The sequence below is a fragment of the Hibiscus syriacus genome, unplaced genomic scaffold (assembly GCF_006381635.1).
Source record: "Hibiscus syriacus cultivar Baekdansim isolate YM2019G1 unplaced genomic scaffold, ASM638163v2 tig00116964_pilon, whole genome shotgun sequence".
NCBI lineage: Eukaryota > Viridiplantae > Streptophyta > Magnoliopsida > Malvales > Malvaceae > Hibiscus > Hibiscus syriacus.
Genome location: NW_024063489.1, coordinates 2,459,883 through 2,531,971, shown reverse-complemented (window position 1 = coordinate 2,531,971; position 72,089 = coordinate 2,459,883). Strand labels below are relative to the sequence as shown.

General features: G+C 34.8%; 4 protein-coding genes across 7 annotated transcripts; 1 reads left to right on the top strand and 3 right to left on the bottom strand.

Moving 5' to 3' along the window:
• The first annotated feature begins 21,795 nt into the window (after positions 1 to 21,795).
• LOC120190843 lies at positions 21,796 to 25,300 on the top strand. Its single transcript, XM_039193880.1, has 3 exons — positions 21,796 to 22,041; positions 22,112 to 22,292; positions 25,247 to 25,300. The coding sequence occupies exons 1-2, from the start codon at positions 21,868 to 21,870 to the stop codon at positions 22,235 to 22,237; spliced, it is 300 nt and encodes a 99-aa protein (XP_039049811.1). The 5' UTR covers positions 21,796 to 21,867; the 3' UTR covers positions 22,238 to 22,292; positions 25,247 to 25,300.
• LOC120190840 (probable rhamnogalacturonate lyase B) lies at positions 22,366 to 26,102 on the bottom strand. The gene is made up of 15 exons (XM_039193877.1): positions 25,963 to 26,102; positions 25,467 to 25,588; positions 25,322 to 25,381; positions 25,096 to 25,215; positions 24,876 to 24,995; positions 24,574 to 24,715; positions 24,298 to 24,468; positions 24,029 to 24,184; positions 23,849 to 23,955; positions 23,669 to 23,759; positions 23,451 to 23,592; positions 23,208 to 23,364; positions 22,977 to 23,093; positions 22,724 to 22,850; positions 22,366 to 22,653 (listed from the first exon to the last, which is right to left on the bottom strand). Exons 1-15 carry the CDS (start codon positions 26,002 to 26,004, stop codon positions 22,408 to 22,410), a joined length of 1,920 nt encoding a protein of 639 aa, XP_039049808.1. The 5' UTR covers positions 26,005 to 26,102; the 3' UTR covers positions 22,366 to 22,407.
• Positions 26,103 to 26,893: 791 nt separating this feature from the next.
• On the bottom strand, positions 26,894 to 32,462 carry LOC120190839 (rhamnogalacturonate lyase B-like). 3 transcript variants are annotated; one of them, XM_039193874.1, is made up of 16 exons: positions 32,135 to 32,462; positions 31,635 to 31,714; positions 31,365 to 31,486; positions 31,027 to 31,077; positions 30,712 to 30,831; positions 30,497 to 30,616; positions 29,979 to 30,120; positions 29,558 to 29,728; positions 29,270 to 29,425; positions 29,089 to 29,195; positions 28,562 to 28,652; positions 28,238 to 28,379; positions 27,999 to 28,155; positions 27,605 to 27,721; positions 27,393 to 27,519; positions 26,894 to 27,279 (listed from the first exon to the last, which is right to left on the bottom strand). In XM_039193874.1, exons 1-16 carry the CDS (start codon positions 32,214 to 32,216, stop codon positions 27,037 to 27,039), a joined length of 2,028 nt encoding a protein of 675 aa, XP_039049805.1. In that variant the 5' UTR covers positions 32,217 to 32,462; the 3' UTR covers positions 26,894 to 27,036. The 3 variants fall into 3 exon arrangements, with proteins under 3 accessions (XP_039049805.1, XP_039049806.1, XP_039049807.1); XM_039193875.1 differs by lacking the exon at positions 32,135 to 32,462 and having other exon boundaries at positions 31,358 to 31,486; XM_039193876.1 differs by lacking the exons at positions 30,497 to 30,616; positions 30,712 to 30,831.
• A 700-nt stretch (positions 32,463 to 33,162) lies between these two features.
• Positions 33,163 to 36,948, bottom strand: LOC120190841 (XIAP-associated factor 1-like). Of its 2 annotated transcripts, none has more exons than XM_039193878.1 (6): positions 36,803 to 36,948; positions 36,639 to 36,723; positions 35,624 to 35,759; positions 34,722 to 34,859; positions 34,508 to 34,629; positions 33,163 to 33,509 (listed from the first exon to the last, which is right to left on the bottom strand). In XM_039193878.1, exons 2-6 carry the CDS (start codon positions 36,686 to 36,688, stop codon positions 33,350 to 33,352), a joined length of 606 nt encoding a protein of 201 aa, XP_039049809.1. In that variant the 5' UTR covers positions 36,689 to 36,723; positions 36,803 to 36,948; the 3' UTR covers positions 33,163 to 33,349. The 2 variants fall into 2 exon arrangements, with proteins under 2 accessions (XP_039049809.1, XP_039049810.1); XM_039193879.1 differs by having other exon boundaries at positions 36,639 to 36,699; positions 36,803 to 36,909.
• Positions 36,949 to 72,089: the final 35,141 nt, after the last annotated feature.

Here is a 72,089-nt window from a genome sequence, read left to right as displayed (position 1 = left end):
CCAAACTCTTTGACTTTGAGCAAAAAGTCATATTTTCCGAAAAGTCATGTTTTATGTTTTTCGACATCCTGAGTCTGAATCCGAAGTCCGTTTTATCAAATTTGAACCCGATAAGTTGTCTTTTAGTATTTTATCTTCTAATTCAATCTGTTTTCTAGTTTAAAATTCATTTTTGATGCAATTTATATTGTTAAGAAATTCGAGATATTATGGGATATCGAAATCAAGTGTGAGGGCGATCGAATGAAGTTTAATTGGTCAATCGATATGCATGAAAATTGAGGTAATATTTTACTACCTATTTGCATGCTTTATAGAACATGTTGATATTGGATAAATGCATGGATGTATATGATTTTTCTATTATGCATGTTTAGTTATGGATGGACTCGAACCGAATACAATTTAAGAGATAAATTGGTTAAGACTCGATTGAATTGCACAAAGGAATTGTAAGATTAATAAGAAATAAATTTAAGGTTAGTGATTAATCGACAAAGGAATTAATCTTAGAATCCTTAAACTTTGAATATTATCGTTAAATGTTTTGATGTCTGTCGGAACCGTCTTTCGGGTGGGCCCGGAATTGGGCTTCGACTTAGGAAAATGGATTGGGAGTCGCCACTAATAATTTATTTTAAAATAAATGGGTTGATCGGATACCTTATTTCTTACATGATCTGCGTCTTACCAAAGATGTGTCGGATTCGGGAGTCGGTTACAGTCAATGAAGGGTTAGCACCCTTGAACTGCCATTTCGGTACTACGTAATTTCCAGTTGTCTTTAATTAAGAAAATTGAAAGTTTAAAGTAAAAGGGTAAAAATTGATCCAAGTTGCTTACCTTTGATTAATTGAAATACCCTTAAAAATAAAGATATTAAAACAAGTGAAAATGAATAAAATAAAGAAAATAAAGAAAATAAAATAAAAATAAAATAGAAAATAGAAAAAGTAAATAAGAAAAATAATAAAAAGTAAAATAAATAAATAATGGAATAAGGAAACTAAAGGTAACATACACATAAAAATAAAAATAAATAATAAAAAGTGGGTAAATAAATGAAATAAATATGTATAAAAAATAAAATGTTAAAGAAAGAAAGAGAAAAAAGAAAAATAAATAAATAAAAGTGAAATAAATAATAAGAAAAATGCAAGTAATAATAAACAAAGAATAAAAGATAAAAACGAAAAAACAAATAAATATATATATAATAATCAAGTATAGAATAAAAAAATAAATAGAAATATATATATATATATATATATATATATATATATACATATAATAATAATAATAATGTATAATAATAATAATAAAACGCAACATAAAAAAGATAAAAATAATTAAAAATAATAAAAATTAGATTACGAATTGAATTTAACATGGGCTAAATTGAAAAGCAAAACGAATTGAGTGGTCAAATTAGAAGAAAATTGGGGTTTAAATTCGATTTAGGGGGTAAAATATAAGCTTTTGAACGCAGAGGGACCAAAAGTGGGATTTCCCCACTAATTCTTGAAAACATGCAGACCTAAGGCTTCCTGGGTCTGGTCAGCGGGCAGGATCGGGTCCAGTATAAAAGTTAAAAAAAATTAATTCTTTATTTCTCCTTAATCTCGCCAAAACGCCCCTCCCCCATTTTGCAAATCCTCTCGCGTGTTCTTCAGATATGAAGAACACGACGAGATTTCCAGTATCCGACTACCCTACGCCGCCTCACCGCCGCTGTTGATCGACACCGGTCGCCGGTCATCGACGGTAAAACACGAAAAAAAAATTATTTTCTAAAAGCTTTTCCCCTCCTCGTTTCGAAAATCCAAATATTTTTTGAGATCAAGCCTCGATGAGAGTAGATCTACGGACGATGGTTCAAAAAATGCCCTCATCCTCTGTCATTGGCTTTTTTCGAATCAACCAAAAAAGAATATGAAAAACACGCATGCAAATGGAAATCAAACCGAAGGTAAAAAAATATTACCTTTTTATTTCTTTACTTTCGAAGGTTTACAAGGTTTGCTTTGATTTCTCGTATTTGCTAGTGTAATAGTGTCCATTGTGTGTGGCTAGTTGTGCTTATTTATAATACAAAAAGTGCCCTATTTTTAGTATTTGATCCCGAGTGAAACTCGGCTTGTTTGGTTGCTGAGAGTCCTATTAACACACATTCGTTGTGCTTGTTGAACATGAGAGAAATGGTCGTGAAAAGAGGCGTGCAGTTGACCAAGAAACGGCGCTGGACGAGATGGGAACACAAGGCACGCTAGGGTTTCTAAAAGTCCTTAGAGCTTGGATCGGTTCGGGTTACTTGGAGCGGGTTCAGGTCTGGCATGTTGTGGGTTGTCATGCTATTTGGGTCTTTGGGTTGTTGTACACGCGGGCTCGTTGGGCCACATGTAAATATTTGTCAGGCCTACAAATGGAAAAAATGAAATTAATAATATTATATAAATATAATATAAATATTATAATAGTGAGGGAATGACGAAATCATGTGTCTACAGCTGCCCCTCTTTGCTTATTATCGTGTAACGAAAATAGAGCAAAGATTAAAAGACACATATTTCGTCCATATCGAATATCCTCTGTCGTAGAGTTGAAATCCGATGTTGAAACTAGTTTGTCAATTTAAATCTCGAAATGACTCCCTCGTCGTGAGGTTGAGTCGAAACTGGAAAAATTCTGAGCAGGAAATTCTTCGTCGTGAAGTTGAAATCGAACTCAGAGTATTATGAAGTAGCTCCTGGATCGTCTTCTGGCTCAAGATACTTCGTCGTGAAGCTGAAACTTGATCTGAAGACTTCAGTGTTGTTGTGTTGTAAATGACTCATTCGTCGTGAAGTTAGGTCAATCTGTTGGGGTACGATACCCTTCATTGTGAAGTTGGAATTGTATATGGCCCCTTCGACGTGAAGTTGAGCCTTGGAATTGAATATCCTTCATCATGAAGTTGAAATCCAATGTAAGTTGCGCTGTTTCGAGGCCAATATCCTTTACTGTGAAGTTAAAATTGACTCTGAAACTAGAAAGTTTATTGACAGACACTCATTCTTTGAGTTAGATATCCTTCGTCGTGAAGTAGAAATCCAATCTAGAGATGGATGTTGTTTGTGTGCACGATTCCCTTCGTCGTAAAGTTGAAACCGTGGATGGCCCCTTCGTTGTGAAGTTGAGCCATGGAATTGGATATCCTTCGTCGTGAAGTTGAATTCCAATGTAAGTTGTGCTGTTTTGAGTCCAATATCCTTCGCTGTGAAGTTGAAATTGACTCTAAAACTGGAAAGTTTGTTGACAAGCACTCCTTCTTTGAGATCTATATCATTCGTCGTGAAGTTGAAATCCAATCTAGAGATAGATGTTGCTTGTGTGTACGATATCCTTCGTCGTGAAGTTGAAATCATGGATGGCCCCTTCATCGTGAAGAGTAGCCTTGACTTGGATATCCTTCGTCGTGAAGTTAAAATCCAAACTTGTATTCTTTTGAGTCCAATATCCTTCACCGTGAAGTTGAAATTGGCTCTAAATGAAACTGGGAATCCCCTTCGCCGTGAAGTTGAGCTTTGAATTGGATATCCTTCGTCGTGAAGTTGAAATCCAATCTAGAGTTGGCATGATATCATTCATCGTGATGTTGAAATCGTGGATGTGTGAGCACGATATCCTCCGTCGTGGAGTTAAAATCATGGATTTGTGGGTACAATATCCTCCGTTGTGGAGTTGAAATCGTGGATGACCCCTTCGTCGTGAAGTTGAGTCTTGATTTGGATATCCTTCGTCGTGAAGTTGAATCCAAGTATTGTTTGGCTTTGAGTTAGATATCCTTCGTCGTGAAGTTGAAATCTACTCTCGAGCAAGTTCTGTTGCTTCGAGTCCAATATATTTCGCTGCGAAGTTGAAATTGGCTCTAGCTAAAACCTGCAAAGTTATGCATATATGTGATGTTATGGATGCAATGCTCTTAGGTATGCCTAAAATACATATGCGACATATGCTATTTTGGGCTCTGGAGAGAAATATTGATCTTAGGTTGCCTGTCTGGAATCTTGATTCTAGGATATTGAATTTCCGATTCCCGATCTTGAATTCTTCAAATGTGTAAATATGATATTCTTTGTTCCTTGATTTGGGAAATGCTTCTCGACCATCTCAAGTATGTGCATAAGCCTAGATCGGCTTTCGAGTACCTATACTTTTCAACGAATCTTTGTACAGTAATATGCAATTATCTTTTGCAGAAGTACATAAATCATTAAGTTTAAGTTCAATCCAAGATGCTCAAAAGGAATTGATTTAGAGAAAATATTGTCTTTATTCGTAAGGGAAAAAAGAACAAATAATACATGAAAAACATTCGGGAAAATGAATACATGATGAGGTGTGAATGAATGTCTTAGATCTCGATAATGTGAGCACTTCTGAGCTGAAAAACGTTAGGTGACCTTGAATGTAGCCTTTGTCAAGGAATCTTCGAAAATGCGACAACGTTCTGGAGAGTGCAACCTTTCTCCTACTTGTTGAGTTTTGTAGAAGATTCAGATGTCGGGATGTTCAACTTGGACCCATCATTGGTTGCAAGACGCCCTTTGCGGGTTTTCATCTTGAACCCACCTTATTTTTTCTCTTTTTCTTTTGTTATTTTCCTTTTTTCAATTTAGGACGCCCTTTAGGGTTTTCACCCTAAACGTTTTTCTTTTTTGTTCTTTTTTCCTTTCTTCTTCGACTTAGAAAGCCCTCTCGGGTTTTCATCATAAGCGAAGTATTTCTTGACTGTATCGAAATTGATGTGATATAGCAGTTCAGGTCCGTCCATTTCAGCCAAGACAATGGCTTATTCGGAAAATGCCTTTTTCACGATATAAGGTCATTCTCAATTTGGTGTCTATTTTCCTCGGAAATCTTGCTAGACTGACCAAATTTTCTTTAGCACCAGATCTTCTTAGCAGAATACTCTCAGGTGCACCTTCTTGTCATGTGCTCGAATCATTTGTTTCTGATAGATTTGACCATGATGAATGACTTTCAGTCTCTTTTCATCTATCAGGTTCAGTTGATCATATATGGATTGCACCCATTCTACATCATCCAGTTTGACTTTTGTCAAGACCCAGAGTGATGGAATCTCTACTTCAATGGGTAATACTACTTTCATTCCATAAGCTAGTGAAAATGGAGTTGTCAGTCGAGGTTCGTACCGAGGTTAGGTAAGCGAACAAAGCAAAAGGCAACTTCTCATGCCAGTCTTTGTAAGTCTCGGTTGTTTTCTCCATTATCTTCTTAATGTTTTTGTTTGCTACTTCGACTGCACCGTTCATCTTTGGTCTGTAAGCAATATAATTGTGATGCTTTGTGTTGAATTTCTCACAAGCAGCATTCATCATTTTGTTATTCAAGCTTGTAGCATTATCACTAATGATTCTTTCAGGTATACCATAACGGCATATGATCTCTTTCTTCAAAAACTTACAAATAGTGGATTGAGTGATATTGGCATATGATGCAGCTTCTACCCATTTGGTGAAGTAATCGATGGTTACAAGGATAAACCGGTGACCATTCAAAGCCTTCAGATGTATTTGCCCGATGACATCCATTCCCCACATAGAGAAAGGCCATGGTTACATCATCACATGAAGTGGATGGGGTATAACATTTATCTTGTCTCTGTAAATTTAACACTTATGACATCTTCTGGCATAGTTGATGCAGTCACTTTCTAGTGTGGACCAAAAGTATTCGCATCTCATTATTTGTCTTGACATCATATGTCAATATGCATGTGTCCCACAAACTCCGTCATGTACTTCTTCCACTATCATTTTTACCTCTTCAGCATCTACACACTTTAACAGGACTTGATCATGGATTTTCTTGTACAAGACCTCCCCGTCAAGGACATATCCATATGTCATCCTTCTAATGGTTTTTTTATCAGTTTTGGTGGCTTCCTCTGGATAACTTCGATGCTTGATATATTGTAAGATGTCATAGTTCCAAGGCTTCGAGTCTTTCACCTCTTCAATTTGGTAGCAATGAGCCGGATACTCATACGACTGCATGTCAATTGGTATCATTTCAGACTCCCCACCAGCCTTGATTGCGGTTGCCAAGGTAGCTAAAGCGTCAGCCATTTGATTTTCTTCTCTAGGCACGTAGTGAAAGGTAACTTCATCAAATTCTTCAAGCAGATCCAATACTAGTTTCTTGTATTCTAGAAGCTTTGAATCATTGGTTTCCCATTCTCCACGAAGCTGATAGATCACTATTGTCGAATCTTCGTATATCCGCAAGGTCTTTATGTTTTGTCCTAGTGCAGCTCGAATTCCCAAGACACAGGCTTTGTATTCTGCCATGTTATTGGTGCAATCAAAGTTCAGTTTGCTGGTAAATGGGTAGTGATTCCCTTCTGGAGAGATCATGATTACCCCGATGCCATGTCCTAATACATTTGATGCACCATCGAAATGCATTCTCCAGGAACCATCGGTAGAATTACTTGCCTCTTCTAAGGTGATAGCCATCAGGTCCTCGTCTGGGAAGTCAAAGTCCAAAGGTTCGTAATTTTCATCGGTTCTTCTTGCCAAGAAATCTGATATGACACTTTCTTTTATGGCCTTCTGGCTCACATACTCGATGTCAAATTTAGACAATAGCATATGTCATCAGGCTAACCTTCCAGATAGAACAGGTACACCCATCATGTACTTTAAAGGGTCTAACTTGAAAATTAGCCAAGTGGTGTGATACAACATTTATTGTCTAAGTCTTTTTGTAGCCCAGACTAAAGCATAGCAAACTTTCTCGATAGGAGGATATATGACCTCGCAATCGGTGAACTTTCTCAGATAATAGATGTCTCTTTTCTTTCTTCCAGATTTGTCATGTTGACCCAGGACACACCCCATTGAGTTCTTGAATATGGATAGATACAAGAACAGAGGTTTACCTTGGATAGGGGACATCATGATAGGAGTGCGAGACAAATACTCATTTACTTTTTTGAATGCAATCTGGCAGTTTTCATCTCATGCTCCTGGGTTGTTCTTTCAGAGAAGACAGAAGATTGTGTCACATTTGTCGGTTAACTGTGATATGAACCGTGCTATGTAGTTTAATCTGCCCAGAAAACCTCTGACCTCTTTTTGCGTTCATGGTAGAGGTAGACTCTGGATAGCCTTAACTTTATCGGGATCGACCTCGATGCCTTTTCTGCTGACCACAAAGCCTAATAGCTTCTCGGATATTACCCCGAAGGTACACTTACTAGGGTTCAATCACAGCTGGAACTTCGTCAATCTCTGGAAGAGCTTTCTCCAGTTTTCGACATGTTCATTCTCAGTTTGTGCCTTGACAATCATGTCGTCGACATAAACCTCAGTTTCTTTGTGCATCATATCGTGGAACAAGGTCACCATAGCTCTCTGATATGTTACCCCCGCATTCTTCAATCCGAAGTGCATCACCTTGTAGTAGAAAGTTCCCTACATTGTGACGAACGTGGTCTTCTCCATGTCTTCAGGATGTATCTTGATCTGATTATATCCTGAGAATCCATCCATGAATGAAAAGAAAGTGTTACCAGTTGTATTGTCCACCAATGTGTCAATGTGAGGTAGAGGGAAATTATTTTTAGGGCTCGCCTAGTTAAGGTCCCGGTAATCGACACACATGCGTACTTTCCCGTCTTTCTTAGGAACATGCACTATATTGGCTACCCATTCTGGATACTTGGCCACTTGAAGAAAACCGGCATCAAATTGCTTTTTGACATCTTCTTTGATCTTAAGGAGCATTTCTGGTCGCATTCTCGTTAGCTTTTGCTGCACGGATTTGTATTTTGGCTTAATTGGTAGTTTGTGGACTACCATATCTGTGTCTAACCCCGGCATGTCTTGGTACGGCCAGGCAAACACATCTCTGTAATCCTGAAGTAAGACTATCAGGTTTTATCTTGCTTCAGTCGAAAGATTTGTGCCGATTTTAACCTCCTTTATGTCCTCTTCAGTGCCCAGATTCAAGATTTCAATCGTCTCCTCATGTGGCAGTATTTGTTTATCTTCTCTTTCTACCATTCGCAACAATTCAGTAGGTAAGTTGCACTCCTCTTCATTGTCGCATTCATTAAATTCCCCGAGACAAATGGCCGATTTAAAATCCACCTCCGGATCAAGATCATCAATGCCTATATTATCGTTATTTGGGGACCTGAAGGAAGAGAAAAATGTGTATGCGTTAGAGGAAAATATCCCACATGGAATAATCAAGAATTAAATTCGAAAGAAAATGGAAATGAAGTATTTAAAATGAATAAAAAAGAAAATGAATTCAAAAGAAATGAAACAAGATAATTGTTTGTCATGAAGAAAATTCACATCTTTTATTGAATTAAAATCAAAATGTTTATTCACCCTTACAAAAGATCACCTATTGCCCCAGGTATAGGCAAATAGGGATAGTTCGAATATTACTCTGAAAGACTCTTGTAAACCAAATGTAGTTCTTCCACCGACCAGCTGCTAGGCACGGACCCAGGTGGCACATGGTAGATTTCAGATCTATCTGTATCTTCAGCATTTCCCGTAGTCACGGTATTGATGCTCAAATCTTCTAAAGCCGCTTCTAAACCTGACAAGGTGGTCTCGAACACATAACCACCTGACTTGAACGTATGGTCAAGAGGTGGGAATACCATGGGTTCCTGTTGGAAGTCGTTTTCAGTTAACATGGCTATCATTCTTTCCCGGTTATTCTAGATTTCATTTCTTTTTTCTTGATAACTGGGGCTGAAAACCAAGCCCAAACTGATCTAATTTTGAAATAGACTGGACTAATCCTTCCTTGTAACTGCTTCTCAAACCCCTTTCGGTCTTGGCACCTTGGTCCATGAATTGCTTGATCTTTATCTTGGTGTATTTAGAGAGTCGGGGTTTAGGAATCTTCTTTCCTTCTACCACGAATATGGTATTCAAAAATTCTAAGGAGCTGAATGGACATTCTACCGCTTACTCATCCACTTCGATGTATGGGGCCTCCGTAGTCATACTTGCCACGATATCTTCCTCAACATTAATAATTACTAAGGCCCCGTCAATAACAAATTTGACCTTTTGGTGCAGCATGGATTGTACTGCACATCCTTAATGAATCCATGGCCTTCCCAAAAGATAGTTATATGACGGCATGATATCCATCACTAAGAACTGGACATCATAGGTGGCTGGTCCGATGGTCAACGACACCTCGATCTTGTAAATAACCTCTCTTTTGGTCCCAACAAATGCTCGGACCACATTCTGGCAGGTTCTCATATGTGAGGTATCGACTGACAGTATTTTCAATATGACTAAAGGTATTACGTTCAGGGTTGAGCCGTTGTCGATTAAAATACTTGGTAAAACGTACCCCTTACAGTAGGTAGTGATGTGCAATGCCTTTGTTCGGCCTCTTCCTCCGGATGGAATCTCACCATTCGATAATGAGATGAGATTATCAACTTGAATATTGTTCACCAGTCGATCCATCTTGCTGACTGGTATGTTCTACGACACGAACGTTTGATTCAGGACTTTCAACAGTGCCTCCCGATGTGCCTATGAGTTTAGCAAAAGTGCCAACATTAAAGTGTGTGTTGGCAAGCTGTGGAGCTGTTCTACGACGCTGTACTTGTATCACACTCTCTCGAAGTACTCACATGGCATTCTTACTTCCATGACACTAACCGACTGTCCTTGTATTAAAAAGGCCGAGGTGTTATGATCACCACTTTGGCTGGTGTTGTTGTTGTTGTATTTGCTTTAGGGGTAATTATCAAAGGACTACCCTTGTCGAATCTTTTGTCTGATGATTCTTCGGTAGCTCAAACGTCTGCTTCTGGGGAATCCTGAATTTCTTCATAAAATTCTAGCTCTTTTCGGTCCATCATGAGCTGGACTAATGATCTGAATTCTGGGCACTCTTGCACTTCATGTCATTCTTCATTGTGGTAATAGTAATGGTTACCGTCTTCATTCCTTGCTGCACATGACTGGGGTGCAAGAAGCCCCACCTTTACCATTTGGATCCATACCCAAGCAAAAGGAGATTTAACCTCCGAAACACTAGTTTTGATTCTCCTGCCATTCTCGGTGGTGACTGCATTGATTCTAGTCTCCGGATTATTAGGCAAGAGATTCTGGGTGACGTTCGGTGTTCTGAGGTTGAAATGGATCCAATTCTTGTTCCGCATTCATTGTACAAGCCTATTGAATATGAGACAATTTTCTATTGAATACCCCTGTAAACCACCATGATATTCACATTGAGCGTTCTCGTTAAACCATCTCGGGTAAGGGGGCTTGATTGGATCCATAGGGTAATGTGACACCGCGTGAGTGTCGAAAAACTGTTGGTACAACTCTTTGTATGCCATGGGAATGAGATCGAACTGCTCCCTTTTCTTCCTTGGTTCTCTCTGAGTTTGGTTAGAAGTACCGGATGGTACAACTACAATGGTTTTTGAACTTGAGATCATAACACCTTTATTAGCATTGTAGGTATTAACATTGTTGATCTCTCGGTACTTGTTCTTTATGAGAGGCTTTTTACTGGAGCCTCCTCCTTCAATTTTTCCTTGTTTAATGACCAATTTGATCATTTCACCGGCCATGACTAGATCTGATAAACTTCCCAATGTGATTGCAACTAGGTGCCTAAAGTAAAGTGTCTTCAGGGTCTGTACAAATAGCTTTCTAGTTTCCTTTTCATCCAAGGGTGGATGAACTCGCACAGACAAATCCCTCCATCCCTATTCGTACTGTCGGAAACTCTCGTTATGCTTCTTCTTTAGGCTCTACAGCATAACTCAGTCTGGGCTTATATCATTAATATGCTTGTACTGCTCTAAGAAAGACTTGACTAAGTCTTTTCACGTCTTGATGTGAGTTCGACTGAGCTGGTTGTACCACCGGATAGCTGAACCGGATAGGCTCTCCTGGAAACAAGGGATCAGAAGTTGGTCATTTCCCCCATATCTTGTTATCTTCCGATAGAACATAGTGATGTGGGCTGAAGAGCAGCTGTTCCGGTCGAACTTCTCGAACTTTGGGACTTTGAATTTTGATGAAAGCACCAAATCGGGAACCAAACTCAGCTCCATTGTATCCACCCTATAATAGTCATAGTCCCATTTGACCATCTTCATCTAGTCTTCCAACATTCTGATCTTCTCTTCCATCTTCTTTGCCTTATCCTCCTTGTTAAAATCCGGGATAGGGCAATCGTCCGGATGACTGCCAGGGTTGGTTGTAGAAGTTTGTATATTTGCAACCGATACAGCTTTCCATTTGGTAGCAGATGAGTCCCCTTGCAGTCCGGGCAAGTTCTTGGATGAGATAATCACTTGTGGGGTTGGTGATATAGCTACCCTCTCGGATGAACCTCCCCCGAGTGTACTGGCCTGCTGCAAACCTGACGACTTGGCTACGATTTGATCAACTAAAGACTCATGGGTTATTGTGATGGAATCCAGGGCACTCCGACTGTTTTGGGCTATCTTATCTTAAAGTTCTTTCTGTAATTTTGCCATATTCTCTTCAATTTTCTCGATACTGGCCTCCATTTGTCTCTTTTTTGTTCGAGTGTTGTGCAGATGATGTGTATCTTAAGCTCGTGGAGGTAAAGTTGATGCTTATTCTCTTTGAGACATGTTCTATTAGTTAATATGAATGTAAAAACATGGAAAAAATATAAAATATAAAATGCTAGGTATGCAATGCATGATGTATGAATTTATAGGCATTGATCCAAAAAAGTGTCAATTATTATAAATAATCCTTATTTAGACAAAAATGTTTTATCTTTTAAGAGACATAAAAATAATCAAATGTACATTCGGACTAAATCCTTGTAACACCCCCAACCCGTATCCGACCCGGATCCGAGTCCGAGGTGTCACATTGACTTTTCAAAACATTTACTTGTATAAAATAGTGAGTAATTTAAAATTATTATAACATATAACTTATTCAAAACGTTTACAGAACTATTCAGAGCTTATACAATATATTATTTTGAATACATACCAACTAAAACTTTATATATTAAAATACATATTATTCACCTTTCTTCTGATCTGACCTTCGGTAAGGAGAACTGACTTGTCTTGATCCACATTGCTCTTTACTCTTCTCACTTCTGTAACCTACGTGTGAAACAATCACACGCTAAGTCTATGACTTAGTGAGGCATTACATTTATAAAAGAACTCTAATTATTTAAACATACAGGAACACATCATCTTATGATGTCATACCAAAACAAATTAACATTACATACAATGTAATATACACATATACATATCTCACACCATTTCCATTACTAGCCTTATTCCACTATCCATAATCTTATAATTTATGTCTTATAATCATATACTCGTATGTCTATTCTTTTAAGCCACATATGATTCATTTAACCAAGCAATACATATATCATATAATCATATAATGCAATTCATATTAAAAAAGCATATACTTTATATATAATATATATATTTATTGTTCTCTCTTTGTTATCCCATGTACATCTGTGAGAACTGTAAATATGTGAGTCTATTGAGGTTGTGCACTATACTGTCACCACAGCTCATATAGGGTCCCACTAGGGGCTATGCAATTTGTCTCGAATGACCTATCCAGAGGTCATAAAGAACCTCGACAACTGTCCATAGGTCCCGAAGAACCTAAGTAAACTATCCATATGTTCCTTAGAAAATAGGTATACTGTCCATATGTCTCGAAAGACATAGGTAATTTTGTCCATATGTTCCGTAGAACATAGGTAAACCCTCGACTCTTGGTATGCCAACTATACATATCGCTCTCGTATCATATACCATGGGCATTTATCTTTATATCATTTCATATATACACTTTCATATCATATGTCATATAAGCTCATAGCTTCTTTTACATATACATGTAGTCACATAGCTTCTTTTCATATTCTCATAGGATCACATAGCTCCTATCTTATACTTTGTTTTCTCATTTTCACATATATCATGTCATATGGCTCATATCTTTCTCATGCAATCACATAGTTTAGTTTCACATATTTTCATATATATATACATCACATAGCACATACTTCTTATATCATTACATACAAAAGCATGTTAACACATATAATCATACATACATACAATTCATGTCATCCATATATGTATAATCATATGATTCACTTTCACGTATCACCTATACTTTCTCTTTCATATATCTCATGACTCTTTATCTCATTCTCATAAGATCACATAATTGTGTAGTTCACTTCTCATATCACTTTGCATGGTTTTACATAAACATATATCATATCTTATTCATATATATATATATATATATATATCCGCAAATACATGTAAGCACATATTTTCTTATCTTATAATTTATGTTACATATGCCTGTAACCTTATGACTCATTGTTAAGTAACTCAAATAACATTGTATTATTATATACTTTATTCCATAGCCATATATTCACATAGCATATATATACACTCATACAATCAAGTATACATACATTTCATATTAATCACATACTTCATGTACTATACTATCGGAAATAGACTTATCATAAGTAAATTTCCATATAATTCGATGTAATAAGATGCACTCACCTTGGCATCACAAAGTTCCAATCCACTTTTATGCTTTTCTCTTCGATCGAATCTTAACTTGATAATCGTTCGGGAACTTGTTTGTGATCGATATCTATATAATCATACATTGATACATATCAGTATCCAATTGATATATTCTAATCTATCATTTCTTAGACCAAAAGAAAGGTATAATTTTATTTTCCCTTGAAGTGCATCGATACATTCTACAGTGTATCGATGCATTCTTTAACATGTGCATCGATGCACTACCCATGCATCGATAAACAAATCACCTTCGATGTTTTCATTTTAAGGGGGTGCATCGATGCACTCCTTATGCATCGATGCACTAATTGCATTTGATGTTCATTTATTTGAGAGTGTATCGATACACATTGAAGATGCATCGATGCACACAACCCATAAATTCCATTTTGAGCCCGAAAATTCTTACTTTATCCTCAAATTCTACTTATTAACCCCTCCTTATACCATAAAACTTATCTATACATATATAAACCTTCTTATAACATTATAACACTTCACTATCCCTCATAATTCACCATAATTCTTGAATCAAAGAATTTTATCAAATTTTCCATGTGTTCTTAATTCAATTCTATCACCTCTAACTTCTTAATTAGCCCCTTGACAAGTCAAATCCATCTTTAGAACTTCAAAAACCTTTTTATAACAAAAGTTCATTTCTACACCCTTCATATAATTTCCTTTTTAATTCTCTATTCTTGATTTTTAAAGCTTATATAAGCTTTCCTTAAGCTTATATAATACTCAAAGAATCAAAATCAACTTATAAATCTAAGAATTAAACAACTGAAATTAAACTCACCTTTAACTGAGGCTTACAGGGAGAGAAGGAGCTGAAGAAGAAGACTCTGGATAGATTTCCTCATTTCCCACATTTTTATATTCCTTAAAAAGAGAGAATAAAAATCTTCTCTTAGAAAAGGCCATAATACCCTTGTTACTTTCCAACTTTACTATTAAATCCAACATCAAATTTCTTTAATTAAATCCATGAACTTTTAACTTATTTCAAAATCAAGCACATAGTTTTCAAAATTTACAATTTAGTCACTGACCCTGAATTTCAAGATGTTATAATCCTCTAGACCCCGAACATCTCTAGTAGGTTAATAAGTCTTCTACCTTCATCTGTCACTGGTTGAATACCTTGTCGAACCACTCCATCTTCTCGTGCTAGGTCATCTAGATGACGGGCTGCTTCTGTACTTGATCCAGGAAATCTTAGATGATTGCGTCTCTGGCCTTCACCCTTTGTTGTGCTTGCTTCAACGGAAACGCCACTGTAAACCTCCGTCAAAGGGCACTATCTGAAGCTTGCTCGCTTTCTTCTTGAACCCATCTACAATAGCTTCTAACTCAGCTATTGTATTTCCATCGCTCTCATGTTGTTTCTCTAGATCAACTACCCGGATTCTCAAGCATTGGTTTTGATATTGACTGTATGCTAAGCGCCTCTGAGCAGTCTTCAACTGTTTCTTCCAAGCTCTCTCATCAGGCCCCTCAAAATTCATTTTCATACTATGAGCTTCATCTTTCCAGTATTCAGGGGTCACTTTCAACTTGGAGTTATCATTGACTTTATCTTGATACCTCTTTCTCAACTCTTCGAGCTTGAAACAAACTTTCTTCTGTTCTTTCTCCAGTTTATCTACTCGATCTTTCTGAGTGTCGGCATCTAGTTTCCACTGATAGCGTTCAGCTTCAAGTTCTCTTACCCTTTGCTTCAGCTCATTATTCACAGCTTAAAATTTTGTCTTTGCTATCTCAAGTTTGGAAGGGACAAGCCTGAGATGTTCCTCCATGGTCCGGGTGTCCTTATAGTCTGGCACTGGGATGTTGTTGTTTTTCCTTAATCTTCGCCACTCCAAATAATCCGGAGTAAGCATGTTTTTGGAAGCCACAACATCCATCTGGAATACTCTCTTTCATGACTCGACCATCTCTTTGATCATCTTCTTATAGTTATCACCACGATATACAATCTATTATGCAGATAATCCGTATGTGGTCGGGACAAACTGACGTACCCCATACTGTCGAAGTGCCAATAGTAGAGAATATCCAACTCTGCCCTATAGTCCAATTAGGGTCATAGTGTCGGAATCCCCACACCGGAAAAGAATGTCACTGTAGAACAACCAGGGAGCTCTCCAAGCAATGTCCCGGTCTTGAAGATGAGTGAAGACTTTCATCCACTTTTCCTTTGATGTGCCTTCATGCTATTTCATAGTGATGAACTATCCCAAAGGTGAATAGGTGGTGTTGAAACGGCAGTAGGTAACCTCGTTAGTCTTCCATAAGTGGCTGTGAATCCAAACTTAAAGGAGCTGAACACACCCAATGAACCTTTCTCCGCCAGTTCTTCTACAATGATTGAGGGACCGAAAGGTCTCGGCTAAGATGACCTGTGCTGGGTTAACTCACCTTGGGAGTTGTTCAAATAGTTCGACCATGATTGCGTCGATACACCCCAAAGTCTTTGAAAAGATTATCAAACCGTATATACCCAGTGCAAAAAAGTCTATATTCTTCCATTCATCAGGGTGGTTCTTCATTAGTTTCTTTATGTAGAACCACTCAATTTCTTCCCCGCTACCTTTGTATTGGAGTCAGTCAGTCACCCATTTTTCATCAACCCCTGCAATCTTGGCCAGTCCGTTCTTGAAAGGCTGACTCTTGATGAGTTTGGTATATGTCTTCTCTAGTCTGATGCTTTCGCAGTACAATAGTATAATATACTCTTCGATAGTGGGCACCATGTCCTCCCAGTTAAAGGTGAAGCAGTTGTACCCCAAATTCCAAAATTAAATCAGGGCTCTGATCAAGGGATCGTCTATCTTGACATGGAGTAAGAGGGCGATATCACCATATCGTTGGCTGAACTTCTGCTTTCGGTCACCCTTCCAACTGTCCCAAATGCTCCGCAGCTCTTGGATATCATTATGCTTCAGGCTGACAGAGGCATATCTAACCAGTTCTGACACATAGCTTCCCTGAAGACTGTCTCCCTTCTCTTTCTGAGTCTTCTCGGACCATAGTCATACATTGACGTTTTTTATCTCTTGTATTACAACACCTTTGTCCATTAATTCAGATTATTTGGGTTTAATAAACTCTTTTTAGGGATCAATAGCCTCTTTTATGATGCAAATGCTAAAAAAAGACAAACACAAAAGCAAAAAGTTAGTGAAAATAAGAAAAATAATAATGAATGTAAAATGTAAAAAGAAAAGAGAAAAAAAACAAACAACACAGTTAGGGTAAAAGCATTATATGGTTTGAAATGGGGTTTCTGGGTAGGCTCTAATTTTTTATAATCTCCTAGTTTAGGTTTTTAAAAATGGTACCCGAGTTCTCCTTGCTGGTGCCCCCTTGGGCTTGCTAGACCCTTAGTCCTAAGCCCATTACAAGCTTGTGTGGACTAAGTTAAACTCGAGATGAAACATTCCCTTATACCCGCACAATGAATAAATTCACACGAAGACATAAGGTATATGAATCCCGAAGGCTACTTGCTAGGCCCGTACGGTGAATAAATTCACATGAAAGCGTCGTTTTTACCCCTACTTAAATAGGGTTCGGAGCTCAGGTATAGAGCCTTCGATGAAAAACAAGTTTGGAAGGATGAAATCATTAGAAAACGGTTAGTACAACTATTTACTCGAAAATATAATCAAAAGTAAGCAATAAGGATCGAAATGTTACCTTAAAATTTAAACTTACCCTTTTCGTTAAAAAGACAACTGGAAATTACCTTAGCCCGACTCACTTACCTGTCTCCAACGGAGTCGCCAAGTTGCCGGAACTGTCTTTCGGGTGGGCCTGGAATTGGGCTTCGACTTAGGAAAATGGATTAGGACTCGCCACCGATCATTTATTTTAAAACAAATGAGTTGATCAGATACCTTATTTCTTACCTGATCCGCGTCTTACCAAAGATGTGTCGAATTTTGGAGTCGGTTACAGTCAAGGAAGGGTTAACACCCTTGAACTGCCCTTTAAGTATTACGTAATTTTCAGTTGTCTTTAATTAAGAGAATTAAAAGTTTAAAGTAAAAAGGGTAAAAATTGATCCAAATTGCTTACCTTTGATTGATTGAAATACCCTTAAAAATAAAGATATTAAAACAAGTGAAAATGAATAAAACAAAGGAAATAAAATAAAGAAAATAAGAATGAAAATAAAAAAAGTAAATAAGCAAAATAATAAAAAGTAAAATAAATAAATAAATGAAATAAGGAAACTAAAGGTAACATACACATAAAAACGAAAATACCAAAATAAAAAATGGGTAAATAAATGAAATAAATATGTATAAAAAATAAAATGTTAAAGAAAGAAAGAAAAAAGATAAATAAATAATAAGAAAAATGCAAGTAATAATAAATAAAGAATAAAAGATAATAACGAAAAACAAATAAATATATATAATAATCAAGTATAGAATAAAACAAACAGATAGAAATAAATATATATATACATATAATAATAATAATAATAATATATAATAATAATAAAATGTAATATAAAAAGATAAAAAAATAAAAAATGAGATTACGAATTGAATTTAACAGGGGTTGAATTGAATTTAACAGGGGCTAAATTGAAAAGCAAAATGAATTGAGTGGCCAAATTAGAATAAAATCGGGGTTTAAATTCGATTTAAGGGGTAAAATATAAGCCTTTGAACGCAGATGGACCAAAAGTGGGACTTCCCCACTAATTCTTGAAAACACGCGGACCTAAGGCTTCCTGGGTCAGGTCAGCGGGCCGGATCAGGTCCAATATAAAAGTTAAAAAAATTAATTCTTCATTTCTCCTCATTCTCGCCAAAACGCCCCTCCCCCATTTTGCAAATCCTCGAGATTTTCAGTATCCGAACACCCTACACCGTCACCGTTGATCGACGACGACCACCGGTCGGCAAAACACGAAAAAAATTTATTTTCTAAAAGCTTTTCCCCTCCTCGTTTCGAAAATACAAATAATTTTTTTAGATCAAGCCTCGAGGATAGTAGATCTAGGAACGAATGTTCGAAAAATCCTCTCCACCTCTATCATTGGCTTTTTTTTCGAATCAACCAAAAAAGAATATGAACAACACGCATACAAGTGGAAATCAAACCGAAGGTAAAAAAAATATTACCTTTTTATTTCTTTACTTTCGAATGTTTGGTTCAATTTCTCGTATTTGCTAGTGTAATCGTGTCCATTGTGTGTGGCTAGTTGTGTTTATTTATAATACAAAAAAATGCCCCATTTTTAGTATTGGATCCCGAGTGAAACTCGGCTTGTTTGGTTGATGAGAGTCCTGTTAACACACGTTCGTTGTGCTTGTTGAACATGCGAGAAATGGTCGTGAAAAGAGGCGTGCGGTTGACCGAGAAGTGGCGCTGGACGAGGTGGGAGCACAAGGCACACTAGGGTTTCTGGAAGTCCCTAGAGCTTGGACCGGTTTGGGTTACTTGGAGCGGGTTCGGGTCTGGCATGTTGTGGGTTATCCTGTTGTTTGGGTCTTTGGGTTGTTGTACATGCGGGCTCGTTGGGCCACATGTAAATATTTGTCAGGCCTACAAATGTAAAAAAATGAAATTAATAATATTATATATATAATATTATATATATATAATATATAAATATTATAATAGTGAGGGAATGACGAAATCATGTGTCTACAATGTCGAAAATGTTTGGAAAGTAAATTATGAAAATACCCTTATGAAGTAAAAAGATAACGAAATTGACCCGAATATTAGAATTAACCTGATAATTCATTCTTGACCTAATAAAACTACAGATTCACCAACTAAACTCCTGACTTGTTTGGAAGACCTGTAAATCGCTTGGATGACCTGAAAATCGGTTCCTAATCCTCGAGATCAGTAATAACTAAAATAGCCCTAAAAAGCCATCATTTTTCTAATAGACTACTTATTCACTTGATAAATATTCGGTTTGTTCAGAAACATCCTGATTACCGATTTTAATTCCCAAGCGGTAAAAGATTTAGAATTTTCTGAGTTTGGAATAATCACCCGATGATTAAATTACTAGAAATGATATATATATATATATATGAATGAATCAAAGAAAATGATTGGAATACCCTCGTGCTTAAAATGACAAAAAATTAACTTTAAATGTTGATATAACCAAAATACCCCTGAATTTTAGAAGGACCGAAATACCTTAAACTCTAATATGACCGAAGCAATATCAAGTACAAAAATGACCCGACTACCCTCATGATCTAGAAATAATTATATGTTATTGTATAATTCTGGAAACACCGAGAAAACCTAAGTATTATATCGCCTCTAAAGGTTGTGGAGTACGACTCAAGTACGTCGGTTATCTTAGAGATTGTTGCAATACATAAATAAATTAAATATCATCGAAATACATATAGTTCCTCAAGATCCGTTCAACGATGGTTCTGAAGATGATCAGTTTGACTAGTGTTATTAGTATTAAAGTGTGAGTATTCTTGAAGTGCATCGATTTGAGTGGTTGACAGGTATCACAGTGGTGGGATTTATTCAGTTCGAGTTGATATGATATCATGATAAATCGACATGAATCTTGAATACCGTAAATCATCATTTCACTCTTATTGGATTAAGTTGCTAAGAATCCATTAGAAATTAAAGTGCCTGAAATACCCCTAATGGCCTAAATAATGGAATCGCTTTGGTTATATCTGAAATCTTAATTTATTATGATGTAAAGGTTCCTAAATACCTTTCTGATACACCTGAAATCCTAAATGGTCTTGAAGCATCAATCTCTAAATGTTTGTTTAGATCCTTTAGCAATTAAACCCTTTTAATAGAGACCTCGATCCTGAAATCTGATCAATTTTGTGTAAGTTCATATTTTCTATTCCTGATAATTTTCAGGCGCCTTCGGAAAATATCTGGATCCTCTAGTGTGTTCCCTGTTGACAATTTTTTTCTAATTTATCTAAAGTATGGTTTCTGATATCTGGTTTCTGATTTCTAACACAAGATACAATTAGCTCATGATTTCTGATATTATTGTCTGTTATCTGATCTGTTTTATTTAGGTACTATCTGGGTAGATGTCTGGAGATTCTGAGGTTCAACTAGCTAGTAAATCCCTTTTGTTATAATCATTCATATTGGACTCCTAGATCCTAGGGTTAGGGTAAGTCCTTATGAATGTCTGTTATGGAGTATTGCATTTGGTATACGGTTGGAGGAAAACTATGTATTTTAAATAAAAACACAACTTTTGTTTTTTGATATTACCGGTTCTATCTGAAACTGTTTTATTGGGGTACTGTCTGGGTAGACATTTGGAGTCTCTGAGGTTCAGCTAGCTGGTAAGTCCTTTTTGTTATGATCATTCATATTGGACTCCTAGATCCTAGGGGGTCTAAGGTAAGCTCTTATGAATGATGTCTTGAGGATTTTCACATGGAGTATTCGGATGGAGGGTACTACAATGATTTTAAAAAACCTATTTTACTAAAATAATTACTACTATTTTTCAACTATGATTACATTTTACTCTGGTTTTGAAGGAACACGCTAGACGTCTGTTTCAATCTTTGAATCTGATCTTCTGAATGTTTCCTCTGAGCTATAATCTACTTGTCTGTTACCTGAAGAAATATCAGTGGAACCTCAGCTCTTCACAGAGACTTGTAGATGTTTGAATCAATAAGAAAATTTTTATGCTTGTTATTTATCTGCACGTCCTTCAACATCACCTGGTAGTTCTGTATTACAGAGTTTTCCAAATCTCATTTTGTTATTCACCATTTCAGGTTAAAAGATTGATCCAGTGCAGCTATTGACTTCAGTAATGAGAGTTCCTTCGGTTTTGCTTATAGAGTATGGTACAAGTGTAATTAGGGGGCATGTAGGTCACATTTGATTTTTATATTGAGTCTGAAACTTTTATGATGGGAGATATGAACGGATTTTGTTTTATGATTTGAAAGATTTCTACACTTATATTTTTATATGTTTTAATAAAAATTTTAAATTTTTCAGTTATTTTTATTGTGAGTCGCTTTAGTGATCCTAATGTGATACATCGGATTAAATCGGGTCGTCAGTAACAGTATGGGGTTGTTACACTAACCTTTTTCCTTTTCAGTCTTTATTATACGCCGTTCTCAACCGCTGCTTTGCATTTTTTTTATAAAAAAATTGTCATGGAGGAGATGAAGCACTCGCCACCGCTAGACACTTCAACAACCACTGCTACAGCCGCCGGAACTGAAGGGCAAGGGACTTCTTTGATGTCTCGACTGAAGAAAGATTGCTTAGCTTTTGGAGTTTCTTTGCAAGAGGGATTTCGATACGTTAAAGCAACCATAGTTGGTCAGGTAGGAAACAGAACCGAAAGCTTTTATATAGACCACCCTTTTCTTTCAACTCTATTTTTTTTGGATGCAGGCAAAGAAGCTGAAAGCAAAGGATGAGAAGGAAGCGGCAACAGCCGACTTGCAACCTCAAAAATTGCAGGTTGAAGCAGCCGATGAAGCCGAGAATAACAAGAAAAGAATCTACAAATCCATGTAACCAAATTACATAACTATACATTCAAGTAACACGTTGCTTTCTTTTTCATACAGTTGTAAATATAACCCCTTTGTATTATTTCAAGCTGGTATCTGTAAATGTAAAACTTCTTCATGTATGAGAAATGTGTAAAGATAATTTTCTGGTAAATATATACAAATCCAAAGCTTTCAGGTGGAACTAGAAGAGGGACATTCAAGCCTTATATAGTCATACATGATCCCCTGAAGGGAATCAGTGTTTATTGCTTGTGTCAAAAAAATGATATTCTCCCCTTCCACAAGCTCAACGCCACCCACGTCTATGTTATAAAGTCGGTACAGCCCATGAATTCCATGCCTTGCAATTGTGTTATCATGCCCGATTGGTCCAGTGGTGAACAGAGGAGGGTCTGATTTTGGATCATTGACCCGAACCTGTTATATGACATTGAAAATACGTTTCAAATTCAAGCTCCAAAATGAAATAGGCCAACTGCATATTTACCTGCAATTCAGCTAGATGTGCAGTTGCTAGGGCCAGTCTCAATTTGTAAGTTCCAGTATGATCAACATCTTGGAGCGTGAACTTGATTTGCCATGTAGTTGCTTGATAAGTACCATCTTTTTTCTTCCTGTGATTATTTTTCATCTTTCTATTAAGCAAAGTTGTAAAAATGAGTTTTTTACCTATGAATATTAAAGAAAAATGAGATTTCTTTCCAATTGATGAATGGAAAATAAAGTTGGAAGAGGTGTACCTGTTAACTTGTGCAAAGAACCAGTCATTTTTGTATTGACTAACGCCAATTGTGAAAACCAAGTCCCCATCAGGATAAAGATCATCGTATCTTTCCCACAACCCATATTGTCTATACCTGGCCATCACATACATTTTGATTTTTCCATTGAATTTCAAGTGAATTTGGCTCATTCAAAACCATCCCAACACAAGTACAAATGTAAGTTCATGCCAATATGATTTAACTTACCTGTCAGGATGGTTGACATAAAGTTTATTAATGTACTTAGGGTCGGGTTCCGGAATGTAAAACTCGGCCACCGAACGATCTGGGATGCCGATTTCCCACAATGTAGGGCCATCTCTTGGAGGCTCGTATATCAGATCACCCACATCAATGGAACAACCTGCATTGGATATCATTGGAGGTGAAATACAATTGACAACAACAATAAAATATAATACCTTATTTTCATGATTCAGAAATCGAAACCTTCTGTAATGTTAACCACAACATCATATCTGTAATCTCCAATGAAACCAGGGACCCATGCAAAAACATTATATGCACCAGTCCTTATATTATTGATTATGAAGTTGCCATCATCATCTGCTCTGGTCCAGAATTGATAACCCTGATCAAACAATTTGTTACATATAATTAGAAGCTTGTTCACAATTGATGAACTTTTTGTTTTAGAATTCGATCACCTTGCATTCTCTTTGCCACGATCCGACATCGCCTGTTGGTGCCAAGCCTATATAAGCACCATTTGCTGGGATGGATTCATATCTGACATACCTGAATAATGTCAAATAATCTGTGAATTATTCAGGAAGATTCACAGTGACACTAATACATGCAAATGACAGAAACTGAAAATATGGAACCTGTCTTGAACTTTTAGCCTGCCGCATACTTTACCCCGTTGATCCGATTTCGGAAAATCCTCTGATGCTGGAAAACTGTAGGGCCAGTTCTGGGTCTCCCTCTGCATCTGAAGGCCATAATTGTACAAATTCTTTTTCGTACTAACAAAAATATATGGGAAGATTCTATCTTATCCAAACCTGGTTTTTAGCATCTTCCCAAAGGGAAAAACAATTGTCTTCACTTGATACAGAATTCAGATACAAGAAAACCGGTCCGAAAACCTTTTTCCATGGCTCCCCCGGGTTGAGCTTCAGCACCAAATCCTCTCCAGCATAGTGAGCACTAAGAAACATCTGGTTTTATCATTTAGAAACAACTTGATATAATTAGGAATCACCATTAAAGACCAACAGAATATAATGAAACATTGGAGAACTATGTGTTTAAAATATTAACTAGTACTTACTGCAAGACAATAAGGGCCGACATGGGATGTCAGATTCTGTTTGACGGGTCCACCAGACCTGAATTCACTGCTGGGAGTAATTTGCCAGAAACCAACTGGGGGGTTCATGGATATCCACCCATGGACTTTTAGATCTTTGTTCTCGGATGAATATTGATACTTGTCATCAACCTGTTCATCAGTCAATCAAATATGAAATATAAATGAAAATCTGTTTGAGATACTTTTAAGCCCTTTTGAGTTATTTATCTGTTATAAACCGAAAACAAATATAACCTCTCCTCTGAACTCCGGCTCCACAGGATTGACAAGCAGTACGGCTTCCGGGGTTGCCAGAGGTTGGCCTCGGTCTGGTAACCGGTCATCTGGCAGAGGCATGAATCTTTGCCTGTTGTCTGCTACGGCCATGTAATGAAATCTAACATTTAAGTATCAAAGTATTCAATATTTCATATGATGAACCATAGCTTTACCAAACATGTCAAACTAATATCTGACAAAAATCTACAAATTTTCTCCAAGACAAAAGCCAAATGTAAAACCATGAACAAAACCAAATATGGAGGATGTCTCGTTACTTGTCTTTTCTGAGCTTGAATACAATTCTGACTTGTGGAAGATTGAATGGAGGCCATTCCTCTAAGTGTTCAAAGATGGCATAGGAGTAGAATCCCGACGAATTTCGAAGCATTATGAACCTGGAAAATCCATCATTTGCAGCAAAAGTTATGTTTGTTTGCCTTTGCTGATTAATATTTTGTATGAATTGTCTTAAACTATATTAGTGCAAGCACAGACCTTTTGTCTAAATTCAAGGGAACAACACTACCCTCCAGAGAGAAATCCCACGTTCTTGTGAACGAAACCTCCACTTGATCCTCATTTTCTACTACAACCTTAAAACTTGTTCCTTTAAACCTGTATGGTGCATTCTCAACTTCCATCATGTTAACTTCTAATATGTCGTAAAATAAGAAACAGACACAGGAAAGTGCATAGAATAAAAGTGAGATGGTGCGCGTACACGTCGAATGTTCCTGTTGTCCCTGTACTTCCTGTTTTACTCCAAACTAGATCCCAAAACCTGTCAATGGCATGGGAAAATTAGCTCTAAAAAGAACAATGTTTGAAAGGAAAATAGCAATGGTGATGCTATGGGTCGCTGTTACCCTCTATTAACTTCCTCATCCTCGACTTCAAGCAAGTTGTCGGTGCCATTATATTGTATTCCAGTGACAATCCCGTCAGGATTTGATATTGTCACTTGTAAGATTCCATTATCCAACACCACCTGCAGCGATTATCATGTTTAAAGCAAGAGATAACTTTGTTTAAACTTTTCAAAGACATTAACTAAGAACTTCATGGTCATTCCCTTCATTTTCCTAGAAATATCCGTATTCAACACATTTGGACAAGGATATGGGATAATATGACTCTCCAAAGATAAAAATAAATAAACTTAACACATTCAGGTGGGACACATACTCGCATTTGACACTCACACTCGGGTCTAAGTAACATAGCCTGTACCTTTGTTCTAACGAGTTTCAAACAGGCACAATGATTACAAGACAGGGTGGAAAAACAGTCCCAAAAGTACTTTGAAACCAAAGATTATTATGATAAAACTTCATAGTAAACAATAAGTTTAATTAAAATTACATAATGATCTTGAATATGCAGTTGCACCCCTGGTGATGACATGGTTTGCCTTTTCTTAGCTCTGGAACTTCAGCACGGCTCTTATTTCTCCACAAAATAAGTAGAAAATGGTAACCATATATAAGTTAACAATTGAGAAACTTCACGTGTAATACAATCAGAAGCCCTCCTGGATAAGCTACTTGGTAGATGCTTAAAGGAATCTGTTTCACCTACTTTGTTTTTAACTTGGGGGAAAGCATTATTTTCCTTTACTTGATCTCTTCAGGTTTTAGCAAACTGCAGTTGGTAAGCTTGATAATGATTTTATAGAAATTGGATAAGGTACTGTAATTGCAAGTTTTAACATGATTTGAGATATCCCAGAGTTTTGTGCAAGGTTTGCTTGAGGCCCAAACATGGATTGCAGGTGCCTTGAGGGTTAAAATTCGGCTTCTTTGGTTGTCTAACAAGCCAAATTAAAGTTGGAAATGCGTTTATCTTAAATTGTCTAAACCTCTTACATGACTGAACATGGCTTCACATGTTATTGATAAGCTTAATGGAACTCTGTGTTGAAGCAAAAACAAACGAACCTTTTGAAGGGACAAAAATGTTAAATTCTTAAATTAATGGTTCAAACCAAAATGATATGCTAAGGAGAAGCTCCCTTTTAATGCTAGCTGTAGTAGGATTTGGAGGAACAGGGATGACGAATTTATAAAATGAGAATAAACATGAGGCGTTGAGAACAAGGAATGTTTCCAAACATACGATTAAATTGCTGGATTAAAACAATACGAAATGTAGATTGAAAAATGCATACATTTAATGGAAAAGAAATCCAGGAAAGAAACCAATCTGGCCAAGAAACATCAACACCTGCTTATTTGCTGATAAAGGTAACTATTCTTCTACATATAACAAGTACACAGTTACATTACATATATCCATAAATTATTTTGGCTACGGATAAATCCGGCTTTATTCCTTTGCTTTACCATTCATCACTTTACTAATCATCATTCACAAGTATAACATTTATCAATTAATAAACAGATCCTACTAATAATTCTAATTTATACCTTTTCCGAATTAACATGTAGTAGGAGGACCTTCTAAACGGATGTAATCATACATGAATCCTTGGAAAGGACCGTTGCATCTTGGTTGTTTCAGAAAGATGGTATTTTCCCCTTTAACAAGTCTAGTACCAGGTATGTCCACATTGTACAGCATGTAGATCCCATGAATTCCGTGTCTCGCTATTGCGTTGTCCCTCCCTATCAGTCCAGTCGTAAAGAGAGGACGATTTGAATTTGGATCATTAACCCGAATCTAGAATTGCAGAAAAAAGTTGAGAAAAAATGGTTTTTCCATAGGATAACTGAACTAAAGCAACAAAGACTTTGACTGGCCTCACCCGTCAGCAATGTTGTGTAGTTGTTTACCTGCAATTCAGCTAGAGTGGCCGATGCAAGTGCCACTCGCAATTTGTAGATATCATTCCGATCCACATTATCGACGTCAAATTTGATTTGCCATGTAGTTCCTTGATATGCATTATTTCCTATCTTCCTGAGATTTTCAATAATTACTCTACCATTAAGAGAACGACAGATCACACAAAACAAAACTGATGCTATAAGCTGTACCAGTGTACCTGACAACCTGTGCAAAAAACCAATCTTTCCTGTAATCACTAACACCAATTTTGTAAACCAAGTCTCCATCAGGATATAGTTCTGTGTATCTGTCCCACAACCCGTATTGCCTAAACCTGCCGGTGAGGGAACCGAAAATGAGAACTAAGAACATTTTGAGGAAGGAATTTGCATAGCTCCAAATTCTTTGGACTGTGCACATCAAATAAGTAAACTCGAGAGAGGTTCTCCAAATTCCATATTACACGAAGCATATGCAAAAAATTCTTAAAAAGACTAACGGAACAAAAGCATCTTTGAGAGGCTGGAGTAAAAGAATAGGTGCTGTTCAAAGTATAAACTCGAGTTCATCATATCACAACTCTTTAGAGATTGCAAAAGAATGCATCTAACCTGTCAGGATGGTTGAGAAAAAGCCTATTGATATACTTTGGATCGGGATCAGGAACATAGAACTCCGCAGCTGACCGATCAGGGATGCCTATTTCCCACAATGTTGGTCCATCTCTTGGGGGTTCATATAGAACATCACCCATTTCAATGTTACAACCTGTACTTGATATTACATAAAACATATCATGATTGTGATATTAGTCTACTAATGAGTACATCAAAGTATGAAAAGCAATTACCTGAGCTTATGGTAATGACAGCTTCGTGTCGGAAATCTCCAATAAACCCAGGGACCCATGCATAGACAGTGTAGTCACCAGGGCGAATATTTCTAATGGAGAAAAAGCCATTCTCATTTGCTCGGGTCCAGAATTGGTAGTTCTAATCAGAAGCATAAAAACAAAAATTACTATCTTGAAGAGTGATTAATTACACAGTTAGCATCATCAAGAAAATTACAATCACAAAGCTTAAATGTCAACAGAAAAGGAGTGAAAGACAAAAGGTATCAGCTACTGTTGCATGCTTCATGGAATTATAATATGAGTTTCAAGCAATCTTACCTTGCTTTCCATTTGCCACGAACCTGCATTTCCGGGAGGAGCCAAGCCTATATATGCACCACCAGCTATTACGTTCTCATTGCTGATATACCTAGATAGAGTAATAAACAGAAAAAAAAAAGTAACTATTACATTTACTTACAAAGAAAAACAGCGGATAAAATTAGAATAGGAATCAATATTTCATTTTTGATGGTTCGAAAAACATGAGTGGATAGAACAAAAGTGGAAGTCTAGAACATTTAATCATTTTAGCTATTTTCCTAATTCACAAATTTAGAAAATGCAGTAACAGTAGCAGTATCATTATTGCAGTTATTCTTGATATCAAGATTACTGCTATTAATCATCTTGTCACTTTTCTGATAAGTGACTCAATGAGCACAGGGCAGTGATATATTCTTCTAATAGGCTAAAACAAGCTTCTATTGAAAAGTATGTCCATCTAAATCACGTCACCCATCTGTGCTTTGTGAACCTCTAATAACTAGGTTATTAGAGATGTAAAATTTATCTTGCATGCATACCTGTCTTGGACTAATATTCTGCCATTAACATTACCCCGTTGATCTGACTTCGGGAAATCCTCCGAAGCAGGGAAACTGTATGGCCAGCTTTGGATTTCAACCATCATCTGCAGATTAACCATACAATTATATTCTCGAAAGATATCAACGCAAAAAATATAAAGCATTTCCAATATCAAACCTTGATTTTAGCATCCTCCCACAGCCAAAGTGGATCATTTCCATAGGCTGCGGAATTAAAATACATAAAAACAGGGCCAAAAACTTTCTTCCATGGTTCCCCAGCTTCAAATCGTGGAACCATATATTTACCTGCATAATGTGCACTAAGAAACATCTGCAGATGCCATTTAAATCAAGAGTTAATGTAAAAGTTTATGATCATAGCAAATAACTTTTTACTGAGATAAAGAAACAAAGTGATGTCAATTTCTTTATTAAGTACCGTTGTCTGAAAAAAGGCACTTACAGCCAGAGTGGTGGGTCCTACATGTGAGCTTAGGTTCTGTTTTAGGGGCCCACCAGATCTGAACTCGTCACTAGGTGTGATTTGCCAGAACCCAACAGGTGGGTCAAAGCAGATCCAACCATGAACCCGAAGATCTTTGTTCTCACATGAATACTGATACTTGTCATCCACCTGAAAATCAAGAAGTCATATCAAACATGTATTCCTGCGTGCATGCTGATATGGCAAAAGCAATCCTAATAATAACCAAGCTAGGGCTAGAGACTTCAAGTTAACAAGGACAAGCAACATATAAACTTTGTCACATTGGAATAATGAAGTTTGTAAACTGTTCAACAATCTACTTGAAAAGAGGTTACTGCATATGGAAGAGAAAATAGCCAAGACAAGCACACAAGGAGAATGGAAATGCCAAAGGTACCTCTCCTGTTAGCCTCTGATCCATGGGATTGACAAGTAGGACTGCTTCTGGATAAGCCAAAGGTACACCTCTTCCATTTGATCGGTCATCAGGGAAGGGCATGTATCTTTTCCTGTTATCTGCTATGGCCATGTATTGAAACCTGTGATAATTCAGAAGTCCACACAATCAACCAACTTTAGTTATTCAAAATTACTTCACTTAAACCATACATTGGTGGCTCAAAGACTCTACATATGTTTGAATCAGCTCAAGGTCACATACAGCTGTTCATTCCATTTCATAACCTATCTAGGATTAGTGACTTGCATCACTGGCCTTAAACAATAACTGGAAGCTATCTTTTAACGGTATGTGAGAACATAATTCTTATAATCAAACTCCATTTGACAAGGATAAAAGCCATATTTCTTACAATTGCATTTCTGGACAAAAGAATTAAGTTTATTTCTTAGAATATTTCACATGAAATTGTAGGTTTTTTAAAGAAATTCATTACTGAACAATTAATTTGTTACTTGTCTTTTCTGAGCTTGAAAGTAATTCTGGTTTCACCAAGCTCAAAACCAGGCCATTCCTTGAGATGCTCGTAGATGGCATAGGAGTAAAAGCCTGATGAACCACGTAGCATTATAAACCTGGATAAAGATGTTTATGATTAATAGTTTTTCTTTTCTTTTTTTTTTTTTGCTGAAATCTCAGTAGCAAAACTATGCATGGTTTAAGCACGGACCTTTTATCAATATTTAGGGGAATGTACTTGCCCTCTAGGGAGGGGTTCCAAGTTCTTGTGAACGAGAGCTCAACTTGTTCCTCATTTTCCACTATAACTCGAAAACTTGTTCCTTGGATTCTGCAAAGTGATAACTCTTGCTTTGCACTTTAGTTGACCACAATAGTAATTCTTTTATGAAATGTTTAGAAAGCTATTTGGTATTCCAAATAATAAGAGAGACACTTCTAGAAATCAAGATCTGTCCTAATGAAATTAAGTTGAATTGTTACATTCTGATTTTCATATATGAAGAGAAGAGGAAAATGTACATACACATCAAATATTCCCTTGCCTCCTATTTCATTCCAGTGCAGGTCCCAATACCTACAATCAGAAAATTTTAGTCAAATAGAGACGAAAAGCTCTGGTTAGCTATGATTTGATTAGGAAAGAAAAATAATATATATATATATACAAAGTACGTAGTAAATTTTCTATATGAGGACTACCAAAACTTGTTTGTAATATTTTCCCTGAAAAAACTAGAAAACCTCGTTGCCCTTAATCTACATGGTCCAACTTATATCTTGATTTAAATTTAATTACATTAATTCCATGTTTAGAAATCCCTATTAATAAACAGCTGGGGAGATAGCTGTAATAACACACACCCTCTATTAGTTTCCCTGTTTCGAACTTCAAGCAAGTTGTCAATCCCATTATACCGTATTCCGGTAACAATGCCCCCTGGTTTTGATAATGTGACTTGAACTATGCCATTATCCATCACCACCTGCACAAAATACCATTTACAATCATAACCAACTCAAAATCTGTCAGATGTTAATTTCTATAAGATGCCAACCATTCGTGTATTAGGCATATCAAATCCCATCAATTTCAGGAATACAAAATGAAAAACGACACAAAAATTAACTTACATAGCAGTCTTGATTATGCAATCGGACTTCCTGTGTAAGCATTGGAGCACAATTTGTATCCTGATTCATGTTCAACGTATCTGAAAATACTAAGGGTTAAGAAACAGTTTTATGATAGGATTAAAATTTAGAGAAATAGAAAAATAAACCAACAAAACAGACAAATATTTTGAGGCTTTTGCTTACAGAACAAAGCAATCTCTTCTTAACCTAGGATATGCATGTAAGAGTAAGAAGACTATATGGCTATATCATAAATAATATCGTGAAAATGTCTAAAATTAAATGTAAATTTTGAATATACGATCTTGATCAATGATCATGACTTGGTTTTTCTGCTTCCACGTCAAGCATTTAATATTGCCACTCCCTTTCTTCATTGAAGATGGTTTCAATCAAATCCTTTTCATTTCATTTTCATTTCAAGAAGAAATTTCGAAAATAAATAAAAATCTTCGAGTCGATAAAACTGAAAGTGGCAATTTTAAAATTTGAATTACCTTGTCTTGCATTTCCAGTACGACTTTTACAGCCACCACAGTCACTGAAACAATTTATGATCCTCCCCACAGTGCTCGTCATGGATGATCCTCTGTCACGGTATCAGGCTGTTATAAGATCACCGTACAAGAGAAAAACGGCGGTAATGGCGGTGGTTGGTTAATCGGAAATATTTTCAATGAAGAAGCGGCAGTCGCAAGCGATTGATCTTCGGCTACGGTAATGTGGCGGGTATGGGTTTAACAGTCGAAGGCGCGTGATTGATTTCACGATGGAAATGGGAAAACGAATTTACTTCTTTATTTTCTTAAAAATACAATAGCTCCGTAAAACGATTTCGTTTCGGGTTGATTGTTCAAACATCAAAACAATATCGTTTTGGACGACCAACTCACTGTTCAGCGAAATTTTGATATTTTAGTTAAATCCTTCCACCTTTATATATATTGTAAATTTGTCCTTTTTACTTGTTTATCTTTTATTGTAATCCTTATTAATCTGTATTTTTTGTAATTTAATCTATCAACGTGTATAATTACGTTTGAGCCCTTCAATTTCTAGTTTCTTTCAATTTAGTCTCATTTTACATATTAATTACTATTTTAACCACTGTAAGTTCCTTTTCCTTCAATTTAGTCCTAATATATCTGTTTAAGTTTTTAGTATTATTAACAATTCAACATCATTTTTCATGCTTCATTTATTTTTAAAAAATAAGACTAAATTATTTTCAAGGTACTTATTTTAGACGTGATGGGATGCATTAATTTTCTCCGCATGTAACTGACTCCAACTCCTAAACTCCATTTTGATCATGATATTAAGAGCATATCAAATTTGAAGATATTCGGTAATATCTAACACAAATGACCGAATAACGACTTCATCTCTTGAAAAAAAAGAGTCGAGATTTTTTTTTCAAACCACCTCAAGCAACACAGTATATGCATGAGAAAAGAAGGAAATATTTCAACATTTCAAAATATTTTTCTGTTACTATAGTGATTATAATTAGGAATTACAAAAAAGGCAATAGTAATAGTTTCATTTTCATGTACATAAATTCAGAAGTGAAGAAGCAAATATGGCGAAGGGATTGACCATAAATTATCAGAATCTGAATCGAGTTTTAAAACATCAAGTAGTATACGCTCTAGGATAAATTTGAGTTACAGAAGTCGAATACGTAAGCTCTCAAATTGACTTACACAAAGCTAAATTACCGGACCGGTCTCCATTGTCTTCTGGAAAAAAAGTGATCCTAATAAAACAGCAATGCCAGCTATTGCAATTGTGAATAAAAGTCGTCTCCGTGAATATTCAGGTGGCTGCCTTCTCTGAGCACCTTGCTCCCTTTCAGCTGGCCTCACATCCCTAAACATAGGTCCCAAATCCATGAAATTAAACCTGTGATACTTGGTACAATTCTCTTTAGACAATGCAGAAAACAAAGCTAAATCCTGATGCAGTTTTCGGATTACTAATAGAAGTGTGCGCCAAATATTAGCAGTAAACATCATTACTATTAATTGAAGTAGGTTCGATTAATATCCAGGTGAGATCAACACAAGTTCAAATATGTACTATTTCCTGGCCTATAATGGATTATGTAGTTCTTGTGATTGATGGTTATGTTACTAGGATTTAGATATGAGCATCTCGCAATGATATTTTCCCGACAAGGATATATATGTTCAGTTCCTTTTTCTATGTACTTGGAGGATCTTGAAGGATCATACCCCCATACCCATGTCCATCAGATAAAAGTATTGAACACGAATACATAAAAAAGAGTTAAAGAATTGGAGCAACATAGCTTAATGGAAGGGGTGGGAAAAGGGCAAAAATCACATGGCATATACAACCCTTGATTAAATGTCACAACCAGGGTTTCAAATCATGGTCGCGGTCGCATTTTCGGTCATTTCGGGTTTACCGTGATTGTGGCTGTCGCAGGCGCTATTGCGGCCGTCGCGGGCACTATTGCGGGTGTAGCGGGTAACTCGGACGGCAGCGAAACCGCTATTTCGCAGGCGCTATCACGTTTTCGGACCGTGATTTGAAACACAAGTCACAACTATGTTCATCCAAAATGCAGCATTAGACACAATTTCCCAAAGAACTAGCTCTTGGTATGGAAATACATTCAATAGAAAGCAATGAATACTTTTAACATAAATCCTCCTCAGATAACTGAAAGTTACTAATTACCGGACTGAAATTTGCGAGTACAAAATGCCAACTTGCTACTAGATACTAGGGAGACAAAATATAACTTCAGAGCATAGGTCATCAGTCGTAAAAAAAAATTGTGGATAAACAATAACCTATTCCTACTGGAACATTGCAATTGTAAATTATAGCATGTATACCTGGAAGATCCCACATTGTCTTCTGGAATACCATTACACTGACTTTCATGTTTATATCTTTCTCTCAGTCTAATGTATCTGTTACACAGATGACAGAGCTCTGTCCGGTTCCCACATACTTCCTGAAATAGCAAAGCAACATCAACATTATAACAGTTTCACCTAGTAAAAATCATTGGAATCCTTTACTGAAAAATGATTAAAAAATTAGTACCTGATGCTCAGCCAGATCAATAGCAGGCAATGGAAACTCACAAAACTCACAAGTAACAATCCTCTGGGGGCAATTTTCACCTTTATGGATAGCTAGAATTTCACGTTCCATTGTCTCACTACACAGTGAACAGGTAACCTGCTTGATATACATGGAGTCGATAACACCAGAAATGTTAAGACATGCTTTTACTATGTTAGATTTAACAGTAGAATGTAGATGCACAATAGCAAATGCACTTGCACATTAGGTATCGACATACAAGCATGACTGAATCAACAAACAGATAACCAAGACCCCTAGACTTGTAGTTAACTAAACTTATCCATTACCATCAATGTTAAAGGAATAACTAGAATCTTTGTGTTCTCTCTTATTTCGCTTTCAATAACATTTCAAACCTTCATCGACAATAAGCACTTAACTATGACTTGGTTGAACAATTTCTACCTTACAGTTATGATCTTAGAAAATAGTCTTCCCTTGACAAATTCATGCATTGAAACCCAAAAGAGATAACTTGAGTTTAAAAGGGGGGACAAGAGAGAGAGCTGATATTAAGTCGAAAATCCTTCACTAACAGGCTTTATAAATTGTCCATCAGATCAACTACAAATCCTAGACCAATAAGATGATTTGGGAACCTCGGAAATATAGCAAAGCCTACAATTTCTCCATAGATTTTATTTAGAAGAAAAAAACAGCCTAATAATCCAAATTTTAGGCACATTTGAATGTTACAAATTATTGCTGTTTATTAAGAAACCTTCAAGGGTAAGAGAATTTCGTTTCTCTAGCACAAATAGCACTGAAAAAGCCATAATAGTGATGGGGAAAGAAGATAGATGAGAAAAAGCAAGTTAAAGAACTAATTCATTTGTAAAGAACTAGACAAGACTTACAGGAGCATGGGTGTTTAAGAAATGCTCCTCAGCATGCTTTTTTGGGACCATGTCACCACAAACTTTACATTTTTCAAGATTACGAGAACAATGAGCATAATGCAAATCAATATTTGAAGAAGGTATGGCCCTGTCACTGAACCATCAAAAAGGAAAAATACTTGTTAAAGAGTTTTTCTGCGAGGAAATTTCCATAATTATTATATATTTGAGTAAGAGGAACTTCTTCCTCATAAAACTGAATTAGAGAACACATCATTGCAACATCAAATTAATTAGCAAATACCAAGCACTTCAAACCAGAGGCATACATCAATCAAAACACAACTCAGAAAATGATAATGCACTTCCATCTTGCAAGAAAACAAGACAGTAGACAAACCTCGGTAATCTTTCATCGACAACTCACCTTCCTAACCGTGTAAGCACACTTCACTGATGTCATTATGAATTACGAGCATTCATAATAAATAGGAAGAAATGAAAGCTTCAAGCTTTATTCAATATATGCAACACAGTTCCCAGCATCAAGAGGATTGCAAAGTTATAGTCAATAGAAAACTAGCAAAAGCAAAACAAAACACCAACACTTATGTTGAAATGTTCAAAATTCCCGATAATCACAGTCAAACTTTAAAAATTCAATGGAATTTCAACTATGGGTAACGACAAATGCTCATGAAGGCATAAACGCATCAAATAAACACGATTCGGGTCCTGACAGACATCAAAGCAGATAATTCAACTAAAGTAATTCCCTCTCCAGCTTGATTTGGTTCACTTAAATTACTAATCATTTCTTAATAAATGGAATTCTAGAAAAATCAGGCAAGAAAATTTCCCACAACGCCAATAATAAAAAAACAATTTTTAAGCATAAAGACAATCTGAGCCGATATAAGAACAGAAACAAATGAACTAGGATCCCGAAGACAAGAAACATGTTGCGTTTAAAATTGAACGAATGGAAATTAATTCAAGAAGAGGATCACGGATTCATGCTAATAATAAATACCAGTGATCGCACATGCTGGTGGTTTCGTCCGAAGCTATTGCCATAGCCATTCGCTCAAAATCTTTGGTCGACAAAAAGAAAATTCCTAAATCAATTAAAAATAAAAAATTGAAATCGGATGCAATAATTAAAATTCCTAATCAATGTTAGCAATTAAACTAAACCTGCAAAAAGCCCTTGATTTTCGTAGGAAACCCTCCTCTCCTCTTTCCTTTCTATTTTCTTTTTTCCCTTTTTTGCCCAAAATTTATAAGGGAAAGAAATAAAATAAAATTTTGGAGCGAAGACAGAGAATTACGTTGATGAGTACCTTGGTTGAACAAACTTAGATGAATGACTTTGGGGCCCACACATATCATCCTTTTCTTACCCACGCGCCCCCAGTGGCGGTTGAGTACCACTATTTGCAATTTGGGAATTGGGATCATGGCGTTCAAAATTTGCTGGACTTATATTTCATTATTGGGCCTTCAGCAATAAGCCCTACAAAAATAACTAACTTTTTTATTCACAAATTTACACAAAATTATCAACATAAAACTGTAGGAATATATTACATAGTTTATACACTATTAATTAATGAATAAAATATAAACAAGTAAAAGAAAAAAAATAAAAACTAAAATAGATGGTTTCCATACCAAAAAAAGGACACTAGTCTTTTCCCTTTGCGCTTTGTCCTTTGCCATATTAATATTTAATCATTTATGTATTTATCCAATTACTCATACTTGAAAACGTGCACATGTTTTCGCGATTGCATGTGGACTGACTTATTGTGTTCGTCTTAACTAATAAAACAACAAAAAATAGTATACGTATCTTTCAATAATTAGAGTAGAATTTAAAATATACGGATATTAATAATTCCTGACAATTTTGACTGCTGAATCATATAATTATTTTATGCTGCGATAAAGATTATTCTTTCAACTTGCGTCTAAGAAATTTTAGCTGAAATCCAACATTTTGGCACCAATTTAGATGGATGTTCAACGACATTAGTTAATTATTTTTGAGTGCATATAAGTATATTATTAATAGTTAGGAACGGAGTTTGAATATCAATTTAAAAGGATAAACTCTAATTAACAATAAAAATTAGGGTGGAAAAAATTAAATTAAACTAAAAGTATGAGATCTAAATATTACAATTTAAAATTTTGAGTTATATATTGATTGTGGTATAAGATTAAGTTGTGTCATTGTTTCCTGAGTTTTATTTTATTTCTCATAAAACGATTTTTATCAATTATACACAAGTTCTCAAATATGTTTATAATTAATTAATTTAATATAATAATTATTTTAACTGGGTTTAGTGTTTGTCTTTACTGAGAAGGATTCCAAAAGTTACGTGGATGGATGGGCTAGGATTGCATTGCAAAAGGAGGTTACTAATGGTCTTCCATTATTATGGATTGTAAAATATTGGATGTGAGTGAAACAGATTAGGCTGGTGATCCGGGCCTTGTAAATACACGTCTTAATGATAATGGACTTCTTGCCCATTCATTTGGTGAGATTGTTGCAGACTTGATTAATTCCTTTCTTTCCAATGCGCCGGGCATTGGCAATGGGTTGGCTACCCATGCCACTAAGGACATTGCCTTCCATTCTTTGAGTTCATCTGCTGAGAATTACTCAATCTCTAATTTAGACTCTCTATTGTTCCCCATTTTACTACTAGGGCTTCACCATTGGTAAACAGAAGAAAATTGGTTCAATATATGAAATTATTAAGAAATTCCATTTGGAGGCTTAGAAAAATCGTTAAGGGTGAGGAAGGAAAAGCTTCATAAACCAATTTGGGGTCTTTCCAGTTTTAAAGTGGTAAATGGTTCTCTTACCAGTTCATACATTCTTAATATAAGGCGTATTATTTATGAAAAAGTTTAAAAAAAATTAAGACTTGAGCCTTGACCAAAACTGTGATATAGCGAATTGCGAACTTCATTAGAATTAATGAGTTACACTAATTTATTTGAGCGTGTTAAAAATGGGGTTCTCATATGCCTACATGGTTCACGTGGGTTCGACCAATCAACGTTTGAGCTTCCAGACAGTCATCAAACCCTAGATAATAAGTTTACCTAACGGATAATAATAAATATTTGTATCGAGATATCATGTTGTCATTGGACTGAAAGTCGCCTAAACTTATGCTTTTTGGCTCTGATTTTAGTTCTTCCTTAATTCTGCCATTGGACTGAAACTCAACGGAGCTACATAAACCACTAGCTAGGACTGGCCATCATATTCCTGATGTTGGTATCATGTTCTTCACGTGTATTTGGCAACTCCCGTGATCTCAGATATGCATCCCCATATACCAAGATTTATCCATGTTTCAAAAAGAATCATGGGATTGTGTTTTATGCACATCTTACAAGCTTAGTGGAAGACATTATTATTCATATCCACAAAATATGTGTTCGATCCATGCGTATTTATAAGCAACATTTCTGTTTTAATTATTTTGATATGCTAGTAAAATATCAAAATATGTATTAATATTTTTGAATTCAAACTTTAAATCGATTAGATGTCACTTCTTATATTACTTTGAACAATACTTTTTATTAATTATTTAAGTTAGTTTAGGATAAGCAAATAATGCATTGAATTAATTCTTTATCTTAAACATAATTAATTATATATAAAGAAATCATCAAAACGTGTATCAATATAATAATATTGTATGCAATTAACATGTTCCTAAAGTGGATATAGAATATAGATGACTTGTTGTAAATAACTATACACTACAAGAAAATATATCTTTAATGACATACGCTAATTTATGACTTGCAAAAAATGTGTGTCATAAAAAATGTCATGATTTTTAAAATCTGAACGATTTATGACTTACAATAATGTATGTCATATTTAATAGTCATAATCCAAAAAATTTGCAAAAACACGGAGTATAGTTTTAATTGTGTGTTATCTGTAAAAGTCGTATTTTAATTTCCCCCATTATTTTAATCATTTCCCGTTTCTTCCCCCCTCGATAACAAAGTTCACGCCGCATGCTTCCCCTATATTTCTCTTTTTCCCTTTTTTCTTTGCAACCTCCCACTGGTTTGGCCATTCACCACAACGCAGACGAGGGAGTCAAAATTCAAGGGTTTCCACAGGTATTCCTTGTTCTCTATTCCAACATTTAGGGTTTTGTTGATTTCTATTTTGTCTGATTTAATGGGTTTGATGCTTTTACTTCATATATATTGAAATTGAATCGAGATTTGTTGCTTGTTTAATTTTCTATTATTTGTTTAATCGCTACTGATTTGTTCATTTCATAGGTTCTTTAAGTGGGTTATTTCAGTTTTTATACTTCAGTGGACTCTTGTGCTAGTTCTTGAACTCTTTTTGATTTTTGAGTTTTGATGGATTATGTATTTTGGTTCAAAAATGTTGAATTTTGATTGTCTTGTGATATATGTTTTTTATGCTTGTTGAAATGTTTACAGACATATCTTGTTTCTGCTAGCATATTCGTTTACCCCAATGTCGATTATTTGTTGCTTAAAAACTTTTACATTTACCACATTGATGCTATATTTTGATAAAAATATAATAATAAGTTAAGAAATATAATAATAATTAGAGGGAATTTTATAAGGGACATACCTCCGTAGGCGACATTGAAGCTCTAAAACTTGGAGTTTCTTCAATTCTATAATACTTTTGGTTTTTGTTGATATATCTTCAGATGAGCTTACATTTCCCTACATGTGAATGCATTAGTTGCAAAACAATTTATCTGCAGAATCATAGATCCATAGTGAAACTATATATTTCTTTGAGCTCCCTATTTATGATAGAAATTACACAAAATACATTGAAAAGGAAAAGAAAGGAAAATAAAAAGATCCACCTTCTTAAAAAGGGATAAGTTTCAACACACATGTTGACAATAGAAAAAAAAAGTTGACAACACCATAAGGTATCATGCAACTGCCAAAAAAACCTCAAAAGTTGTCTCAAGTCCTCGTTCATGTGATTTACCTATACTCAAAGTTCTTAAAAAATACCTTTGATTCTTTAATCAATTATTCCCTAGCAACAAAAGACCAATTTCACCCAGGTTTCTATGCTTTAGTTTTAAAAATTACCCATCATGCAACAAAATCAATTTCACCCAAGTTCATAAACTTAAATCACCTATTTCTAGCAAAAAGACGGCTTTTCCCATATGTTAAAGATGATTTCTTTTCTTTTCTATCTAGATCATAGACTATGATGCAGTATCCTAAACTCTAAAGCTAAATATAAAACTGCTCCATGTTCTATCACTTTTTATCAAAATGTTAAACATTTGGCATAGTTGGACTAGGTTTATATGCAAAATTACAATATTCACTCATCAAGCCGTTTAATAAGTGAGAGAAAGTTTGTGTTTCCAACATTCATGTTTAGAGAGTAAAAGTTACAAGTAATTTGTACAAAAGAGGTAAAATTAGACAAATCATGTATTTCAAAAGTACCACACCAACATCAATTCATCAAGACACTTAAAACTGGAGCATAAATCCCAAAGGATAATAGGATAAAAACAAAAGGCAATGAAGTAAGACATAAACTGATCTCTAGTTAAGATAGAATTCAAGCCTTACATTCTCCAACTCATCAAATTATTTGAGTTTATTTTTGTGAATTGAATCATTGTGGCTTTCCTTATTTTCAATTGGGTTTTCAAATAATTTATCTAACATTGTTAGGGTTTATTCTAGTTTCGATTGGGTTTTTTAGATTTTATGAATGGGTCATAACCCTTGAACATTGTTCTATAACATAGTACAAAATGAATTTGTTAGGGTTACTTTGTACTCGGTAATTTGGGGTAAACATTTTGTTCTTCATATCTTACATAAATATTTCATCAATCATCAGTTATAAAGTTGTAGTTTTGCTAATACTTTATAATTATTTAGGTTGGTAAGTAATGGTCGATGGATAAATCATGGATTTCGTCTGATAGGTTATATGATGCATATGAAGTGGGTGTAAACACCTTTCTAGAGTTTGCACAAAGTAATGATCCAAATTCAGATCTTATTCAATGTCCTTGTATACATTGTATCAATTTGTGGCACTACTCAATTCAGACCGTGCGCTATCATCTGTTTGCCTCTGACTTCAATGAAAGTTATAAGGTTTAGTCTTTCCATGGAGAAAGATAGCCCGAGCTTGATTCTAGATGCCCTAACAAATCTATTTCTCCCGACTTTGATTATACAAGAGATATGGTACATGATGCCTTCAGAGATGTAGAAAAAGAACCCAATTCATTGAAGTCACTTCTTGAAGAATATGAGAAGCCACTTTACGTAGGGTCAAAGTATAATGCACTTAGTGGATTATTGAAATTCCAACATATCAAGGGTCAATTTGGGTGGTCTGAGGCTAGTTTTGAAGTATTGTTAAGTGCCCTAAAAGATGTCTTACCATTAAACAATAGAATACCTAACTCCCTATATGATGCCAAGAAATTGCTAAAAGAAATAGGTCTACAATATGAAAAAATTCATGCATGTGAAAACGATTGTGTTCTATTCTAAAAAGAACATAAAGATACTTCTCAATGTCCAACTTGTGGCACATCTCGGTGGAAGGAGAATACCAAAAACGTACATTCAAAAGTTTTGTGGTATTTTCCTCCCATCCCCAGATTTAGGAGAATGTTTTCGTCACCAGAAATGGCACATGACTTAACTTGGCATGCACAAGGTCGAGCTAACAATGGTATGCTAAGTCATCCTCGTGATTCCCCCTCTTGGAAGCTTGTTGATAGAATGTGGAAAGAATTCGGAGAAGAAAAACGAAATCTTAGATTAGCTTTGTCCTCTGACGGTATCAATCCTCACAAGTCATTAAGTTCCAAGCATAGCTGTTGGTCGGTTATCTTAATAACTTATAATTTACCCTCTTATTTGTGCATGACTAGAAAATTCATGATGTTGACTCTATTGATATCAGGTCCAAAACAACCTGGTAATAATATTGATGTCTACTTGGCTCTATTGATAGCAGATCTAAAACTCTTATGGGAAACTGAAGACATATGATACTTATAAGAAAGAATACTTCAATCTAAGAGCAATATTACTTTGGACTATAAATGACTTTCCCGCATATGGTAATCTTTCGGGGTGTGTTACCAAAGGTTATTATGTGTGTCCAATATGTTCAGAGAATACTTGTTCACAGTGGTTGCCAAATTCAAAAAAAGTATGATTTATTAGTCATAGAAGATTCTTGCCACTTCAACATCCTCTTCGTAAAAGAAAAAAAGATTTTAACAATCAACAAGATGTTGATGTTATAAAACAACCATTATCAGGTGAAGAGATTTACGACTATCTGACGGGGTTAGAGACTTCATGGGGTAAGAAGACAACGTCCAAGAAGAAAACGTCAAAGAAGAAAACGTCAAAGAAGGAAAAAGAAAGCATCGATGAGAGAGCTAAATTTTGGCACAACAAATCAATTTTTTTAACTTGAATATTGGAAGAAGTTGCTCGTTTGTCATCAGTTAGATGTTATGCACATAGAGAAAAATGTGTGTGAGAGTGTTTATGGGACATTGTTGAATTTGACTGGCAAGACGAAGGATGGGTTAAGAGCACGACAAGATCTTGAGGCGATGGGCATTAAGCCTGAATTACAAACTCAACCAAGAGGGAATCATACTTGGCTTCCGCCTGCGTGCTACACATTGAATACCACAGAGAAATATCGATTTTACGAGACCATGTCTACCATAAAAGTACCTGATGGGTATTGTTCAAATTTCAAGAATCTCGTGTCTGATGATGTATCAAAGATGAATGGTTTGAAGTCTAATGATTGTCATGTACTGATGCAACAACTTCTCCCTTTTAAAATAAAGGGGGTGATACATGTGAAAATAAGGAAAACAATCATAGGTTTGTGTCATTTTTTTAACATGTTGTATAGTAAAGTCGTTGATGTTAATAAGCTAGGCAAGTTGCAAAGTCGCATCGTATTAACTTTGTGTTTGTTATAGAAGTATTTTCCTCCTTCGTTTTTTGATGTCATGATTCACTTGATGGTGCATTTAGTTAGAGAGGTGAGGTTATGTGGCCCGGTTCATTTTAGGTGGATGTATCCATTTGATAGATACATGAAAACACTCAAAGGCTATGTACGGAATCATCATCGACACGAAGGTTGCATTGCAGAATGTTATATGGCAGATGAAACCTTGGAATTTTGCTCAGATTACTTAAAAACCTGAAATCAATTTGCAATCTTCATGAACGTACTGATGAAAGAATTCACATCGGCAAACTGTTGAGTTAATCGATCAATGGAATCGGCCAAGAGGGGGGTGAATTGGCAATTAAAATTTTGGTGGAAGCTTTTGCAGAAAATTGAAAGTAATTGCACAGCGATTTACAATGGTTCGACTTTCTCAACAAAGTCTACGTCCACTACCTTAGCTATCCACACTAAGGATTTTCCAACAAATTCACTAATTTTTTCTTTCTTTTGAGGCCAAAGAGATAACCTTACAACTCCCTCAAGAATTATACCCCAATTCTTGAGAACACTCTTTCTCAAAGAAAAGATTACAAATTTCGTAAACTTACAAGAAAACCTCACAAGGTAAGATGTTTGCACAATTCTAGAACAAAGAAAGAACACTCAAGAATAAATATAATTGATCACAATAAGTGTTCTTGAAAGCAAAATTAATATTGAATGAAAAATAGGCTTGAAATGCTCAAACTTGAGGTTTGATGCTTTCTCTTTGATTCTCTCTTGATTATAGTTGCTTGATATTTCTTATTGTTGATCAATGGCTTCCAAGCTTGTTTAAATACACCTTGAATCACTTCTGAACGTTGGGGATCATTAATGAAGTTATTGGAGCCGTTTAAGTGTGAAAACAATTAATATTTCTGCTTGGAGCGTGGGGGGAATCGGTTCCCCCTCATAGGGAATCGGTTCCCTAAGTGTAAAATTCAAATATTTCGACCGTTAAATAGGGGGGAATCGGTTCCCTCCGAGCATTCTGTTTTTCTCGGAGCCAAACCATTCAGGGGGGAATCAGTACCCCCTTGGGGGGAATCGGTTCCCTCTGAGCAATCTGGAATTTTTGGCTTTGAAATGGTTTGAAATATTTTGTAAAATTGTTTTGAAATTATTTTAAGATTAAAACTTAATTTTACACTTGAGTAAGGATTAAAAATGACATTTAAAAGATTTGGAGTAATATTTTGATATTCGAATAATTATATCGAATGTACTTAGAAAATCTTTTTGGAAAATCTTAAAATTCATTTAACTTAATTTGTTATATCAAAATATCAAAATGTTTTCAACAATCTCTCCCTTTTAGATATAACAAAACATTTTAGTAATTTTAAGATTTTATTTTGAAATCAAGTTTGAAATTACTCTCCCTTACTCTAACATTTCTCCCATTTAAAACACTTTTAACATTTCTCCCCCTTTTTGTTAAATCAAAAAGACTTTTAAAAGATTTTAAACAAGGTTTTGAAATCATTCAGCCAACTGATTATATATAGATAAATAGCTTAAGCTGCTAAGATCACAATCAAGAGAAACGTTAGCCATTAGTTTCATAATCAATATTCATAAACATGTAATGGATAATTGGTCATAGATGTCTAATGATGCAAAATAAACACGAAATCCAAATCAAATGTATTAAACATAAGTTCAAACAACCAAAAATAAACAATCCAAAAGCATTCAAAATGTTTTAACAATTTTAAGTTTTAAATTCAAACCAAACACAACTAAAACAAAGCAAGATCTATTCATCCATAGAAGGATCGGGAGGAGGAGGAGGATATCGAGCTCTCATCTCAAGAGAGAGTCCATCCAAACGATCGTTCATCACCCGTTATTGAGCTCCCAAGGAAGTGAGCTGGGACTCAATGAAATAAAAGCGTGATTCCATGGATGCAGAATGTAAGTTAAATGTCTCCATAAAAGATTGAAATAGGGAGGCATTTGATCCGCTTGTTGTGCGTGCTCCGCGGGCTGATATGGTTCGTCTTCATCGTCAGAATCGTCATCAACTGTTGGTGGTGCTTGTGAAGAACTAGCTCCCGAAGTAAGTTCAGCAGATCGAACCCATACACAGGTTTCTTTATCCTTGGTCCATCCCGATCTCGTTAAGGAAAGAAGATTGATTTTTTTAAGAGGAAAAGAGGCATCTAGACCAACCATAAATTTTGGTGAATCGGTTGATGCAACCATAAACTAGAGAAGAACAAAGTTTCTGTTGAGTTAATCGATTGACGGAATCAGCCAAGAGCAAGAGGGGGGTGAATCGGCAATAAAAATTTTGGTGGAAGATTTCACAGAAAATTGAAAGAAATTGCACAGCGATTTAGAGTGGTTCGACTTTCTCAACCAAAGTCTACGTCCACTACCTTAGCTATCCACACTAAGGATTTTCCACAAATTCACTAATTTGTCTTTCTTTTGAGGACAAAGAGTAACCTTGCAAACCCTTAAGAATTATACCCCAAATTCTTGAGAACACTCTCTCCCAAAGAGAACAATACAAATTTGCAAACTTACAAGGAAATCCTCACAAGGTAGATTGTTTGTACAATTCTAGAACAAAGAAAAGAACACTCAAGAATGAATACAATTGAGCACAATAAGTGTTCTTGAAAGCAAAATGAATATTGAATGAAAAATAGGCTTGAAATGCTCAAACTTGAGGTTTGATGCTTTCTCTTTGATTATCTCTTGATTATAGTTGCTTGATGTTTCTTTTTATAGATCAATGGCTTCTAAGCTTGCTTAAATACACCTTGAATCACTTCTGAACGTTGGGGATCATTAATGAAGATAATATAGCCGTTTTAGTGTGAAATCAATTAATAAAACAGTTTGGAGCGTGGGGGGAATCGGTACCCCTCATAGGGAATCGATTCCCTAAGTGTAAAATTCAAATATTTCGACCATTGAACAGTGGGGGAATCGGTACCCCCTGGGGGGAATCGGTTCCCTCCGAGCATACTGGAATTCTTGGAGCCAAACCATTCAGGGGGAATCGGTACCCCCTGGGGGGGAATCGGTTCCCTCTGAGCAATCTAGAATTTTTGGCTTTGAAACGGTTCGAAATACTTTGCAAAATTATTTTGAAATTGTTTTAAGATTAAAACTTAATTTTACACTTGAGTAAGAATTAAAAATGACTTTTGAAAGATTTAGAGTAATGTTTTGATATTCGAATAATTATATCGAATATACTTAGAAAATATTTTTGGAAAATCTTAAAATTCATTTAACTTAATTTGTTATATCGAAATATCAAAATGTTTTCAACAATCTCCCCCTTTTTGATATAACAAAACATTTTAGTAATTTTAAGATTTTGAAATCAAGTTTTGAAATTACTCCCCCTTACTCTAACACTTCTCCCATTTAAAACATTTAACACTTAACACTTCTCTCCCTTTTTGTTAAATCAAAAAGACATTTTAAAAGAAATTAAACAAAGTTTTCAAATCATTTAGCCAATTTGATTATATATAGTTTAAGCTGCTAAGATCACAATCAAGAGAAATGTTAGCCATTAGTTTCATAATCAATATTCATAAACAATGTGACATGGCAAAATTGGTCATATATATAACATGATGTAAATGATGCAATAAATTTAAATAAACCAAATATATAAATTCAAACATCCAAACAAATCCAAAGTCTAACAATCTTCAAAATAAAACATTCCAAAATATTCAAAATGTTGAAACAATAATCTTTTAGTTCAAAGTTCTAAAGCAAAACACATAATCAAACATCCGGATCGGGAGGAGGAAAACGAGCTCGCATAGCGGCCATCTCATGTGAGAGTGCATCAATACGTTCATTCATCGAAGCGTTGTTTGTGCGCATCTCTCAGAGAATTTCTAATTGTTGAGCTCCCATTGTGGATAAATGGGACTCTATAGAAGTAAAGCGCGAATCCATGGTAGCTTATCGGAAATCAAATGTCTCCATAAAAGATTGAAAATATGGAGGCATTTGATGTGTTTGTTGTACTTGCTCCTCGGGCTGTTCAGGCTCATCTTCGGCTTCATCAATGTCTCGCATTAATTGTTCAAGCTCGGGATCGTCGTCAGCTTCTGGTGGAGCTCGTGAAGAACTAGCTCCTGGAGTATTTTCAGAAGATCGAACCCATTCACCGGTTTCCTTATCCTTTATCCATCCCGCTCTCGTTAAGTAAAGAAGATTAATTTGTTTCTTTAGAGGAAATGAGGCATCTAGACCAACTCTAAGCCCGACTTTAGAAAATAGATTACTCAAAATGCAACCGTAAACTAGAGATGAACAGAGTTTCTTGTTAGGAACAAGATTTACGGTTTCAATAATTTCAGCAAAAATGATCTGAGGTAGGTTTATTTTAATACTGTTTTCGAAACAATGTAACCACCAAAGATCTAAGGCTCTAAGAGTAGAATAACGACCGCCGGATGGTCGAAACCACCAAGAAATCATTAGATGAAGAAAACATTCATGAAGGTCTAAGACACTCGCACTATCCCTTCTTTTATAACGAGAACCTAAAATTTGTTTTTCATTTGAAATACCATCGTTATCTAATCCTAATGCCTTGGCTATGTAAGCCGAGTTAATATGTAAGAATTTTCCTAGGAGGTAGGAACGAACTTCTATGGTCTCAGTTTGAGCTCGGTTTTTGACACAAACGACATTAAAATAAAAGATGCGAACAAGTTGATGGTAAACTATAGGTTCAATGTCACAAAGTTTATCAAATTTCCACTCTTGTAAAGAGGAAGATATTTAAAATTAATATCTAACATAGCTTGACGAGAATGGATATGTTCTTCTCTAATTTTGTAAGAGTCGAAATATTGATAATACCAAAAACGATGATTTTCGGGACCAGGATGATTAAAGCTTGAATTTTGGATAGTTAAATTGGGATCAACTGGATTAGGATTAGGAATTGGAATTTCAGGAATATGATGAGGATTTGGAGGTGGATTTGGTTGACGGTGTGAGCGACTAGATGATGACCTAGCACATTTAGGATTGGACATGGTTTAGGAAATCAGAATATAATGGATAACTTTCAATTTAGAAAACACATGTATGCAATTCAATCAATCCCAAAACTCAATTGAGTCATCAATATTTCAAGGTTCTCTAAATAAATCCTAATGGGCAAAGTTTTTGAAAACTATTGAAAAATAAGATTTTGAAAAACAATATATGTATAGTTTTCATAGCAACAACATAATTCAATTAAAACACAATAATTTGAAAAACATTTTTTTATTTCAAAAATTTCCAAATTTTTGGAAAATTCTTGTGTTTTTGATGAAATTAGTTGTAATATCTAGTTTCTAATCACTAAACAATCAATGCCCGATCACTATTTCAATCTAGAACTAATTAAAACTAATCATATGTTCAAAATCAATGAAATAGAGAGTTTAGAAAAATTTACCTTGAAATATGAGATTGAGTGGATTTTGATGTTGTTTGCACGATTTTAATGATTCTAGTAGGTTTAGAAGATGATATTTGAAGAGAATTCCGATTAAAAATGTTGTTTTTGAGGCAAAGTGGAGATATGGAGAGAGTAGAGAGGAGAAACAGCGACAATGAGAGAAGAGGGTTTGAGTAAAATATGAGGTTCTGCCCGATAAAACCAGAACCCCAGGGGGGTATCGATTCTCCTGTGGGGGGAATCAGTTCCCCTTCAAAGGGGTAATCGGTTCCCTCAAGGGGGTATCGATTCACTCTGTACCAAAATGCTAAAATCCGATTTTAAACACACAAAATGTTAAATTAATTTTCTCTAGTGGTATTGGTAACTCATATATTGAAAATTAATCATGTTCAAACAATCAAATTAATCTTTAAACGATATTTTAACATAAAATTAATTTTTCATCAAGAATCATAAACTCCCCCTAACTAATAGCAATGAATGCAATAAAAATTAGCATTTTTCATTTAGTCTTAAAAGTGCTAAAATTATTTTAAACACTAAGTGAAGATAGGTTGGTCAAACCTAATTATCTCCTAAGTGTCCAAAATTTTTCCTTGTCTAAAGGTTTTGTAAAGATATCCGCTAATTGGTGCAAAGTATCAACAAATTCTAGAACTACATCTTCCTTAGTGACATGGTCTCTAATGAAGTGATGTCTTATTTCAATGTGCTTAGTTCTAGAGTGTTGTATGGGATTTTTAGTGAGACAAATAGCACTAGTATTGTCACACTTGATAGGAATGGTACCAACTTCAATTCCATAATAAAAAAGTTGTTATTTCATCCATAAAACTTGTGCACAACAACTACCAGCTGAAATGTATTCAGCTTCAGTGGTAGATAATGCAACACAATTTTGTTTCTTTGAAAACCAAGAAATCAACATATTTCCAAGGAATTGGCAAGTACCGGAGGTGCTTTTCCTATCTAATTTGCATCCTCCATAATCCGCATCAGAAAAAGCATGCAAGGTAAAGCTAGAGTATCTAGGATACCAAAGTCCTAAACTAGGAGTGTCCTTAAGGTATCTAAAGATTCTCTTAACAGCTAGTAAATGTGATTCCTTAGGGCATAATTGAAATCTAGCACATAAGCAAACACTAAACATAATGTCCGGTCTACTTGCAGTTAGATAAAGTAGAGATCCAATCATTGACCTATATAATTTAACATCTATATATTTACCTCATTCATCTAAGTCAAGCTTTGTTGAAGAGCTCATTGGAGTGTCATGAGGTTTGCAATTTTCCAGTCCAAACTTCTTGAGCATATCTTTCACTTACTTAGCTTGATTGATGAAGATGCCATCTTTTCTTTGCTTGATTTGGAGTCCCAAGAAAAATGAGAGCTCCCCCATCATGCTCATTTCGAATTCACTTTGCATTAGCTTAGAAAATTCTTGGAAAATAACATTATTAGTAGAACCAAATATTATATTATCAACATAAATTTGAACTACTAATAAATCTTTACCTTTATGCTTTAAAAACAATGTAGTGTCAACCTTCCCTTTTGAAAAACCTTTTTCAATTAAAAAGTTTGACAATCTTTCATACCAAGTTCTTGGAGCTTGTTTTAAACCATAAAGTGCTTTTGTCAATTTAAGAACTTGATCCAGAAATTTTGAATCTTCAAAACCTGGAGGTTGTTCCACATACACTTCTTCTTTTATAAAACCATTTAAAAATACACTTTTAACATCCATTTGATATAATTTAAATTCATGAAAACATGCAAATGCTAGTAACATTCTAATTGCTTCCATCCTAGCTACGGGAGCGTATGTTTCATCATAGTCTATGCCCTCTTCTTGAGTATACCTTTGAGCAACAAGTCTAGCCTTGTTTCTCACTATATTACCACTCTCATCAAGCTTATTCCTAAACACCCATCTAGTACCTACAGTAGATTTATTATTAGGCCTTTCAACTAATGTCCATACTTTACTTCACTCAAATTGATTTAATTCTTCTTGCATAGCCATAATCCAATGTTCATCATTTAATGCTTCTTTAATATTCTTAGGCTCTATGCATGAAATGAATGTAACATAATTACAAATATTTCTAAGAAAAGATCGAGTTGTTACCCCTTTGGATGGATCACCTATAATCTCACCATCCTTAACATAGTTGTACTCTCTTGGATAAGATACTTCCCTTTCTTCAATGGTTGGATTTTCAAGAGGATCATGAGTTTCCTCATTTTTCGTTTCTTCCTTTGATGATGGTTCTCCAACGTCATTTCTAATGTCATTTGTATTTATAATACCTACATCATCATTCACACAAGAATCCTTCCTCGGAAGGGGATTATCATCGAAAACAACATGTATAGACTCTTCTACAACTAAAGGTCTTTTATTAAATACTCGATAAGCTTTAGAATTTAAGGAATAACCCAGAAAAATTCCTTCATCACTTTTAGCATCACTTTTAGCATCAAATTTGCCAAGGTTTTATTTACCGTTGTTTAAAACAAAACATTTACATCCAAAAGGATGAAAATAACTAATGTTAGGATTTTTATTTTTGAAAATTTCATATGGAGTTTTCTTTAAAATTGGCCTAATCATTACTCGATTTACAATATAACAAGCGGTATTTGTGGCTTCCGCCCAAAAATATTTTGGCAAATTATTTTCACAAAGCATGGTTTTAGCCATTTCTTCTAAAGTTCGATTTTTCCTCTCAACAACTCCATTTTGTTGAGGGGTTCTAGGTGCTGAGAAATTGTGGCTAATATCATTACAATTACAAAACTCAGTAAATCCAAGATTTTCAAATTCAGTGCCATGATCACTCCTAACACTAGTTATAGAGTAATCTTTATCGTTTTGGATTACTTTTGAAAATGTGATGAATTTTTCTAATGCTTCATATTTAGTACTTAAGAATAGAACCCAAGTATATCTAGAATAGTCATCTACCAAGACAAATGCATATTGTTTTCCACCCAAGCTAGTAGTCCTAGTTGGCCCAAAAAGATCTATATGGATCAATTGTAATACTCTACTAGTTGATACGTCATTAATGGATTTAAAAGAAACTCGCTTTTGTTTTCCTTTAGCACAAGCATCACATATTTTATCATTATTAAATTTAAGTTTAGGCAATCCTCGAACTAAATCACCTTGAGTTAGACATTGCAAAACACTCATACTAGCATGTCCTAGTCTCTTATGTCATAACCAACTATCATGTTCATCCTTAGCAACTAGGCACAAATTAGTCATATCAATAGAATCTAAATGCACCATGTATATGTTTCCTATTCTATGACAAACAAGCATAATCTGATTAGATGCAATGTCAATGACTTTACAACCATTAATATCAAACATGACATTGAATCCCTTATCACAAAATTGACTAATACTTAATAGATTATGCTTTAATCCATTCACATATAAAACATTCTTAATTTGTATGGAAGAGGTATTACCAATAGTATCAATACCTTCAATGTGACCTTTTGAATCATCACCAAAAGTCGCTTCTCCTCTATTTTTGGCGTTAAGCTCAATGAACCGGTTTTTGTCTCCGATCATGTGTCTTGAGCATCTACTATCAAGGTACCATGATTTTGGATTTGTTTCCCGTGCCTTGTAGCAATGCTCCTTTTCCTATAAACATAGATTAATTTCTAATTTTTGGTACCCAAATTCTTTTGGGTCCATATTCATTAGTTTCCAAAATCCTAGTCCCCTTAGGTATCCATTTGTGTAGGATATCCTTATCTTTAGTAGTAATGAGTTCTTTAGGAACCCATATACTTCTAACGATTTTTCCATTAGAGGTTCTTTGGGGACCTCTATGATAGTAGTTTTTAAAACTTTTTCTAACAGAGTTGGATTTTGAATTTTCTCCATTTTCAAAACGTTTTGTTCCAACTTTATCAAAAGAAGTTTTAAGATCGTCAATTTTCTTTTGATGATCATCATTGACCTTTGAAAGTAAATTTTACAAATCCAAATTTTTCTTTTCAAACTCTTCTAGTTTGATTTGCAAATCTTTGATTTTACTTTCAAGATCGTTGTTGGTTTTGGATATGAGTTTATTTTCATTTTTCAATTTTGAAACATCATTTTTATATTTTAAAAACAATTTCTCATAATCCGAAGCCAACCCATTATATTCCTATAATAACTCATCATAGGATAAATCATCAAAATCAGATGAGTTAGAGGTTACCTTAGAATCTTCCCCGAATACCATCAAGCAAAAGTTTGCTACTTCTTGTTCCTCTTCATCAGAACCTTCTTCATCGCTCCATGTAGCCACATGAGCCTTGTGCTTATTCTTTGATTGACCCTTTCTCTTCAATTGTGGGCAATCATATTTGACATGCCCCGACTTTTTGCATTCATAGCAAATGATCGGGTCCTTTTCTTTTGGTTCATTTTTTAGGCCTTCATTTCGTTTGAATTTTCTTCCTCGGTAAGGTCTCATCATTTTTCTGAACCGTTTGGCAAACAATGCCATTTCCTCGTCATCGTCATCTTCATCCGAATCACTCTCATTTTTTTTGGATTTGAGAGAAACTCCAATGTTTTTCTTCTTCTCCTTCTCCTTTGGTGTCTCTTCAATCTTATAAAGGTCCACCTCATCTTCAAGCACCATTTCATGAGTGAGGAGTGAACCGATTAGCTCTTCAAGAGTTAAGGATGTTAGATCCTTAGACTCGATGATTACCGTCTTCTTTGATTGCCACGATTTTGGGAGGGAGTAGACTAACTTCCTCACAAGCTTTTCATTTGAAATTATCTCTCCATATGATTTGAGACCATTGACAATCGTTGAGAATCTATCCGTCATAGCTTTGATATCTTCATTTGGTTTCATCCTGAAATTTTCATAGATATGCGTTAGAATACTAATTTTAGATTTATTTACCTCATCGGTACCTTAATGAGTGACTTGAAGTTTGTCCCATATTTCTTTGGCGGTTGTACAAGATGAAACTCTTACGTATTCATCTGGTCCAAGAGCACAAAATATGATATGGATGGCTTTGGAGTTGAGCTGGAACATTTTTGTCTCTTATTCACTCCATAATCTTGGATGAGTGAGATGCTTGAAGTATCCTTCTTCTACGACATTCCATGCTCCCATGTCACTTGCTTGAATGAAGTACATCATCCTATTTTTCCAATGGGCATAATTAGCCCCATTGAAGAGAAGAGGCTTATTGACGGGCATCGAATCGAGACCGGAGTTGAAGTTTGAAGTAGAGGCCATTGATGACTTTGATTATCGATTTAACTCTTCCCGAATCGACTCAAGAGGTGATTAAACCTTCAAATGAGTTAGGCTCTGATGCCAATTGTTGAGTTAATCGATTGACGGAATCGGCCAAGAGGGGGGTGAATTGGCAATAAAAATTTTGGTGGAAGCTTTTGCAAAAAATTGAAAGAAATTGCACCGCGATTTAGAGTGGTTCGACTTTTTCAACTAAAGTCTACGTCCACTACCTTAGCTATCCACACTAAGGATTTTCCACAAATTCACTAATTTGTCTTTCTTTTGAGGAAAAAGAGTAACCTTACAAACCCTCAAGAATTATACCTCAAATTCTTGAGAATACTCTCTCCCAAAGAGAACAATACAAATTTGCAAACTTACAAGGAAATCCTCACAAGGTAGATTGTTTGTACAATTCTAGAAAAAAGAAAAGAACACTCAAGAATGAATACAATTGAGCACAATAAGTGTTCTTGAAAGCAAAATGAATATTTAATGAAAAATAGGCTTGAAATGCTCAAACTTGAGGTTTGATGCTTTCTCTTTGATTCTTTCTTGATTCTAGTTGCTTGATGTTTCTTGTTATAGATCAATGGCTTCTAAGCTTGCTTAAATACACCTTGAATCACTTCTGAATGTTAGGGATCATTAATGAAGATAATATAGTCGTTTTAATGTGAAATCAATTAATAAAACAGTTTGGAGCGTGGGGGGAATCGGTACCCCTCATAGGGAATCAGTTCCCTAAGTGTAAAATTTAAATATTTCGACCGTTAAATAGGGGGAATTGGTTCCCTCCGAGCATACTGGAATTCTCGGAGCCAAACCATTCAGGGGGAATCAGTTCCCTTTGAGCAATCTGGAATTTTTGGCTTTGAAACGGTTCGAAATACTTTGTAAAATTATTTTGAAATTATTTTAAGATTAAAACTTAATTTTACACTTGAGTAATAATTAAAAATGACTTTTGAAAGATTTAGAGTAATGTTTTGATATTCGAATAATTATATCGAATATACTTAGAAAATATTTTTGGAAAATCTTAAAATTCATTTAACTTAATTTGTTATATCGAAATATCAAAATGTTTTCAACAGTTTCTTATTTGGAACTAAGTTTACGGTTTCAACAATTTCATTGTGCTTAGTTCTAGAGTGTTGGATGGGATTTTTAGTGAGACAAATAGCACTAGTATTGTCACACTTGATAGGAATAGTACTTACATCAATTCCATAATCAAAAAGTTGTTATTTCATCCATAAAACTTGTGCACAACAACTACCGGCTGAAATGTATTCAGCTTCAGTGGTAGATAATGCAACACAATTTTGTTTCTTTGAAAACCAGGAAATCAACATATTTCCAAGGAATTGACAAGTACCGGAGGTGCTTTTCCTATCTAATTTGCATCCTCCATAATCCGCAACACAAAAGGCATGCAAGGTAAAGCTAGAGTATCTAGGATACCAAAGTCCTAAACTAGGAGTGTCCTTAAGGTATCTTAAGATTCTCTTAACAGCTAGTAAATGTGATTCCTTAGGGCATGATTGAAATCTAGCACATAAGCAAACACTAAACATAATGTCTGGTCTACTTACAGTTAGATAAAGTAAAGATCCAATCATTGACCTATATAATTTAACATCTACACATTTACCTCATTCATCTAAGTCAAGTTTTGTTGAAGAACTCATTGGAGTGTCATGAGGCTTGCCATTTTCCAGTCCAAATTTCTTGAGCATATCTTTGACGTACTTAGCTTGATTTATGAAGATGCCATCTTTTCTTTGCTTGATTTGGAGTCCCAAGAAAAATGAGAGCTCCCCCATCATGCTCATTTAGAATTCGCTTTGCATTAGCTTAGAAAATTCTTGGCAAATAACATCATTAGTAGAACCAAATATTATATCATCAACATAAATTTGAACTACTAATAAATCTTTACCTTTATGCTTTAAAAACAATGTAGTGTCAACCTTCCCTTTTGAAAAACTTTTTTCAATTAAAAGGTTTGACAATATTTCATACCAAGCTCTAGGAGCTTGTTTTAAACCATAAAGTGCTTTTGTCAATTTGAGAACATGATCCGAAAATTTTGAATCTTCAAAACCTGGAGGTTGTTCCACATATACTTCTTTTTTTATAAAACCATTTAAAAATGCACTTTTAACATCCATTTGATATAATTTAAATTCATGAAAACATGCAAATGCTAATAACATTCTAATTGCTTCCATCCTAGCTACGGGAGCGTATGTTTCATCATATTCTATGCCCTCTTCTTGAGTATACCCTTGAGCAACAAGTATAGCCTTGTTTCTCACTATATTACCACTTTCATCAAGCTTATTCCTAAATACCCATCTAGTACCTAAAGTAGATTTATTACTAGGCATTTCAACTAATGATCATACTTTACTTCTCTCAAATTGATTTAATTCTTCTTACATAGTCATAATCCAATGTTCATCTTTTAATGCTTCTTTGATGTTCTTAGGCTCTATGCATGAAATAAATGCAACATAATTACAAATATTTCTAAGAGAGGATCTAGTTGTTACCCCTTTGGATGGATCACCTATAATCTCACCATCCTTGACATAGTTGTACTCTCTTGGATAAGATATTTCCTTTTCTTCAATGGTTGGATTCTCGAGAGGATCACGAGTTTCCTCATCTTTTGTTTCTTCCTTTGATGATGATTCTCCAACGTCATGTCTAACGTCATTTTCTTGTACAATACCTACATCATCATTAACACAAGAATCCTTCCTTGGAAGGAGATTATCATCGAAAACAACATGTATAGACTCTTATACAACTAAAGTTCTTTTATTAAATACTCGATAAGCTTTAGAATTTAAGGAATAACCCAGAAAAATTCCTTCATCACTTTTAGCATCAAATTTGCCAAGGTTTTCTTTACCGTTGTTTAAAACAAAATATTTACATCCAAAAAGATGAAAATAGCTAATGTTAGGCTTTTTATTTTTGAAAATTTCATATGGAGTTTTCTTTAAAATTGGCCTAATCATTACTCGATTTACAACATAACAAGCGGTATTTGTGGCTTCCGCCCAAAAATATTTTGGCAAATTATTTTCACAAAGCATGGTTCTAGCCATTTCTTCTAAAGTTTGATTTTTCCTCTCAACAACTCCATTTTGTTGAGGGGTTCTAGGTGCTGAAAAATTATGGCTAATACCATTAGAATTACAAAACTCATTAAATCCAAGATTTTCAAATTCAGTGCCATGATCACTTCTAACACTAGTGATAGAGTAACCTTTTTCATTTTGGATTACTTTTGAAAATGTGATGAAATTTTCTAATGCTTCATCTTTAGTACTTAAGAATAGAACCCAAGTATATCTTTAATAGTCATCTACCAAGACAAATGCATATTGTTTTCCACCCAAACTAGTAGTCCTACTTGGCCCAAAAAGATCTATATGAATCAATTGTAATACTCTACTAGTTGATACGTCATTAATGGATTTAAAAGAAATTCACTTTTGTTTTCCTTTAGCACAAGCATCACAGATTTTATCATTATCAAATTTAAGCTTAGGCAACCCTCTTACTAAGTCTCCTTGAATTAGCCGTTGCAAAACACTCATACTAGCATGTCCTAGTCTCCTATGCCATAACCAACTATCATGTTCATCCTTAGCAACTAGGCACAAATTAGTCATATCAATAGAATCTAAATGCACCATGTATATGTTTCCTATTCTATGACCAACAAGCATAATCCGATTAGATGCAATATCAATGACTTTACAACCATTAATTTCAAACATGACATTGAATCCCTTATCGCATAATTGACTAATACTCAATAGATTATGCTTTAATCAATTCACATAGAACACATTTTTAATTTGTATGGAAGAGGTATTACCTATAGTACCAATACCTTCAATGTGACCTTTTGAATTATCACCAAAAGTCACTTCTCCTCCATATTTGGCGTTAAGCTCTATGAACCGGCTTTTGTCTCCGGTTATGTGTCTCGAGCATCCACTATCAAGGTACCATGAATTTGGATTTATTTCCTGTGCCTTGTAGCAATGCTCCTTTTCCTACAAACATAGATTAATTTCTAATTTTTGGTACCCAAATTCTTTTGGGTTCATATTCATCAGTTTCTATCCTTGTCCCCTTTGGTATCCATTTAAGAAGGACATCCTTATCTTTAGTAGTAATGAATTCTTTAGGAACTCATATACTCCTAATAATTTTACCATTCAAGGTTCGTTGAGGACTTCTATGATTGTAGCTTCTAAAAATTTTCTTAACAAATTTTGTTCCAACCTTATTAAAAGAAGTTTTAAGATCATCAATCTTCTTTTGATGATCATCATGAACTTTTGAAAGTAAGTTATGCAAATCAGTATTTTTCTTTTCAAAATCATTAATTTTGATTTGCAATTCTTTGATCTTACTTTCAAGCTCATTGTTGGTCTTGGATATAAGACTATTTTCGTTTTTCAATTTTGAAATATCATTTTTGTATTTTGAAAATAGAGTCTTATAATCCGAAGTCAACCCATTATAATCCTCTAATAACTCATCATAAGATAATTCATCCAAATCGAATGAGTTAGAGGTTACCTTAGAATCTTCCCTGATAGCCATCAAGCACAAGTTTGCAACTTCTTGTTCCTCTTCATTGGAACCTTCTTCATCGCTCCATGTAGCTACATGAGCCTTGTGCTTCTTTTTGGATTGACCATTTTTCTTCAATTGTGGGCAATCATAGTTGACATGCCCCGTCTTTTTGCATTCATAGCAAATGATCAGGTCTTTCTCCTTCGATTCAGTTTTGAAGCCTTTATGACGTTTGAATTTTCTTCCTCGGTTGGGCATCATCAACTTTTTGAATCGTTTGGAAAATAATGTCATTTCCTCGTCATCATCATCGTCATTCGAATCACTCTCATCTTTTATGGATTTGAGAGAAACTCCAATGTTTTTCTTCTTCTCCTTCTCCTTTGGTGTCTCGTCAATCTTATCGAGGTCCACTTCATCTTCAAGCATCATTTCATGAGTGAGAATGAAACCGATTAGTTCTTCTAGAGTTAAGGACGTTAGGTCCTTAGACTCGATGATTGTCGTTTTCTTTGATTGCCATAATTTTGGAAGGGAGTAGACTAACTTCCTCACAAGCTTTTCATTTGAAATGATCTCTCCATATGATTTGAGACCATTGACAATCGTTGAAAATCTATTCGTCATAGCTTTGATATCTTTATTTGGTTTCATCCTGAAATTTTCATAGCTATGTGTTAGAATACTAATTTTAGATTTCTTTACCTCATCGGTACCTTCATGAGTGACTTGAAGTTTGTCCCATATTTCTTTGGCGGTTGTACAAGATGAAACTCTTACGTATTCATCTGGTCTAAGAGCACAAAATATGATATAGATGGCTTTGGAGTTGAGCTGGAATATTCTTGTCTCTCCTTCATTCCACAATCTTGAATGAGTGAGAGGCTTGATGTATCCTTCTTCTACGGCATTCCATACTCCCATGTCACTTGCTTGAATGAAGTACATCATCCTATTCTTCCAATAGACATAGTTAGCTCCATTGAAGAAATGAGGCTTGTTGACGGGCATCAAATCGAGACCGGAGTCAAAGTTGGAAGTGGAGGCCATTGATGACTTTGATTATCGATGTAACTCTTCCCGAATCGACTCAAGAGGCGATTAAACCTTCAAATGAGTTAGGTTCTGATGCCAATTATTAAGTTAATCGATCGATGGAATCAACCAAGAGGGGGTGAATTGGCAATTAAAATTTTGGTGGAAGCTTTTGCAGAAAATTGAAAGTAATTGCACAGCGATTTACAGTGGTTCGACTTTCTCAACAAAGTCTACGTCCACTACCTTAGCTATCCACACTAAGGATTTTCCAACAAATTCACTAATTTGTTCTTTCTTTTGAGGCCAAAGAGATAACCTTACAACTCCCTCAAGAATTATACCCCAATTCTTGAGAACACTCTTTCTCAAAGAGAAGATTACAAATTTCGCAAACTTACAAGAAAACCTCACAAGGTAAGATGTTTGCACAATTCTAGAACAAAGAAAGAACACTCAAGAATAAATATAATTAAGCACAATAAGTGTTCTTGAAAGCAAAATGAATATTGAATGAAAAATAGGCTTGAAATGCTCAAACTTGAGGTTTGATGCTTTCTCTTTGATTCTCTCTTGATTCTATTTGCTTGATGTTTCTTGTTATTGATCAATGGCTTCTAAGCTTGTTTAAATACACCTTGAATCACTTCTGAACGTTGGGGATCACTAATGAAGTTATTGGAGCCGTTTAAGTTTGAAAACAATTAATATTTCTGCTTGGAGCGTTGGGGGAATCGGTTCCCCCTCATAGGGAATCGGTTCCCTAAGTGTAAAATTCAAATATTTTGACCGTTAAATAGGGGGGAATCGGTACCCCCTTGGGGGGGAATCGGTTCCCTCCGAGCATTCTGTTTTTCTCAGAGCCAAACCATTCAGGGGGAATCGGTACCCCCTTAGGGGGAATCGGTTCCCTCTGAGCAATCTGGAATTTTTGGCTTTGAAATGGTTCGAAATATTTTGTAAAATTGTTTTGAAATTATTTTAAGATTAAAACTTAATTTTACACTTGAGTAAGGATTAAAAAAGACATTTGAAAGATTTGGAGTAATATTTTGATATTCGAATAATTATATCGAATGTACTTAGAAAATCGTTTTGGAAAATCTTAAAATTCATTTAACTTAATTTGTTATATCGAAATATCAAAATGTTTTCAACACAAACCTTTATCACGGGGTATAGTCGAGGTTGTAGATGCTAAACTACTTGATGAAGCTTATCTTTATGTATTACGAAACACTGCTGATGTGGAGCCGTATATTGAGTAAGAACCACTGTGTCTTCTTTGTACTCTATGTAATGCATTAAACTTTTTCTAACTTCTAATATGATTCTAACTTCTAATATTATTTAGGCAACATATGTTGGATATGAAGAATCATAACCCCCGTGCCTCTCGAAATAGTAAATGGTTGTAGACTCAGCATATTCAAACATGTATTAGTTGGCTTAAGACCAAGGTTGATACACATTTGGCTAACGGGGAAGAAATTTGTGAGAGTGTTCGTTGGTTGGCCAAAGGGACAAGTTTTATTGTGAAGAAATATAACGGAGTATCGGTTCCATACAACATCTCGAGATGAATCAAGAATAACTCAATGTAATGGAGTATCTCTAGTTGCACATGCTATGCAGATTACTAGTGCAAAGACTCTAATCACGTGTATGGCGATGTTACTTACTATGGTCGTATACAGGAGATATGAGATCTTGATTATCGCATATTCACTGTTCTTGTTTCCATGTGTGATTGGGTTGATAGTCGTGGAATAAAAAAAAGATGATTTTTGATTCATAGTGGTTAACTTTGCTAGGCTTGATCACCAATCTGAACGCTTCATATTAGCTAGTCAAGCCAAACAAGTTTTTTATGTTCAAGATCAACAAGATGCGAATTTGTCTATTGTCGGCTTCACACCACATAATATGTACAAGTATGGAGCAAATGGTGAAACTGATGATATGTTGGAATACCATACTACTTTTGATTTTTCACAAAACTCCCCTTTAGTAGAACTTGATGATGATTTCTTGTGTACACGCCCGGATGGCGAGGGCATATTAGTTTAAAATATGGTGTGCAAATAAAATCTTTACTTTTTGGTATGTTTTTATTTCAACATCTATATGTTATTAATTCTGTCACAACTGCAAGAAATAGCAGTGTACTAACTTTTTTTATTTGAATCATGTTGAAACAGGTTGTACTTGGTACCATAGAATCGGATCAGTCTTCGAGTCATGATGAAGACTCTAAACAAAGAGGTCCGACAATAAAGGGAATAGCTACTAAAGGAAAAGTTATCGTTACTTACAATAAAAAGGGTGTTCTGATTGGCGTTGAAGCAATGAAATTTGCTTCCTTTGAGGGCATGGTCGCATGATCAATGGCCTCTATCACTTATGCCACTTGGAGAGATGTTGAATAGGAAAAAAGAAGAAGACTTATGGCAATACATTTTGGTAAGTCTAACATCTGATCTTAACTTCCAATTATCTTTTTTTTGTTAAAAATAATATTTATTAATTAATGTTTTATGTTTCAGATGAATTTTGAACTTGATCTAAGGAGTCGGAAGAACACCCTTCAATCAATTGGGACAAAGTGTAAGAACTTTAACCATTATCTGTATAAGAAATTCATTGAGAATTTTAAGAATAACCCTAATGCAAATCTGCTCAACCCTCTAGAGATGTATCCTTATTTGAAGATAGATGACTTGAAGGTTTTTGTATCGCAAAGACTTTCAAAGAAGTGAGAGGTTAGAAACCAGTCTGTATTTGTTATATATATTAGATTTAGAAACCAATATTGACTGTTTTAATGTTTTTAATGCAGGAAACAAGTCAGAGAGCTAAAAAATGCGTGGACAGCATAGATACAATCATCGGTTGAGTAGAAAATGATATGTTGGACTAACTCTTGAGATTGTATGTAGTAAATTAATTGAATAGTTTAGATATGCATCTGTTTATGTCAATTCATTGTTGTTATTCTTTTTAATTTATATGCAAGAAACGGGAAAGGAGGAAGACGAGATTGATAGAGCATTGTTGTGGAAAAAGGCAAGACAAATGAAAAAAGAAGGTTATGACCCGAATGTCCAGATTGTTGTTGATAAAATGGTAAGTTCCTGTGAACATTCATACTTTATTTATTTTCATCTTATTGTTATAGAACCATATGAGCTTTAATCATTTGACTTTTTTTAATATGAATATATGTTTTCACTACAGGAAGAGATGCAGAACTCGGAAACTTTAGGAGAGGTCAGTTGTGGAACAAATGACATGCTTACCCAAGCCCTAGGTACCCAGAAATAACGTGGACGTGTACGAGGGATGGGCAAATTTGTAAGGCCACACCAATACTTTTACTTACCCAAGACCGTGAAGAACTACTTAGATGGTGAGAAGAAAAAGATTGAAAAAAGGTTCAACCAAATTGAAGGTGCAATAGAGAAACTACAAAAATGGATGAATCATGCTTCTGAAGGCACAAGTTGCCAAGGGTGGGACAAAGCAGATTTTGAAGACAACCCACCCGAGGAATTACTTGTAACTCTTATTAAATTATAGTATGAATTAAATGTAAGTCTTGACTATAAATAATATTATATATTTGTAGAATACCTTCTGTTATCTTACGATTGATATTACCTCCAATATAGTTGCCAAAGGAACGATAGTGAAGCACAATGATCTATCAGGTATTACAAAAAATATCAGTTTTCTTTTTTCATTTTTAGAATATTGGATCTTAGTTTTAACTTTATATAACAGGTGAAAACATTGAAGTAATTATGGAAATGAGTGTGCAATGAGACCCTTTACTACCGTTTCCACTAGATGAGGAGTTCATTTACAAGGTTAAAGATGCAGTGGGGTTCCTAGTGAAGTGGCCTAGACATCTAGTCATTTGATGCTCTGATTTGGTAATATTTTCATTTATTTAAAGAAATTATAAAGGTCTAATTTAAATGATTTCTTTATATTTTTTTGTAGGAAAAAGTGTTGGCGTTTACGGGAAAAAAACGTGTGAACGTAGATAAAGTAGAAAGTAATAAAGGAAAAAATGACAAAGAGAACTTGTTGAAAAGGAATATGAGAAAGGACAAATGACACCGAAGACAGAAAAAAAGAAAGAAAATGAAGAGGGGAAAGGAGAAGGGGCACCACAAAGGAAAAAAGGAATAGGAGAAATGAGAAGGGACACCGAAGACGGAAAAAAAAAAGAAACAAAAGGAAGAGGGGAAAGGAGAAGGGACACCGCAAAGGAAAAAGGAAGAGTAGAAAGGAGAAGGGACACTGAAGAGGGAAAAAAAGAAAGAAAAGGAGAAGGGACACTGAAGAGGGGAAAAAAAGAAAGAAAATGAGGAGGGAACACCGCAAAGGAGGAGGACGAGAGCATAAATGAGGACAAGGCTAAGAGTTAAAAATAATCGTGTTTTGAAAGTGTTTGCACGTATGGTTGATATAAAACTTAAAAATGTGGAGTCCGTGAAAGTGCAATGTGAGGACGATATGTTTGGGTACGAGAGTTTCACGTACATAACTTGGGAAGATTTTGAAGTGGTTTTTACTATGGATGACATGGTCGGTTCTACAATTACTTGTTATATAATGTAAGTGCTTAATTTTAATTTTAGTAAAACACAATATATTTAATCATAGTACTTGTCTAATGTTAATATATATGTACTTGTTTAAGGAAATCAAGAATGTGCCAAAAGGAGATCATGGAATTTGTTTTATGAGCCCGTCTGCAATCTCGCCATCAGGATGTAAGGCAAAATTCAAAAATAGTGATGAGGCAATTCGAAGCGTTACAGATCGATTGTCTCCAAGAAAGGACAATGACATCGTTCTAGTGCCATATAATCCCGGGTTTTTTTTTCATTTGATTATCAATATATTTTAGTAACTTAATTTGGTTTTTGGTTTTTATAGAACACATTGGGTGTTGGCGGTGATAAATATGAAAGCAACAAGTTATTATTATCTTGATTCCTTGGGGCCCATCAATGTCCATCAACAGTTGAAGCAGATTATTGATGCGTAAGTAACATAAATTATCGAAACATTATAGTATATTTTTTGATATATTTCATCAATTTTTATAGGGCAATGAAATTATACACTGCTCAAAGTGGATCTAACAAAAGGGTTAGCCTCAATTGGATCAATGTTTTGGTGAGGACTTCGATCGATCATTCCTTGTTTAAATTACAGCTTTCATTTTGACTAATCATTTATTGTAAAATGTTTGTAGTGTCCCCGTCAGTCGGGAGGTACCGAGTGTGGATATTATGTTTGTAAGTTAATGAAAGAGATAGTCGAGAACGGACTTGAAGTGTTGGTCAATAAGAATGTAAGCAAACTTTTCTGATGCACATCTGTCATAACATACATACACATTAGTCATACAACTATCATATGGACTTGAATTATGATGCTATTATTGGAAATTCAGCTATGATAACATCTTGTCTATTCATATTAATAAGAATTGTCAAGCTCTTTTTATTTCTGCTGAAAAACTCATAGTTGGTTGCTATTCTAGACTTCTAGTTATCACCTTGTAGTTTGTATGTTCTTTTATTTTGATGATTCACATTTATGTATGGAGGTTATCGTTTATAATTTGAAACAAACTTAGAAGGGTAAACAAACTTAAAAATCTTGTGAATTTAACTTAGTGGAAGATTACATTGATGGTAAACTTCTTGTTAGTTGCTTCTATTGATAGATCTTGTTGTAAGTAATGAGTGATTTCTTGATTCTAATTACACGTTTTAAGCATGTCACAATCGGGACTAGTTTTCGATATATGAATCAATGTCTAAAGGAATAATTATATTGAGGAATAATGCCCCTCGTGGGATCACTGGTACTGATAAGATCAAGATTAAAATGTTCGGTGGAGTTGTGAAAGTATTGGATAATGTGAGACACGTACTAGACTTAAAAGAGAAATTTGATTTTGTCAAGTACTCTAGACGTAAAAGGGTACAAGTAAACTGATGAATGTGGAATAATGAGGATCAATAGGGACTCTCTTGTGGTGATAAAAGGTCAAAAAAATCATTGTCGAGTTTTATGTCCCTGTAGATTTAATAGTTCTAGATGATGCAATTATTACTTTCACTTTCTTGTTTGATGTTAAATGAAGAAAAATGAGATTTTATGATGAATAAGACATATTGAAGCTTTGTGAGTATGATGAATTTAGGAAGCAAAAGAGAATTCATTTTGGCACGAGGATTCATGGTGCCAAAGGTTAAAAAATTAGAGCTCTATTGGGGAAGAACATAATGTTGATTCAGTTGTTCATGCCATATATTTTTTTATTGAAGGCATAGACATCGTTGATATTCGGATCATATAGTGCATAATGTTATTATTCGTGGTGATATTGTTGTGAACAAAGTTGGTACTTTTTATAATGCTATTGATTTGATGACTTTGCATAATGTTATTATGCTTCAAAGAATGCATATGTAAAATTTGTCGTTTTAGTACTCTTTGATAGTTAATTACATACTTCACTTTAAATAAGTATAAATTATATACCTATTTCATATTTTTTTACTTAGGTTGGCGATGGGAAGGAAGAATACACGGATGATGACATTGATGATATTCGCAAAGAATGAGTATCTTATGTGGCAAACTTTATTATGTCGTGATATTTTGTTTCGACATATGATTAATACAATATTTTTTATAACTTAATGTGAATATATTGTATGCAAATGGATTGCTTATATATAATATGATACATAGATTTAGTATTATGAGGCATTAAATGTGATTTAGTTTGATTATTTGTCAATCTACAGTATATATATATATATATATATATATATATATATAGATATAATTTACGAAATACAATCACGACACAAGAATATGTGTCGTCTTTTTTAATGACGTGTGCTTCAATGACACGCAATGTAAGTCATACATGCGTGTCAAAAAATTATGACACACAAATGTGTGTCAAGCAGATTTATGACAGGGGCTTCAATGACGCTCAATGTAAGTCATACATGTGTGTCATAAATTTATGACACACAAATGAGTGTCATCTTAATTTATGATGGGGGCTTCAATGACGCTCAATGAACGTCATAAATGCGCGTCGTAGATTTATAACACACAATTGCGTGTCATCTGAGATTTATGTCGGTGGCTTCAACGACGCGCATTTGTGTGTCATCCGCACCCATAGATGACACGCAATGAGCGTCATTAAAGGGGTTTTTTCTAATAGCTAGCTACAGAATTTATCAAGTGGTCTCAGTGATTAAAATGAAATAATCTATCAAGTGGTTTCAGTTATTAAAAGAAAAGAACTCATCATATGGTTTCAGTAGTTAAAAGGATAAAACTCATCAAATGGTCTCAATAGCTAAAAGGAGAGAACATGTCAAGTGGACTCAGTAATTAAAAAGAATATTATTCTCCATTGAGGTCCTGAGTTCAAGTAGCTACGTCTCAAAGTGTGTGTATATTATTAATAGTTAATAAATATTCTGAATAAATATTACCTTATACTCACCTAAATTATTTTTAAAAAAATAACTAGTTCTGTATATACGCTCGCTAACCTGGATTTATCATTATCTTATTGATTTACAAACATCAAAATATGCAACTCAACTTGCCCGCAAGTGATGGATCTCCCACGGATATCATCCCATAAATGGCAAATTTAAAACGGTATTTTATTTTTTTGTACATTAAAATATGAAGGCATGGGTATAATTATCAATGCTTGAAACTTTCAACCTTGATGTACCAACACGAAACTTCAATCCCTTATTCTTTTGTAAATTGTATGTAGATTAGTTAATTTTAATAGGTTGATGAATAATTGATTATTCAGTTCAATGTTTTATAACAATTGATTCTAATATATAATTATTATTTATGTAGTTGAATATTTGTTTGGTTTTGAAGTATATAAAATATAATTGATATTATGATATAACTTTACATCTATTTTTTTGTTTGATATAAGAACTATATTGAAATATAATTATTATTACAAATAAGCAATGTGTGCACTAATGTGTGATAACTTTATATAATCTACAACTTCATTACTTCTTAAAAATAAAGAAAAGCTAAGAGGTAATTTTTAATACGCCATACGTTGACGTAAGAGAATGCATCTTTAAAAATGTTTGATGATTAGATTAATTCTAAATAAAATTTAGGTTAATATAATAAAAAATGTTGATTATTTTAATATGTAATTGTGATTATTTATAATTCAGACAGTTGAATTCATTATAACTATATTATAATTGATGATTGATTATGATATATCACCTATAGTTTTATTGTGATGTGCGATTGTGATTATGTTTATCAAACATGCAACTTAATTTATCGTGATTATATTTTAAATTATTATAACATACTTATTTTGATTTATTGAAATAAGCACCAAATTAAATATAAAAGAATAAGAAACATCACGTTCTTTGTTCTTTCATTTATGATTAATAACAATTTTCTCTATGAATCCCTTTTTACAATTCTTTTACATGGATTATAAGCAAAAGCTTATGTATTGGTACCCGTATTAAACAAGAAATCAGTCACTTTAAAGATACTTTGAAGATCAACATATATTTCATACAATACTTGTATATATCACTAACATATTTTCAATGGAATTGCACTTTAAGTTTTATATAACATTAGGAATCATCAAAATTGTAAATGACTTAATATGTGTTAATATTTTTCTTTTGTTCTTGATTATATTTTTCTTTTGTTCTTGATTATATAATAATAATATTTAAAAGATTACGTCTAGGTGAATTTGAATTCAAATTTCACATTCCCATACAAATTTGGATTTTCTTTCTAAGATATTGATGGTGACTTGGTGTGGTGCAACTGCAACTTTTTTTGTGATGAATAATTTATAGATTTACAAAAAAAAATGACAGTTAATGCTTTTAGTTTAATATATACAAGCTGAAGATCTTGGTGGGTTTCATCTGAGTTGCCAGTTCTAAAACATGGGAATTTGCTTTGTCAGAAAACAACACATCAACAAAATAAAACGACGATTTTTTGGCTAAACTCATGATATAATGCTTTCAAAAATAAATAATTCACGAGATAATACACTCCCCATATTATTTGCTGAAATAGGGTGAAATCCGTGTGGCCGTAGGTCGACATGCCTTCCGAGCGACTTACTACGTCGCCATGGCTTCCCGGGAGCTGCACAGAGATAATGGACGTCTGCATGTGCCATGCACGTCCCCAACACCCCAACATAGGTCGCCATGCACTCCCATCGACCTTGTAGGTCGCCAAGCAGTCCCGGCGACCAAGCTTAGCCAATTGAGATTCCTTCACGTGCTCCCCTCCTGCTCCCGCTGCATGCCTGCAGCTATCATAGCTGCAATTGCAGCGTGAAATCACCTGCTTCATGCAGCAATGCATGCATGTGAACCATTTGAGTCGTGAATTATTGGTGCAATTATTGAACCATTGCAGCGTGAAATCAGCTGCTATCATAGCTGCAATTGCACAATTATTGGTGAAATAATCGAGGCAGCCGGTGACACCTAAATTATATATGCGGTGTGCATTATCGTGAGAACCTAAAAGAAAGAAAGGGAGAAGAGATTGCAGCAGAAGAAAGGGAGAAGAAATTGCAGCCGAGAAAGAAAGAATGGGAGAAAGGAAAGGAAGAAGAAGAAAGGGAGATAAGGCGCTTGTGAGGTAATTTTTTTTTATTTAAATTAGTTTATTATTATAAATGTTTAGTTTGTTAGTTTAGGGTTTATGGTAAAACAAAAATCAATTAATTAGTTTGTTAATTTAGGGTTATATGATTGTTAGTTTAAGTTATATTATACATAAATAAAAAATTATTTAATTAGTATGTTTGATAGTTATATAGTTAAAAAATAATTAATTAGTTTGTTTTGTTAATCGTTAGTTATATAAAAAAAATTATTTAATTAGTTTGTGGTAGTTAAATAGTTAAGTTATATTTGTTTGTTGAATTTATATTATATAAAAAGTTAGTTAGTAAGTTTATTAGTAGTATATTATAATGAAAAAATAGTTTATTAGTTTTAGTTATATAAAAGAATATTTTATTAGTTGTTTAAGGGTTTAGCGTTTACGTTTAACTTATATTTTAAAAATTTTAGTTTGTTAGTTTATTAGTTTATTATATTATAAGTTATTATATTAAAGTTTAGTGTTGTAAATTAGTTAGTTAGTTTATATTAGATTATATTAAATGATTTTTTAAATATTGTTGTTTAATTTTTTTTACATATTCATTCCAATGGCTGACCAAATTCCACTGTTGAGGCTTGACAATGAACATATTTCAAGTCAATTGGGAATAATGGTGAATAAAATATTTGTTTAATGAATTATAATTAATAAATATTTGAATATTATTTTATGATTGTGATAAAAATTTTGAAATATTTAATTGCAGGAGGACGAGCAGCGAGTCCTTCGTCTTCAGCTACATAAAGTGCCCAAGCCACACAGATTGATAGAAGAAAACTTGCAGGAGGCTGGATTTTGGTATGTAACATTTTTGCGAGATTACAAGTTGGTCACAGGTTTGATCAGTGCCTTGATTGTGCTTGGAGACCAGAAACGCACACTTAATGAATTATAATTAATAAATATTTGAATATTATTTTATGATTGTGATAAAAATTTTGAAATATTTAATTGCAGGAGGACGAGCAGCGAGTCCTTCGTCTTCAGCTACATAAAGTGCCCAAGCCACACAGATTGATAGAAGAAAACTTGCAGGAGGCTGGATTTTGGTATGTAACATTTTTGCGAGATTACAAGTTGGTCACAGGTTTGATCAGTGCCTTGATTGTGCGTTGGAGACCAGAAACGCACACGTTTCATTTCCAGTGTGGTGAATGTACGATAACTCTGGAGGATGTGGCATTGCAACTCGGAGTCCAAACAAATGGGATGCCAGTGGTAATGTCATATGAGTTTAATAATGTGGCACAACTTTGTAGCTTGTTTCTTGGGGAAAACGCTCGTACCACCAGAGTGTAAAGGGTGGCGTGTGAGGTTGTCATGGTTGAAGAATGAATTTCAGCTTCAACCAAATAGTACGGAGCACGAAATTATATATGCAACACGAGCATATATATTACAGTTGATTGGGGGTATTTTAATGCCGGATAAATCCGATAGTTATGGTCACACTCAGTATCTTCTTTTTTTAAGAAATTTTGAGAATAGTAGGCAATATAGTTGGGTATCGACGATATTGGTGTTCTTGTATCGTGAGATATGCAAGGCGTCATTAGTCGTGAATGATAATAATACAGCAGAAATCGGTGGATGTATGTTGCTGCTACAGTCATGGGCTTGGCATATACTTCCATTTCTGACACCGATTAGTCAGACTGCGGTTGACTTTCCGCTTGCCGGAAGGTAATATGAATTCTCTATTTTAATATAAAATATTCATTATAAAATAAAAATGACCATATTTTTGTTTTGATTGATATATAGATGGAGGCATAAAATTGAAGGCACGGGGTTGGAGCACAACAACATTAAAGAGTTCAGGCTGAAGATCGACATTAAGGCAAAAAAGGAGGTATGTATAATTTGTTATTTTTAATTATTATTTAAATTAACTATATTATTTGATTTAAATAAATTTTATTTTTTTGTAATTTTACAGTTTAATTGGAGACCATACATGAATGAAGAAATACTTGCGTTGATACCGCATGATATTTTAGATGGGTTTCAATATTGGTGTGCTATTACACCATTGATCAATTTTGCTTTTGTTGAGATCTAATTTGGGGATAGAGTGTTGAGGCAATTCCACTTCCACCAACCTATTCCGCGGAGTCCATGAGATCATGACCTCCTCCAAATCTTAGATGGTCGTCGTCAGGTGAATTGGGTTGAGACGCATGACCAGCTGCACAGATTTGATGGTCGTCGTAAAAAAATGTTAAT

Coding starts and splice junctions, on each gene's coding strand:
- LOC120190839 (XM_039193874.1), bottom strand. CDS start 32,216: ATGACGAGCACTGTGGGGAGGATCATAAATTGTTTCAGTGACTGTGGT. Junction 30,617..30,711: donor CCCCTAAATATTGATAAAAG/GTCCGTGCTTAA, acceptor ATCTTTATCCAG/GTTTATAATGCTACGTGGTT. Junction 27,722..27,998: donor TTTCTCAACCATCCTGACAG/GTTAGATGCATT, acceptor CCTCACCGGCAG/GTTTAGGCAATACGGGTTGT.
- LOC120190843 (XM_039193880.1), top strand. CDS start 21,868: ATGGAGGAGATGAAGCACTCGCCACCGCTAGACACTTCAACAACCACT. Junction 22,042..22,111: donor AAGCAACCATAGTTGGTCAG/GTAGGAAACAGA, acceptor TTTTGGATGCAG/GCAAAGAAGCTGAAAGCAAA.
- LOC120190841 (XM_039193878.1), bottom strand. CDS start 36,688: ATGGCTATGGCAATAGCTTCGGACGAAACCACCAGCATGTGCGATCAC. Junction 34,860..35,623: donor TCTTAAACACCCATGCTCCT/GTAAGTCTTGTC, acceptor TATATCAAGCAG/GTTACCTGTTCACTGTGTAG. Junction 34,630..34,721: donor TTGATCTGGCTGAGCATCAG/GTACTAATTTTT, acceptor TTGCTATTTCAG/GAAGTATGTGGGAACCGGAC.
- LOC120190840 (XM_039193877.1), bottom strand. CDS start 26,004: ATGTCATCACCAGGGGTGCAACTGCATATTCAAGATCATTAT. Junction 25,216..25,321: donor ACAACAGGAACATTCGACGT/GTACGCGCACCA, acceptor TGCACCATACAG/GTTTAAAGGAACAAGTTTTA. Junction 24,469..24,573: donor AGCCGGAGTTCAGAGGAGAG/GTTATATTTGTT, acceptor ACTGATGAACAG/GTTGATGACAAGTATCAATA.